General features: G+C 39.9%; 7 protein-coding genes and 1 long non-coding RNA gene across 22 annotated transcripts; 6 read left to right on the forward strand and 2 right to left on the reverse strand.

Moving 5' to 3' along the window:
- Positions 1–6,243: 6,243 nt before the first annotated feature.
- TSO2 (Ferritin/ribonucleotide reductase-like family protein) lies at positions 6,244–7,578 on the forward strand. Its single transcript, XM_088719606.2, has one exon. It carries the CDS (start codon positions 6,343–6,345, stop codon positions 7,366–7,368), a length of 1,026 nt encoding a protein of 341 aa, XP_088575732.2. The 5' UTR covers positions 6,244–6,342; the 3' UTR covers positions 7,369–7,578.
- Positions 7,579–11,510: 3,932 nt separating this feature from the next.
- On the forward strand, positions 11,511–23,520 carry LOC103718322 (uncharacterized). Of its 10 annotated transcripts, none has more exons than XM_088719612.2 (7): positions 11,511–11,946; positions 12,297–12,337; positions 20,758–20,842; positions 20,919–20,984; positions 21,281–21,352; positions 21,544–21,604; positions 21,939–22,239. In XM_088719612.2, the coding sequence occupies exons 3-7, from the start codon at positions 20,765–20,767 to the stop codon at positions 21,986–21,988; spliced, it is 327 nt and encodes a 108-aa protein (XP_088575738.1). In that variant the 5' UTR covers positions 11,511–11,946; positions 12,297–12,337; positions 20,758–20,764; the 3' UTR covers positions 21,989–22,239. The 10 variants fall into 10 exon arrangements, 8 of the variants coding, with proteins under 8 accessions (XP_088575738.1, XP_008805302.1, XP_026664748.1 ...); XM_008807080.6 differs by having other exon boundaries at positions 11,654–11,946; positions 20,448–20,842; XM_026808947.4 differs by lacking the exon at positions 11,511–11,946 and adding an exon at positions 20,448–20,599 and having other exon boundaries at positions 11,956–12,337.
- A 2,066-nt stretch (positions 23,521–25,586) lies between these two features.
- Positions 25,587–34,409, reverse strand: LOC103718337 (DNA N(6)-methyladenine demethylase ALKBH1A-like). 3 transcript variants are annotated; one of them, XM_088719610.2, is made up of 5 exons: positions 34,177–34,409; positions 29,037–29,175; positions 28,790–28,856; positions 28,587–28,708; positions 25,587–26,689 (listed from the first exon to the last, which is right to left on the reverse strand). In XM_088719610.2, the coding sequence occupies exons 1-5, from the start codon at positions 34,366–34,368 to the stop codon at positions 26,556–26,558; spliced, it is 654 nt and encodes a 217-aa protein (XP_088575736.2). In that variant the 5' UTR covers positions 34,369–34,409; the 3' UTR covers positions 25,587–26,555. The 3 variants fall into 3 exon arrangements, 2 of the variants coding, with proteins under 2 accessions (XP_088575736.2, XP_089786164.1); XM_089930038.1 differs by having other exon boundaries at positions 25,587–26,686; positions 34,177–34,303; XR_016400141.1 differs by lacking the exon at positions 25,587–26,689 and adding an exon at positions 28,230–28,336 and having other exon boundaries at positions 28,521–28,708.
- LOC103718321 (SHOOT GRAVITROPISM-like protein) lies at positions 25,801–26,575 on the forward strand. Its single transcript, XM_008807077.6, has one exon. The coding sequence runs from the start codon at positions 25,801–25,803 to the stop codon at positions 26,254–26,256; it is 456 nt and encodes a 151-aa protein (XP_008805299.2). The 3' UTR covers positions 26,257–26,575.
- A 5,145-nt stretch (positions 34,410–39,554) lies between the features above and the next one.
- On the forward strand, positions 39,555–49,461 carry LOC103718319 (uncharacterized). Of its 2 annotated transcripts, XM_008807074.5 has the most exons (7): positions 39,555–39,825; positions 42,811–42,914; positions 44,335–44,448; positions 48,514–48,597; positions 48,739–48,917; positions 49,022–49,086; positions 49,195–49,461. In XM_008807074.5, the coding sequence occupies exons 1-5, from the start codon at positions 39,570–39,572 to the stop codon at positions 48,793–48,795; spliced, it is 615 nt and encodes a 204-aa protein (XP_008805296.3). In that variant the 5' UTR covers positions 39,555–39,569; the 3' UTR covers positions 48,796–48,917; positions 49,022–49,086; positions 49,195–49,461. The 2 variants fall into 2 exon arrangements, with proteins under 2 accessions (XP_008805296.3, XP_088575735.2); XM_088719609.2 differs by lacking the exons at positions 48,514–48,597; positions 48,739–48,917; positions 49,022–49,086; positions 49,195–49,461 and adding an exon at positions 46,812–46,963.
- Positions 49,462–50,579: 1,118 nt separating this feature from the next.
- On the forward strand, positions 50,580–56,115 carry LOC149753599 (uncharacterized). 3 transcript variants are annotated; one of them, XR_016400145.1, is made up of 4 exons: positions 50,580–51,081; positions 54,650–54,719; positions 54,853–54,919; positions 55,052–56,115. It is a non-coding gene; the product is annotated as an uncharacterized LOC149753599 (long non-coding RNA). The 3 variants fall into 3 exon arrangements; XR_016400143.1 differs by having other exon boundaries at positions 54,853–56,115; XR_016400144.1 differs by lacking the exon at positions 54,853–54,919 and having other exon boundaries at positions 54,959–56,115.
- On the reverse strand, positions 51,755–54,651 carry LOC103718317 (arabinogalactan O-methyltransferase 1-like). Its single transcript, XM_088719614.2, has one exon. It carries the CDS (start codon positions 54,567–54,569, stop codon positions 53,733–53,735), a length of 837 nt encoding a protein of 278 aa, XP_088575740.2. The 5' UTR covers positions 54,570–54,651; the 3' UTR covers positions 51,755–53,732.
- Positions 56,116–57,863: 1,748 nt separating the features above from the next.
- LOC103718316 (uncharacterized) lies at positions 57,864–60,111 on the forward strand. The gene is made up of 3 exons (XM_008807070.5): positions 57,864–58,729; positions 58,816–58,908; positions 58,997–60,111. Exons 1-3 carry the CDS (start codon positions 58,496–58,498, stop codon positions 59,903–59,905), a joined length of 1,236 nt encoding a protein of 411 aa, XP_008805292.4. The 5' UTR covers positions 57,864–58,495; the 3' UTR covers positions 59,906–60,111.
- The last annotated feature ends 837 nt before the right edge of the window (positions 60,112–60,948 follow it).

Below are 60,948 nucleotides of genomic sequence, written 5' to 3' on the forward strand. Positions count from 1 at the left end.
GGAGAAAAGAGCTAAAAAAGAAGTGGTGGCGGGCTCACGGTCGGCGGGGACCGAGCTCAGACCGACGTTCACTAAGGCATCCTCGGAAATAAGGCGGGCCATCGGGGGAAGCCGGCCCTCGGCAACCAGCCCTCTCAAGACGGCAACGCCATCGGACTCCTTCCTCGACAACCTCGATAAGCCGATCGGGGACTTCATCGGCATCTTCCAGGTTGTCCCGATTCCCCAAGAGGGATCTACGTCAATGAAAAAGAAACGCTCCTTCCAGCCGTGAATGGAGGAAGGAGCATCCTTGACGAGGCCGCACCCTCGCCGCGCCGCGAAGCACCACCACCCTCTGTCCCGGGGGTGGCCGTTCAGGCCGTAGCATTCCCAAAAGACATTCAGGGTGGCGGGAACCTCATGCATGCGGCAGAGAACCTGGAAGGCCGTCAGGGTGCGCCATGAGTTCGGCACCAGTTGCGTCGGCGCCACTCTTAAACCCCGAAGCACCTGCACGACTAAGTCCGAGGGGGGAAAGCGGAACCCAGCCCGAAGGATGTCCTCATTGATGGCGACCTTCCCTGGAGGAGGATGGGACATCCTCTCCTCAGGCCCCGGGAGCGTAATGTTGCAGGCTTCGGGAAGGTGGAACCGGGCCACGAACCTATCTAGGTCTTCAGGGACCAGCTCCGACTGAATGCGGTCCGCCCTTACTTCGTCCATCCCTAATGGCCAGTGAACCTACGGTCAGGACGGGGTCAAGAGGGGGGAAGGCACCGGAACGACTGGAGTACACTAACACGAAAGGAAAAAGTACGGAGAGCCCTAAATTGAAGAGTGGGGCAACTCACCGGAAAGGAAGGAAGAACGGCTCCGAGAGCGTCAAAGGAGGAGCGAACGAACAGTTCGGCGGCAACGGCAGCGGCACAAGGGAGAAACTTGAAGATGCCTGTGAAGAGAAAGGCGGACGGGGGAGGGCCCCCGGTTAAATAGGCGGAAAGGCGGGTGACGCCTCGGTGACGCCAGAGGACGCCTGGCTGCCGAAGGTTTGTTCGCGCCCCAAAGGCGAATCGACGCCATTAAGGAAGGATGTCCGCCGAAATCCGCAGACCGCCAGATCAGCGACAACTGCCATACGCCATAAAGAAGGCGGGAAGCTCGGAGCGCGCGCGCCTTTCCGAGGGATGGCGGCAATCTCGAAGCATCACTCCCTTCACCCGTTCCCCTCCTGGTTCCAGGCTCGGGAGTGGGGGGCTACTGTTACGGGGGAACTTAGCCACCATGCCCCACGTGACCGGCACGCGCGCCCAGGAAGACTACGGCTGCCCCTTAATCCAGCAATCCGACCTCGGGTCGGATATCTTCGGCTCCGCAGCCCGATCCCGAGTCGGCTGCCCCTTGATCCAGCAATCCGACCTCGGGTCGGATATCTTCGGCTCCGCAGCCCGACCCCGAGTCGGCTGCCCCTTGATCCAGCAATCCGACCCCGAGTCGGCAATCTCTCGACAACAACAGACTGTTCCTCTGAGGCACGCCGCGGCCTCCTGCTCCACTACTCCCTGCAACGGCCGTATCCGGCGCTGCCCCACGATCCCCTGTAACAGCCGTACAAAGCGGAGCTCCACTATGCCCTGCCATGGCTGTACCCAGCGCTGCCCCACGACGCCCTGTAACGGCCATGTCAGTGGCAGCCCCATCGTGCCACACGATGACGAATCCCCAAAAAAACCCCCCAGCCTGATATATATGAGGCTGGGGGGGAAGGGGGAGGGTAAGATATATCTTCCAGAGTATCAACTCACCTGCTACCTTCTCCTTCTCCTTCTCCTTCGATCTCCTCTGACTTGATCGTCGGAGGGCCCCCACTACCCCGGTGGTGGTGCGAGGCTTGCTTGCAGGTTTCACGGCGGAGGGTGGAGCGCAACCAAAGCAACTCAAAGGGAACCCCGTTCACACCGCTGTGCCAATCGTTCTCGGTTTGGACCACCAGCAACAGGTAGCTTGCTATGGTAAGGTTTAGATGAGGAAGTAAGTAGAGTTGTAAAAAAAGGAAGTGGGAGGATTTAACCTAGCTTTCACTGGCACCAAAAGGGATTGCGTTAGCTTCCATCAAACTGATGACTTGGGAAGCAAACTGTTTATTTGAATAAATAATTTTTAAATTTACATGTCCATAAATATTCATTCATGCATGGTGACTTAAGATGATTTTTCTTTACCATCCACTGCAGTGGCTATTGGCAATTGTCATAAAATTATTACTTTATTCTCACATAACATTTTGAAGATAAAAGGAACAAACTATTTATAATAATAACCAATAACTGGGTATTAAAATCTTGCTTTTTCTTCACAGATAAATGTCAGAGTTTTTGATAAAGCAAGGGTTGAACCAAGTAGAATGCATGGTTGAAAGATGGTTGTAACATAGGGATTGATTGAGTACCTTCTAGCATGGAATTAAACACACTAGCTGCTTTATAAGAGTCGTAAAATTTTTATTTTAGAAAAATATACATCATATATCAAGTAAACTATTAGGTTTACATCAAGCTAAAGTCGAGTCAAGTTTACTAAAATCAATTTTCATCTCCCAATGTTTTAGCCAAAATCTGATATTGGACGAGTGGTTGGAAGATTGAACGACTGGTGAACGGTGAGGTCAGTTGTGGCTGAGCTTGGACGAAGAGATTGGTTCGAAGGTCGAAGTCCAAGATAAAAAAAAAAGAGACAACACCGAATGTTGCTGGATTTTGTCCGATAGGGAACCCTCCATTATCTAAGTCGAACAAGATTTTAGAGAATAACAGAAATTTGCGAGGATCGTGCGAGAGTGTCAATGTAAGAATGAGAGATCCCCTGAGTGTAGATTTATATAGACTATAGAGTAAGGTGGAAGTGTATTTTAACTGCTCAGTAATCGCACGCACATTACACACATTGTGGGACTTAATCACGCAGGTTGTGCGGTAACTACTCCACATGCACGATAAGCTGTAGCTATCCTGCAATATGCTTTATAAGTGCGTGAGGTTATAACCGTTCTTTTAATAAACTTTAACCGTCTTAAATGCGCTTTAATTTAGAGACACGTGGCTCATTACTGTTAGTTATTTATATAGATTAACAACTCGATCAACTACTTAGGTCAGCAAGTCGGCCGATGCCGAAGTCAGTAGTTTGGCCTCAGGGCCGGCCCGACCCTTAGGCGAGATAGGCGGTCGCCTAAGGCCTCGGGCCGAAGCAAGGCCCACCGCAGAGAAATACAAGCTACAGTAAAATTTTAAATTTTTTTGCTACAGTGCTACGGCTACTTTCCGCACTGCAAGAGGCTACTTCCATTAGACCATGGGCTACTTGCCGACTTCCCATCGCACCAGGGCACCAGAGGCTGAAAAGACGTGGGAAACAGTCTGAAAAGTAGAGGTCTCTTGGCCTCTCCTAGCCCCCCTCTCTCTCTCTTCCCTTCGAGGGAAGAAGAGAGCTTTTTTTTTTTGGGAAAAGGAAGAAGAGAGCTTGGAAAACCAATGAAATCCTAACTTTAATCCCGTCCATCAAACCCTAGTCTCCTCGTAACCCCTTCGATTCTCCTTTTCCGATCTCGATCCGGTGATCTCTTCTGTAGAAAGGGTTTCTTCTCTGTGATCTCGAGCCTCCCCTCGATCCCTTCGCGCTCTCCTCTAGACCCCGTGCATCTGATCTTGCTCCTTTTCTCCAAGATCGGAGCCATGGCAATTCACATCACCATCTCCTACTCCAACTACCTGGCCCAGTCCCTCGCCGCCTCCGCTGCCCTCCGCTGCGGCCAGTGCCTCCTATTCTGTGACGTCGTCGATCGCAGTCCCCTCGGCCTCTTTGCCTGCCACCGCCGTTCCGACAATGATTATCCCCTCCCCTCGGTTGCCAATCGATCTAGGACTTACGATTGGTCCAAGACCCCGGCTTCCCAGTTCTCCTCCTTGTCATCCTTCTCGAAGGACTCCTCGGTGAATGATCGCTGCATGCCGAATATGACTGTTGGGTTGCTCTCTGTCAAGGTTTCCGGCTCTGGCTCGTCGACGTCTGCAGCCCGGGCCACAGTGGTACCGCCCTCGGGCTCAGGCTGGCTGAAATCGGGTGGATTCGCAAATCTCTGCAACAAATATGGGTATAAATTTTTTCCTTTTTCTCTTCTCTCTTTTTTGAATTTTAATTTGTGATCTATTGTTTTGTTTGATCTTTTTTAGTCCTGAGAATCTTGAAGTGTCTAGCTTTTCCTTTAAGTAGTATTTAGAGGTGGCTTTTGTTTCTTTGTTGGATTTGATGGAAAGTTTGGATTTGGGGGGTGGGGATTTCAGGTTTTGTTATTCTGACTTCTGAGGTACAAGATCTTATGGCTTGCGTTTTTTCTCTTGTAGTGTTTGTTGGGCGGAAGATTATGTGGAGATACTGATAATGTTATTGGTTTCTTGGTATACTAGTTGTCTGAATTTGTGATTTTTGTAGCTGCGCATTCTTTGTTGTATTATGAATTTCTAATCTGTTTTACTCTAGATACTCTTTTTTCAATATGTTTAGGGCTGTTATGTAGGCTTATATGATTAATTTTTACCTCTTCAAAATTTTGAAATGCACAAGCGTTTTCTGAAATTATCACCACATATTATGCAAGGTTCTCTTTCCATATGTGCTTCATGTTTGGATACTTTTTGAGCCGAGCATTCTGTTCTTGCTATGGGCTTTATCAAATTTACTTGATGACATGTTACATTCTTATGTTGTTGTCATGTCTGTCCTTGGTTCTAGTGTGGCATATGAGCAGTTAATTTATTTTTTAAGACATTTGATAATTTTAATTTCCATATGTTCTTGCTATGAACTTTTTTTAATGGTGTATATTATTCAATGCGCTATTTGCGGCGCCTTTATTGTGGATGCATCGCTTCAAAGTTCTCATTTGGATTGCTTGACAACGGTGGAGTTTAGTGTATTAGCTGCCTGAAGAATTCAGAAATTTCCTTCGTAAGATTTTATACAATATATGTAGTTTCATTTATATGCTTACATAACATGTGCATGCATACATTCATATTCACTTAAGCACTCAAAATGTTTGATTAGTAAATTTGCATCTCAAAAAGCTAAATGAATTATTTTTAAATAAATTTTTAAAGTATTTTGCATTTATTAATTTTTTTTTATTATTTAAAAAAAAGGCCTCTTTTAGTGAGTTCGCCTTAGGCCTCTAAATACATTGGGCCGCCCCTATTTGGCCTGTTATCGAGATTGATAGTAGTCATAAATCAACAAATATATGCCCCATCACCCAGCATATTATTAAGTTGGATTATTGAACTTCAACAAACTAGGTGGTTAGAAATATAAATATCAACCTAAACATGTAAGAATAAAATTGAAATTCTGTTCACATAAAAAGAAAAATTTCACAAGCCATATTAAGCCAATAACCATGTTTAGATATGCCAACATCCACATTTTAACGTGCATACGTTAGGCATGAATCGGGGTACCAATCAGGTCATGATCTCAAATAATTAAACAGTATTTGGTAAATTCAATTATCATTATACCTTTGAAACATTTCTAAATATCATATATTTGAAAATAATAAATGATTTTTAAAAGAAATATATAGGGTATGCGAGCAAATTATACGCTACATATTGCATATAAATTACCTAAATTTAATTTGGTCGGTTTATACATTTCAGTCCTGTAATAAACCCGAATATATCATGTGGTCGACTTGGGCCACGTGTGTACGAGGGCAGGAAGTCCTAGCCACTAGTTTGTTTCCAAATAAAAGTAGTTTCACGAGGAAGTCACGGGAATCCACGCGCCCATACGGATGTCCCCACGTGGTAATCATCATCGTCCACGTGGCAAACAGGGGCCCGCTTCCCCCGCCTCATCCAGAATGTCGAAATGCGCGGCGCCCGGCTTGAAGATTCCCGCGCCAACTCAACACGCGCCGTCCAAATCATCCCGCCAAAATTTTAAATTATCCAGGAAAAATTACTTTCTCGCCGTACCCGCGTCTTCCTTCGTACGCTTTTCTTCCTTCCCCCGGAAGCATCAAATTCCCCCGCCGGTGTCCCCACCATGCTTAATTAACGATCAATCCGGTAACAATTCTCTAAAACTAACCAACGGCGGTGATCCGATCCCTTCTCCTTCCCCGGTAAGCCTCGCCCCAAGATTTCAAACTCCCCGCCCTTCCCCGCTCCCCCAATTCCCGAAATCTCCCTATAAAAGTCCCCCAACCCCATCCTCTTATCTCCACAACAATCCATCCTCCTCCCTCCATTCCCAAAACATCCCCGTCTCTAAGTTTTCTTCTTCCCGGAAATACTCTCGACCATGCCGTCGATGCCCGCCGGCGCCTGCGCCGTGGAGGAGATGGAGGAGCCCCTCCTCGCCCCGAACCTCGATCGCTTCTCGATGTTCCCTATCCGCTACCCCCAGGTGTGGGAGATGTACAAGAAGGCCCTCGCCTCCTTTTGGACCGCCGAGGAGGTCGACCTCTCCAGTGACCTCCCCCACTGGCTCCACTCCCTCACCAACGATGAGCGCCACTTCATCTCCCACATCCTCGCCTTCTTCGCCGCCTCCGATGGCATCGTCCTCGAGAACCTCGCCATCCGCTTCATGTCCGACGTCCAGATTCCCGAGGCCCGCGCCTTCTACGGCTTCCAGATCGCGATCGAGAACATCCACTCCGAGATGTACTCCCTCCTCCTCGAATCCTACATCAAGGATCCAGACGAAAAAGATCGCCTTTTCCGCGCCGTCGAGACCGTCCCGGCAGTGACCAAGAAGGCCCAGTGGGCCCTTCGGTGGATCGGGTCCGCCGAATCCTTCGCCGAGCGTCTAGTTGCGTTTGCCGCCGTTGAGGGGATCTTCTTCTCCGGCTCCTTCTGCTCTATCTTCTGGCTCAAGAAGCGCGGCCTCATGCCGGGTCTCACCTTCTCCAACGAGCTCATCTCCCGCGACGAGGGCCTCCACTGCGACTTCGCCTGCCTCCTCTACTCCCTCCTCAACCGCAAGCTCTCTGAGGACCGCATCAAGTCGATCATCGCCGACGCCGTTGACATCGAGAGGGAGTTCGTTTGCGACGCGCTGCCGGTGGCGCTGGTGGGGATGAACGGGGATTTGATGAGCCAGTACATTGAGTTCGTGGCGGATCGGCTCTTGGGGGCGCTGGGATGCGGGAAGTTGTATGGGGTGGCGAATCCATTCGACTGGATGGAGCTGATATCGCTTCAGGGGAAGACGAATTTCTTCGAGAAGAGGGTCGGAGAATACCAGAAGGCGTCCGTTATGTCAAGCTTGAACGGGAACGGCCATGGAGGGAACCATGTGTTCAAGTTGGATGAGGATTTCTGAATGCATCTCTCTTCTCTCTCTCTCTCTCTCTCTCTCTCTCTCTCTCTCTCTCTCTCTCTCTCTCTATGTAATAATTCCTTTCTTGCTTTTTCCCTTTCCCTTTGGTTCGTTGCGTGGGCTGATGATTTATGCATCGTTATAAGTAATGTATTAATTATACTATTAATCATCTTTAGAAAGCCATCGATTGCCTTTCGATTCTTTTTTGTATACTGTGGAAAAGCTTTGTTTCTGTTGAGGCGTTTGGTGTTTGAAGTAATGCCTCCAAGAGATAGAGGGAATGGAGCTGCTGCAAAGGAGATTCCTGGGTAAAAGCTTTGTTTCTGTTGAGGTGTTTGGTGTTTGAAGTAATGCCTCCAAGAGAGAGGGAATGGAGCTGCTGCAAAGGAGATTCCTGGGTCTACACCAAAGTTAGAGGTCTGTGGAGGATGCTACGGGATTGTAATTGGTAATTTCTGTCTTGTGATACTATCTTTTTAATTGCACACCGCGTCATAGTATTTTGCTTTGCTTCTGTTGAGGCGTTTGGTGTTTGAAGTAATGCCTCCAAGAGATAGAGGGAATGGATCTCTTCCTGGGTCTGCACCAAAGTTAGTGGTCTGTGGAGGATGCTACGGGAAATATGACATCACTTTTGTTGTAATTGGTATTTTCTTTGTCTTGTGATGCTAGCTTTTTAATTGCACACCACGACACGGTATTTTGCTTGGTTGAGGTTGAGAACAGTAGTTCTAGCAAATATCTGTCATCACCCATGCTTGTTGAGAACAGTGAAGCAGATTATAGTGCACTTGGCAGTGATTATGAAGCATGAGAAGATTGTCATTGAAGCAAGATGAATGCATTGTCAAGGTTTTGATTTAATTTTTTTGGTGTCATCATGCTTGAGTTTATCTATGCTGTGGGAACAAAAACTTCCAATTTTTGATTCTCTTTTTCAATAGAAAGAGCATTTCAATGCCAGAGGTCCCTGTGTTTCTCTTTTGATGTCTTTTTTAAATTGTCTATGAATTTTATCAACCTTTGTTACAGTCACACACATGGAGAATTTGTGAGCAAATTTGTAAATAATACATGCAATTGGTGTTCTGGGGTCAAATACTCCATTGAGATCTTGTAAGCAATTTTTTTGCAGTTTGATGGGGATATTTTTTCCATCAATTTTGTTTTAATTGGGGATCATCAGGACTTCTATTGAGTTTACATAAATCTAGCTGAGGGACATGGCATGAAGAAGTTGCAGTCCATATCTGATACATTTTAATTTCTATGCTTTGTTTTGGATTTATTCTTGCCATCACGCGGTCAATATCAACAGCTTATGCCTATCATGAATTTATATGTTAATGATGTTTTTTGTTAGTGTAATTTTAGAATCATGTAACAACCTGTATTAGCTTATAATTTTTTTTTTTACATTATTATGTATCAGTCAGTATTATTTTTTTTTGTTAGCATGATTTTATTAGAATAATTTTAAAAATTACATAACAACCTGTATCAACGAATATTATTTTTTTTATTAGCATGATCCTATATTAGTCTATATTTTTTTGTATGGGGTCTGTACACGAGTATATATAATTCTTGAGATGTACTAAATGAGATAAACTAGAAAAATAGAATAATCTTTTTCTCTCTTTTTTTTGTTTTTTTTTCTTCTGCAAGTATTTTAACATAGTATCAAAATCACCGATCACCTAATCTATTGCCACCATCTCTTCCATTTTTGCTGTGCATGTCGTTGCCATGTCTAGATGCTTTGAAGACCTCCACTGCGATCTTTGCTCCTGGGTGAATCAGCACTCAAATATCTTTTATTTTTCAGTGAATTAATATTCGAAGATTCTTTATTTTCTAATGGATCTGCAACTTCTATCCACTGTTTTTCTTCTTATCTTTAGATCTTTGGTCGTCCCTTCTGACCGTCGCTCGGCCTGTTTCTCTCTATCTCTAATTTCATTTGTTGTCTTTGACTCCTTCACCATCCAATTCAAAGTCTCTTGCTACTCTTCCATAGTGCCTCCGTTTATGTCGATCTTTGGTTATCTTCTTTGAGCCCTATCTTCGCTACAACTATGATCTTCTATATATCTTTTTGCTGCCACATTATCGATAAGTCAATTAGCCACATCAATAGACACGTCAGTTTGTCACGTTAGTCAGACATATCGTCAGACACACCAGTCTGCTATTTTAGTCAGCCATGTCAGTGGACGTATTGTTTATCACATCAGTTATCTACGTTAGCATTACCAAACATATCAGTTTATTGCGTTAGCTTTCTAATCTGCTGCATCAATTTCTAAGCTGCTATGTCGGCTTCTATTCTGCTATTCAAATTTAGCATTGTCACATCAGTTTGACACATTGGTCTGCCATATAGACTTCTGAGTTGCTATGTCAACTCTTAATCTGCTACATCAGCTTCTGAGCTACTATAACAACTCGTGCTCTGCCACATCAGCCTCTCTGCTGCCATGTTAGCTCTCGATCTACCACCACATTAGTCTCCCAGCTACTATGTCGGCTCCTAGTCTATCATGCCAACTTCTGAGTTGCTACTTCAGCTCTTGATCTTGTACATCAATTTCTAGGTATATTAATGATCTAGTTTCCAAACTCAAGTTGGCACCTATAGTACCATCTTGAGTTTGAGGAGGGATATTAGCATAATTTTAGAGATCACGTAACAATCTGTATCAGTTTATAATATATTTTTTTGTTAGCATAATCATGTATCGGTCAACATTTTTTTTTTTGTTAGCATGATCTGATTAGAGCAATTTTAGAAATCACATGACAACTTGCATCGACGAGTATTATTTTTCTTTATTAGTATGATCTTATATTAGCGTATATTATTTTTCTTATATGGAGTTTGTACACAAGTATATATAACCCTCGAGATGTACCGAATGTAATGGAACAAAAAAATAAAATTACTTTTATCTTTCCTTTTTTTTTCTCTGTTTTTCTCTTCTTTTACAAATATTTTAACATTTTCTAATGCATTGGGGCATATGTGTTGGTGGATGCGAGTTAAGGAGAGAAGCTTCCATGTTTCGCCGTTGGTCAGCATCGTCTAGCAACTCCAATCATCAGAAGGGTGTTGCCATGCGCTCGCTTCTTCGGTCTTGTCCAGCACCGGTGGTTGGTAACTATTACCCTAGGTCTGTTGTGGAGACGGGGATGTGCATCCTGAGGAAGAAGACATATCTCTATGCACATGAAGACATGTGTTTGCAGAATGTGTGCTCACCTCGATATAAGGGATGTCAATAACCTATAGAATTGGTTCATGAAAAAAAAGGATATGGGAAAATGTAGTCAATAGAAAGAAATATGTCTTTGTTTGGTTGCACTTTTCGAAGAAAAGAGATGGAAAAGTTGCTTTTTCCATAGAAGCAAGATACCTGTATTTTGTAGAAAAGAAAAATTTATCAGAATATGGAAAAGTCTAATTTCCACTGGCTGGAAATTGGGATATTTTTTTGGCCAACAGTGCCCTTAAAGTTTTAGATATAATAGGGTAAGAGATCTTTTACTTTATTAAGGGCATAACATTTATTTTACACAACTTTCCAAAAAAAATAGATGCTCAACCAAATATAAGTTTTTTGGAATATGACATTTTTTATTGTCAATTAAATATGCTAAAACCACTTTTCCAAACATTATATACTCATACGTTAGCTTTCTAGAAAAATATTTCAGGGAGAATTCTTTCTGCAAGCTAAACGAGTCCTAAGTGTTTTGGTGGGACTCATTTTATGTGATGGTTTGGATTGGACGTTAGCTCGTGATATGATGTGCACCCTTACGATGTCTTTCGGTGACTCAAATAAGATCACTAGGGTGATCTTAGATTACTGATGATCCTCGTTTTTAGGGTAATCTGATCCTCGCTACGTTCTAGTTCTAGTGATTGAAGATCTTCAGATATCTATGATTAACTTATTTGGTAAATGATGGAAACCAGGATTACCAATTCTATAATACCAAAATTACCTCCAGTATATTTCATAAAATTTGCAACTATTAAACAGATTACCCAACAAATCATAAGAAAATATACATGAACATAAATTAAATTACCAAAATCTATCATTACGGGTCAATTCAATAAAACCAAAAATTAATCGAAACCTATCAAAGTAACTTAAGGGAATTATCAAACTTTTCCAACTAAAAGAATTTTTTTATGGAATTATCAAAATTATCCTATCTGGAAGATTTTTTTTTGAGAGAACTGCATTTTTGGAAATAACTTTTCTGGCTAGATTGAGGGCACTTTTCTTCCCATATTTTAGCACGACATCACTGCTCTAGAGCGACTTTAGAAACCTATCCTAAGTGACAAGTTTAACATCACTGGGTTGCATAGCGATTTAGGAGTGGGAGTAATTTGAGATACTTCTCTATAAGTTCATTGGTATGTAACCAAATACGGCAATCGAATCATATCATCCATATTATCCAGGATCTTGAGGTCATCACCCCATGCCAAACACCAAGTATGGGCTGTTTGTTGGTGGTTGGCTAATTCTCTATGGCTTGGCCGACGTAGTCGAGGCGGTGAGAAAAGTGGCCGTTTCTACTGTATCATCTATATATATATAAATATAACAGTTATAACAATGATTATTAAATGTTAAAAATTTAATATACTATTTTTTGAGCCAAATAACGGTCATTTTAACTGTTATAATCTGGTTTCCATAGAAATCTAGTGGTATTACGTGCTATTTAGACGCTTCTCCGTCTAATCCATCTTAGAAATCCATCAAGTGGTATAGCGGTATAACTGTTATAATCTGTTATAATCGCTTCTCCGTCCTCACCTCCCAACCCGGTCCTCTCTCTCTCTCTCTGCGCGCGCGTTTTCTTTTCTGATTTCTTGTTTTCATGCATTTTTGGATCCTCAGAAGTCAAGAAGCGGATTGCTGATGCCATGAAGGACAAGCAGGTATTTTTTTTAATCACCAATAGATTTCTTATATATTTATGTTAAATGTGAGTTCTTGTGCTCGATCTTGTGCTAAATTTTTGATTTTTGTTTAGTCATTTTGATTAATAACACTGAGAATCAACATTTTCTCCTAATTTATTCTTGCCCCCCCCCCCCCCCCCCCCCCCCCCCTCCTTTTTCCCCATCAATCAGCATAACAGATTGTGGATATTAGTTGCCCATTACCTGCTCGATCATTGGTCTCGATAGATTGATGGGTTTTGGGAGTATAATGGATGCATCACCTATCATTCTGCCATTGCCATGGAATTATTCATTATATGTGTCAGCAATTAATAAGATAGATTAATATTTTTATACATGTATATCACTTAGCAGTACATGCCTCAACTTAAGCACTCAGATGTTTGTCCTGCTTGAAACCTGGGAAAGCATGAGACACCTAGGTTGCTGGGCTGCCTAGCGCCCAGGAAGGAATGCCCGGTGACCCATCATCAACAACTTTGCTCTGCCGCTTCACTCTAGCTTCTAGATAGCTCTCTTAAGCATTTCGCAATACCCTTAACTGCTATTACTCATTCTTCTTTTTTTTCCCTCCATCACTTAAGCAATTTGTAATACCCTTGAACTCCTATCTCTCTTACTCTTTTCTTCGCCTCCACTAGATATTGAATCTTGAGTGATGCTAATAGTGCAGGTGGTCTAACATATTGATTTAAACCATTGGCGTTCCATCATTATTATCTTGTGAAAGCATAAGAAAGTTAATCTTTTCCAATTTCAGTATCTAAAGTGTATTCTTTGGTGGCTCATGTAGCTGTGAAAGTCATCCAGCTTTGCCATCTCCCCATCTACTTTTCCTTCTCATTATTGTGATAAATGGTGTGTCATCCAAGCAGTACACAACCCATCTTTCACAAGCATGCTAGATGTGTTGAACATCAATTGTTAATATGGCGATTCTTACTATTCGTTTACATTTTTTTTTTGCTTGGCCTCGACGCAAAAAATTGCCATCACATAGGATGAGGCTCTAAAGCTATATATAGACATGTTGGTGCGGACACCAGTACCGGACCGCCAGTGACGCGGGTCTACGGTCGTCGCAGGAGGAGGGTCCAGCCACTCTCGTTATGGCTGGACTGATTTGATGTTAGTTTATTTTATGTCAACTTCTTAGGTTACATTGTCTCCTCAGAAGGTTTGTCCGCTGACCCTGATAAAGTCACTGCGATAGTCGAGTGGCCTGAACCAAAAACCATCATTGAGGTTCGTAGCTTTCATGGGCTGGCTACTTTTTACCGTCGTTTCATTAAAGGGGTTTAGTACACTAATGTCCCCAATCACTGATTGCCTAAAAAGGGGCGACTTTCATTGGACTAGCACTGCTGCTAACGCATTCCACGATGTCAAGAAGCGGATGACGGAGGCACCAGTTATGCATTGGCTTGACTTCAGTAAGGCGTTTGAAGTGGAGTGTGATGCATCTGGCCTTGGCATCGGTGGGGTGCTCAGTCAAGAATGCCATCCCATAGCATACCTTAGTGAGAAGTTAAACGAGGCTAAGCAAAATACTCTACCTATGATAAGAAATTTTATGCTGTAGTCCAGGCTCTCCAGGCGCCACTACCTGCTACCCAATGAATTCGTACTTTTCTCCGATCATGAAGCTCTTCGCTACCTTAACTCCGAAAAGAAGTTGAATTCTAGGCATGCCAAATGGGTTGAGTTCCTTCAGGAATATACTTTGGTGCTCAAACACACATCGGGTGCCTCCAACACTGCTGCTGATGCACTGAGCCGGCGAGTGACCTTACTCTCGACCATGTCTGTACAAGTTACGGGCTTCGAAAGACTCAGAGATGACTACTCCACTTGCCCCGATTTTGGAGAACTCTACAAAACCATTGCTGATGGACATGAACCCTCATTTAATGGATTTTATCTTCAGGATGGTTATTTGTTTAAAGCAGCAAAGCTCTGTATCCCACGGACATCAGTAAGAGAATTTTTGGTGTGGGAAGTACATGCCGGTGGCCTTTCCGGACACTTCGGACGAGATAAGACCATCGAAGAGGTCGAACGTCAATTCTTCTGGCCTAGCCTAAAACGAGACATTGCTAAAATCACTAGCCAATGTCGAATGTGCCAACTAGCCAAACACTAGAAACAAAACACTGGTCTCTACACCCCCTTACCGATACTTGATCGTCCTTGGCATGACATTAGTTTGGACTTTGTGCTTGGTCTTCCCCGTACTGTCCGATAACATGATTCTATTCTTGTTATAGTGGATCGTTTCTCCAAAATGGCCCACTTCATTCCGTGTTCCAAAACCGCGGATACTTCCAAAGTGGCCAAACTCTTCTTTGCTGAGATTGTTAAACTTTATGGCCTTCCCCACACCATCGTGTCTGACCGGGATGTACGTTTTATGAGTTATTTTTGGAAAACTTTGTGGCACTCGGTTGGTACAAAACTTAAATTTTCCACTACTTACCATCCACAAACTGACGGCCAAACAGAAGTGGTAAACCGAAGTCTGGGTAACCTTTTACGGTGCCTTGTGGGTGAACATACTCGTAATTGGGATTCAGTTCTTCCTGTCTCACAGTTCGCATATAATAATTCAATCAATCGGTCCATCGGCATGAGTCCATTTGAGGTCGTATATGGTTACAAAGCTCGAAAACCTTTAGATCTTTTACCAATGTCACCCCATGTTAGGATTTCTGAGTCTGCACACGCATTTGCACAACATATTCATGAGTTACATCAGAAAATCCAAAAGCGCATGCATGCTAGTAATGCTCAATATAAACTGCAAGCTGATTCTCATAGACGGGACAAAATATTCCAACCTGGGGACTATGTTATGGTACGTATTCGACTAGAGCGGTTCTCGCAGGGGACCGTTAAGAAACTGCAGGATCGTAGCACGAGACCATTTCAGATATTGCACCGGGTGGGCACGAATGCCTATGTTCTTGACCTCCCCTCAGATTATGGTATCAGCTCCACTTTTAATATTGAAGATTTGGTTACTTACAAGGGTCCACCATCCATCCCAGATGACCCTTTTGTTGAGACCCATCTTGATCCCGCTACCTCCCATATCCCTGAGTCCATACCATCTTCCCTTTGCCTCTCCCACCAGCACAGAAAGAACTTATTGATGCCATTTTAGACGAGCAAACTATTTTATCTAGTGCTGGTAGCATTCAGCGTTTTTTAGTTCGTTGGCGTGGCCGCCCAGAGTCCGATTCGACTTGGATCACACGAGAGGAGCTTCAGCGCATTGATCCGGACCTTTTGGAGTATTACCAGAGCTGCACTGCGCCGCATTCGTCGAGGTTGACTTCTTCTGACCCGGGGGAAGTTGGTGCGGACACCAGTACCGGACCGCCAGTGACGCGGGTCTACGGTCGTCGCAGGAGGAGGGTCTAGCCACTCTCGTTATGGCTGGACTGATTTGATGTTAGTTTATTTTATGTTGACTGGGTTTATGTACATATTGTTATGTTATGGCTTTTGTGGGATTAGTTTATTTGGAGGGACTTTTTTTTGGATTAGTTCATTTGGAGGGACCTTTTCGTATTTCGTAACCCTATATATAGGGTCTATGCATTTCTTGACAGGATGATGAATGTTGAACAAATTTGCTTTCCATCTATTTTCCTCTCTTCTCCCCTCTCTGTTCTTCTTCCTCCTCTTCCCTCTCCTTTCCTCTCTCCTCCTCCTTTCTCCCACTCCTCTCACGAGACAGTGCTGCATCACATGTCCTCATAGATTTATACATACTTTTTATATTTAACATCTATTAGTGCATTTTTAGTCCATGATTAGTTGTGAGCAAGTCCACCATACCGATCCGTATCGACCCATATTAATAATGCCATACTGTACTAATATGGTTTTAATATTTGATTTGGTCCATACCGAGTGAAACCGCCTCATGCTACCCGAAACTGGAATGTGTACCATTCTCTACTAACTTGTACCACCTGGTTTCGGGCTGTACTATGATAAAAGAGAGAAAAAGGAGGTTGAAAGTTGTCTCTATATAGGATGCCTATTGTACCATATTCGACCGTGGTGTACCAAAGTGATAGTGTACCAGTACAAGTATGGACCTTGGTTGGGAGTTGATGGATCAGTGGGGGGAGGGGGGGAGGGGGCGAGGGATTGTAGGAGATATAGATGATAGATAAGGTTCTATTTACCTTTCATATATGTAGATATGCCAATATTTTAAATGCATTGATAGAATTTGCATTGTAACGCAAAGATTTTTCTTGCTGCATCTATAGTAGATTCATTGCATAATTCATACTTTCTAGCACTTGGTAGTTGGTGCTTAGTTACCATTGTTATGGACAACGAAGGATGTATATGACCTCTTTGTATGTAAGCTGTAATACTCATGCAACACATGAAAACACAAAGCACAAAACCTTTTTTTTTCATTTACTGTTAGGTATATATTTTACTTTAAAGTGTTTGTACTGTGTATCTCTCTCTCTTTCCCCATCCCCAATTTTTATTGGTGGTTCTTATTTGATGCAAGATCATAACCTTAGCCATTTTAGCCTACCACAAATCCAAGATATGGGACTGCTTGCTTGGTAAAGGTAAACACATACGAGAATGACATGGACTTGATGATCCAATTTTACCAATTTGTTGCAAGAAAGTGTGTCTCCCTAACCTGGCCAGTGGACTTGCAATTTAGTCTATTTTCTCTTATTATATATTTTTGTTATTCCACATGTTGTTTATTAAAACTTAAAAGCAATTAAGAAAAGAGTTTTTTTTTTTTTAAGTCTAGAATTTGGTGCAATCTAAAAGAAGATGAATTTTGCTAGATAATCTAGGTTCAAAGATATGGATACAAAAATTAATATTTTTTCTCTAATCTTAGAGAAATATTAAGATAAGATAAATTTCACATAAGCAATATTAATATAATTTTGTTCCATGTGTATCTAATTTATTGAAAAAATAAAAAATAGTCAATAGCTTAATCTGTTAGTTGCTTGAACAATAATCACAAACCTTTAGCCTTATTCCATATATCTAAGGTTGGGCCTTTAAAGTTTGACCTATGTTCTTTTATGTCTGCATCGGCGAATACATGCAACATCATATCAAGTAACCTAAATCTTGATGTGGTTTGTGAATGTCAGAATTAGGATTTGATGGTGACCAGTGGCTGCTTAAAAGAGCACTTTAATAGTTTTTAGGAAACACAATATGGAATATTATATTCAATGATACTCAATATATCTAACTAGGTAGTTCCTCCTTTATATGTGATTTGGGAGATATTATTAGCCTATTTGAAATTTTATTTTCCTAGAATAACTTACTAAGATTGTATGCAAGAACTCGTTAAAAAGTCCTATTAGGTCCCTTATGGACAAAGTGGATTATGGTAATTTTTACATTTAAAGTTGTTACAGCGGAGAACCTTTTTGTATAATAAAGTTTGAATGCTTAAGCATTCTATCATCTTGAAATATTTTGAGAAACTGTGGCCTTATAAGTAATCAAGTTTTGTAAGCAATTGGCTGTCCCTAAAACTGAAAGTCAGCATATAGATATATAGAATGACAAATTAACTTTTGGGTAACTGTAGTAGCATTTCTACATCAAAACTTTAATTTATTCTTTGTTACCAATCCTCTTTGACTTGGCATTAATTATTATTCCATTTCTCCTTGTTGTATGGGAACTCCATGAAACTTGGAAGTATGAAAGTCCAAGAGATTTATTAGTGAACTAAAACCAAAAGATGTGATTCATCATAGGAAGAGCAAAACTATTGAAGCTGTAACATAAATTCAAACCAAACTATTAATGTCTTGCACCATCATGATATTTCAGAAAGAAATTCTGAGATTGCTTGTGTCCAAGTCCAAATTGGTCTTGGAAGTGTCACAGGCAAGATGGCTAAAAAGAAGGGTAAAGATTATAATCTATCTGCATATGGGAAAAACCATATTTGCTAAAGTAGCAAAAGAATATGAAAGTTATAAGTACTTTGGAAAGCAAGATCTTTAAGAAATGCATGGGTTACTCCAAAAGGACTTTATGGAAATATTATGAGAGACCAGATCCCATGGAAATTTATATTTGGTGGACAAGATGCTGCAAGTTAACTTTGTTGTGTTTCTTAATGCTCATGTTTTTTTTTTTTTGCACTAACCAAAGTCAAAACAGATTATTTTTTAAAAAGACATTTTCAGATTAGACATAAGCAAATCTGGCTCGGTCCACCTGCCTGATCTGCTGGCCCAAATTTGGACGGGCTTAGGCAGGGGTTTTTGGCCTGTCAGGTCACGCTGGGCCTGGAACTTAATCTCTTATTAATTTTTGGGCCAGGCTTAGGCTAAACTGAAAGTATATAGGTGGTCCAGCCCAACCCAGCCCTCATACAGCAGAAAAAAAATCTCTTTCCACATCTTCAACTCAGCTACCATTTCTCCACCCTTCAGTTATCTGTTTAACCATTTTCTGGTTCAGGAGCATATTTGGGTGTGTGCAGGTATGGGGAAGCAAATCTCTCTCTCTCTAAAAAAGAAAAAGAAAAATAATCTAGAAAATGAAGTGCTTTAAGAGGATGTGGGAGCAAGTCTCCAGAGTGTGAGTTTCCTGAGAGCTTCTTAAGTAGGTGGTGTGCAGCACTCCAAACAGAAGTTTCCTGCTACTAAGCTCTGACTTAAGAATCTTTGGCCAATCTTTCCATTATTCTAGACCATAAATATCAGCTACCATGCATACTCACATCAGATGAGTCCATCTTTAAGCCTCATGGTTATTGACCATACATGCCATTATACTAATTGAATGAATTGAAGTCAGCAGTTCTCATTCATTTATGTTTCAAATGCTTGTTGGTTGCATTTTACCTTGTTCAGCTTTTCCTGCGTCAGGACTTATTCCTGTCTTCTATCAGCATCCAAATCCATACCTCACTGAAAAGCGGGGAAGGGAATATTAAGTATATATTAAATCTTAAATTCACCTTTCTCTTCTTAGGAACCCAGGTTGAGACCCTACTAATCACACTACCTTTTATCAAACTCCATAGCCCTAATTTTTTCAACTAAAATTCAGCTTACAGCTTCTCCTTGATAGCATGTCCAGTAACATCTGGTAATTAGCGTTTATGTCTTCTCAGCTTCTCTATATCAGAACAAAATCACTCCCTCATGCTTGTAGCAATGCAATCATAGCTACCCTACCTGTCATAATCCTGTAATTTTTTGGTTCAACCACTTAAAAAACCAGTGTTCTAGACCTATTCTTAAGTAATAACAACTATCATACAATATGCTACTACTTATATCAAATATTAATTTCTTTTTTTGATTGTAAGATAACTGACTTCACAAAAACAATATTATACAGAGAGATGAAGGCTTCTAGGTTAATTTAAAGACATTACATGTAGCTTCTAATGGTAGGATAGACAAAATTTAACCTGGAACCTTACTTGAAACAACTATAAAGGAAGTAAAGAGAGCCAGAGAGGGAGAAGAAAGAAGAAAAACCATTTGGCATATGGATATGCAAGTAAGGTTGTTCTCTAGCTAGTGGCAACACTAGAGATATACTAAAATCCTGCAATCATAACCGTGATCTTTTTCCCAACTATTTGGTGCCATCTAATTAATCTAACACCAAGCTTTCCAATTATAAATCACATTCAAATTCAGTAAAAGACTTTTCAAATCTTTTCCACCCTTCCGTCATGCTGTTCTATGTTTTCCCTATTGGTGACATTTCAACATAAATCTAAGCACCTCTCTTTTATCAAGGTCTCCTTAGATCTTTTCTGCACATAGCTATATCAGTTGAGTCAACTTTCATCACTTTATATTCAATTTGTTCAGCTCTGCTTTCTCATATAATTTTTTATCCTGTCCTTTGTAGTTTATGAAACAATGTACTTATAATATTATGAGTATGATATTGTTGAATTGTCCACATAAATAAGCACGATGTAGAGTTGAAGTCTCTAATGACTAAAGCCTGCTTGCTTGATTGCTTTGTTAGTCCTGACTATTATCCAATACAAGAGTACCAACTAAATTTCTTTCAGGAACCAAGCACTCCCATATTATTCCTGAGACTGGAAGTTGGTGTCAACTGGGATATTTAGAAGACAACAGGAACAACCTTTGTGCCCTTAAGCCTCTCTGAATCATTTGCACAAGGTCTTTTCTGCATCAGAGTCAGAGTTTTCTTGTAACTGTAATACTCACCTTATCCTATCTATATCTGGTTGACCATGCAAAGATGATCCGACAATCAATCCATTGTATTTGGACTTTACATTTTCTTCCTGGCAAGGATGTGATAATCAGCTGAAAGCATGTCATCATAGATTCTGATGTTACCAATAACAATAGGGAAGAGATGGCCATTGATGAGGCTGAGTGTGAGTCAAGTGAGTTTGCAGGAAAAATGCTTACTGAGCAGAAAATGCAAGAGCAGGTAGATTATATATCGATTCTATCATTTAGGATCTATACTTGAGAAATGACTGAAAGTTGAAATGAACACACTACAGCAATTGGAGATGTTAAAGCAAAGCCAGAAGTATAATCCAGAGGACCGATCTGCAAGCATTGAAAATGTATGTTCCTCTTCTCTCTCTCTCTCTCTCTCTCTCTCTCTCTATTTGCGTGCATGCATGTGCATGTCTCTGTGAAGTCACAATGTGAGGTTTGAATGGACCTTTGCATGGAGTAATATACCTTGAAATTTAAAGATGGATGTGTCTGCATTCTGAGGGTAGTATGCCCTTTCTTCTATTTCCTTGGTCCTCTTTCTCATCCTTGTGGATGATCAACTTGTCTCCTGTAGTATGGTCCTTCAGACAAGATTGGTTTTAGTGATTGATTCCTTTGGTCCAATTCTGTTCTGATGCAGCTGCACGAGCAATTGGAGGGGGCTAATTTTGGTAGCAGTGCTGCAATTCTTACACCAGATCTAATTCAAGAGGTGGTTAGGAGAACCTCACCCTCTGTCGAGGCGTCTGAAGAATAAATGGTTTTGATGATTGATTCAAATACATCTCTTTTTTTTATCTCTTTAGCTGTAATCTTTTACCGCTTCGTATACTTTTTCTATCTTTATCTTTTAGATGAGCCATGGACTCAAGCTTATTTCAGTAACTATTGATTCTTGTCCAGATTCAGTCGTGGTTATCTACTTCCACAGTGTTACCTGCAGGCTTTGATTCGATGTTGGGAGGTATAAAGGATTAGTTGCTTCATTTTGACAATTGTTTCATTAATTTGAATGTTGATTAAGTTGGTTGTGCTGAGAAATCATTGGCCAGTGTGACTGCCAGCATTAGTGATGCTTAATGGACAATTTGTACAGGATATAACAGTGTTCATTTAGGTTATAATAAATGATGAAAAAAAAGGGGTTAATTTATCCAATTTTGGCTTTCAAGAGAATGAAAAAGCCTAATTGCAGGGTCTACTAGGGTCAGTGCTACCGGTCACGAGTCGCTATATGGCTCACTATCTGATAATATTTATATGAGATTTGGCAGGATCATGTATGTTTTATGCTGCAGGATACTGGTCAGGACACCAACCTCCAAGAACGTGCACCCACCAGCCGTAGACGCATGGGCCCTGCATCGGTGCATGATGTAAAGAATCTCTCTGAATTCTTCCACAAAATTCCTGAATGTTTTTCGAGGTTTTGAAGGAAGTGCCGAGACTTGAAAAGAATCAGGTAATTTTTTTTTTACCAAGTATCTTATAGATATTATTATCACTGTAAACATATGTCTCGAAAAGAATCAAGTTTTTATAATTGTTATATGATATCATAATAAGATATGGTGATAATAACTGTGAGAACATTTATCAGTTTTCTTCATTTGATATGCAGTGTCATGGTAAAAATTCTGTTATAACTTTGATTCCATAATTTTACATTGAAATCAAAGCACCCACCAAGACACTTAAAATATCTCAATATTTCCTATCCCAATACAAACCCAAGCCAAGAACGTAAAGCATGACATGATCATGCGGTTGGCAGTGCATGTATGAGAAACTGTATCATGTAGCAATCAGCCCATGGATCTCATCGACAAAGGTGTTGTTCACTCCACCTGCATCACTAGTTCTATAGTCAAAGAAAGGTAGCACATCAAATCCATGAAGGACTGCCCGTGTCTCTCTCTGCTCGGACTTTGGCTAAAGACCATAAATCCTATCTCAGGACCACTGTAAGATTACCATGGTCCCCCACCTGGATTCCCAGCATGCATCCCACTATATCAGCCTGCATTCTCCATGATGACACAAAATCTGTGGGGATCCATCAGATGGATGCAGACATCCGATCAGCTCCATTGACTAGCCACCGTTGCGTCGTTGTGATGTTCGATCAACAGTTGGTTATCTATCAGACTGTTCGTAGGATGCGTACACTGGAGGATCATGTGCCACCTTGGAAGCTAGCAGGTTCTTAGAGGACCACCAGAGAGACTTAATGGACTGAAGCATGGCCAAGCCTCAACTTTTAAAGCTAAGCTGATGGGGACCAAAGATGGCCACTAGGTGCTCCTCAGCAGTAGTGGGAGACCATGATATATAAATCATTGTCCAAAAAGGGTGCAAGCTCTCCACCTCACTTACATCACAGACACAGGACCTTGTGGTTTTGCTGAGAGCATCAGCCAAAAGCTGAGATTAATGGTGGAGTACCTCTCCTCACACATGCTTCATGTCTCCTTGGCTCCAAAAGCATTTCCCTTCAAAAGATGCTAACCACCAACCTACTAAGATATTGGGTGCAGGCAAGGAGATGCCAGGGGTCAGGTAAGGGGACTGTGGCAGGCTTTACTTCTGTAGCAGATGTGATGTGATGATTTCATAGTAGGAGATGTTTTGCAGAGAAGCAGTAGTGATTAGGGTCACCTCACCTTTCTTTTCCCACTAAGTTATGCTCTTGGAGACAAACTCTGAGCTGTGATTGAGAGTGAGAGTATTGATTTCAGTGCTCATGCCAATCACTCTCTCCAGTCTCCTTTGCAAACTCATCTGAAAGTTTGCTTCTGCCAAAGACTGTTGGGATTTGTCCAAAATTATTGGCCTCCTCTCTCTCTTTTTTTTTTTTTTAATATATATATTTTACTAAAACAGATGTATCATACATTATCGATATGGATACAACAAAAAAAATCAAAAGTTAATATTCAGAAGTGCACCTGCCAGCTTCCTCTCCCCCACCCAAAGAATATTTTCGGAATGGTTGGCCACATATGAGACCATTTCATCCGCTGCCCTATTGGCCTCTCCATACACATAATTTGCCTGTAAGATCATTCCACCATGGACTATAGCTCGGATGTCCCTAAGTAATGGATGGTAGTCATTGATCTCCTCTCCACCATGAGTTAAATAAACACAAAAAAAAGCTTTATTTGAATGATAATATTTAACTTGAATGGACCATAAGCTAAAGATAATATTTCTTCTGAGACCTATTCAAATTAAATTTCAAGTTAAATAATATATTCATTGTTTAACTTAAGTTTCAAAAAAGATAATATTTAACTTGAAATTTAATTGCTTTAGCTTATGGTACATTCACTGTTTAATTAAATAGGTTTCAGAAGAAAACAAATTACAGTAACACCACACAGAATAAAAAACTAGGAATGCCTGTATACTAGTGAAAATCCACTGTAGATCTTCAAAAAGCATCTAATATTAAGGGGACTAAATATAATTTCTTTATTTTTTTTTTAACTTCCAAGGTGAAAGGTTTACATATGACAGTGATAAATGGGCTGCAACACTTGGCATATTGTCCAGCTGCCACACGTGCGTCCTTTGCCAGCTCGATGAGTTATCCATGTCAAGGACTGGAATCTTGAGCCAGTCAAAAGAAAGGATGGTACCACCTGACATGCTGCTTCCTCATCAGTCGTAGATATAAACTTGAAACCATCATTAAATTTAATGCAAATAATTAGTTTAGCACCAGCCAAGCATCACATTGTATTTACAAAACGCAAATTCCATAAACATATTTCGACAGGCATCAATTCATCGAAAATTTGATGCTACTAACTTCGTAGAATAAGTTGAACTTAAATTTTACAGTATTTGTTTTGGTACAAATGTTTCTAATTTTCACAAGAGCACCTCATGGAAACAGATCTCACACAAAGAGATTTGTTCCTCTCTTTTTTTTTAATATCATTTTTGAAACCCAAAATATTCAATGAGAAACAAGGCTGAAATTGGATCGGAAACTAGTATATATATATTCATATTTATTTTGTTTGAGGAATATAAATACAAATAAGAATATTAGTTGGACATAAAAATTTATGTAAATATTTATTTGAAAGAATACAGATAAAAATTGGATAATATATATATATATATATATATATATATATATATATATATATATATATATATATATATATATATGGATATAAGTTAAATAGTTAAATTTTATGATCATAGAAAAAAAAGTTAATAATATAATTGTTTATTTTTTTTGAAAGTTCATAATTATGGTATACGGTTAAATAGGATTAAAGATGAAAACACTTTTTGAGATATGAATTGGATAGTTGTCTATTCAAATCCATACTCATTTTTCTTTGATGGCTATGGATACGGATATTAGTTAAATACTCAAATTTATATTCATATCTAATTCAAATATAAAAATAAATTCGAACAAATATTATCTAATTTCTTTTTACTTCTAACCAAAAAAGTATAATAAATCCATCCCGAGCAGTGCCATAGGTTTGGCGGTCCGATCCATTTTCACCCTAATGAAAAACAAGGAGCATAGAATTGGCAGATACATGAAAAACTTACATGCAAAATGGTAAATAAAATCTTAGGTTAATTTGTACGGCGCAGACAACGTAGGCCTGCCCACGGAGCGTTAAAACTCCCTCCAACTCACACACGTGCCAATGCAATTATTGCACTCTTTAGCATTTTGCCAACCCATAAAGGGCCAAACAACAAAGAACGCGGAAAACAAAGGCAACAAGAAAAAGTGAGCATGTCCCACCGCCAATAGATCTAATTAGCAAGGATTCAAATTGGACCAATACCATCCAAGCCAGAAAGAACCAACCAAATTCTGAGATTAAGCCTTTTTTTTTTTTGAAAAATTCAGGATGAGATGGAAGAATAGAGGCTTGATTACAGATCTTAGTCAAAAAAAAAAAAAAACCTCATCCACTTGCATTGTAAATGCACAAAATTGACAGTGATACTCATCACAAGAACTAAGATTCACCACATTTTTAAGGTGGAAAGGACACCACCCCCTGATAGCATGGGCATGCTGGTAAATTAGCTACTGGGAAAACAGAATATAAAGACCCATGTCACCAACACATCACCACCTTGGTTTCATATTCCTCAAAGTCTTGTTCCATGGAAGAAGATGATGAGAGAGAACTAGAGCTGCTACTCCCTGCATCCTCCTTAGCTCATGTTACCTGCAGGGCACCGAAGTCTGCAGTGATAACCGATCCTGCTGACCATCCACCACTTGACCTGAGCTTGTCGATGAGTGTTGGACCATGGAGGCCACCTTCAAATGAGGATGCTAAGAGCAACATGAGAAATGTGCAAGCACTGAAGCAACAAACTGCGGAACAGATCCGACTTGCTGCTGTAGAGAAGGCTTATGCCGAGCGAGTGAGGGAGCTGACGAGGAGGGAGCTGGAGCTGGCGGAGAAAGAGTTTGCACGAGCTAGGATGGTGTGGGAGCGAGCCCGAGAAGAGGTGGAGAGGGTGGAGAGGATGAAAGATATGGCCACCAGAAGAATCAATTCCACTTGCATGGAGATCACCTGCCAGGCTTGTCGGCAACGGTTTCGACCATAGTAGGACACTCCTATAAGATTTCTGCTTCAGGCTTTTTTCTTAGTTCCTGGTTTGCGATCATGATCTCATTATTTTTCCATTTTAACTCTTCCAAGTCCACATCCCAAAGAGGAAGGCTACGGACAAGTTGTATAAAAGAAAAAGATATCCTCCTCTCCCATCCCTATTTCTTCACCACTTCTTCCCATTTTCAACAACAAGCCAAACAGCTCGATCTACATTCAAATTAGTAAATTGCCAGATGGTGGAAAAAGCTGGATGTTTCAATGTAGGAACTGCAATAACTAAATTTGGTCAACCTATCTGGTGTTGATATTTATTCTTGAATATCTGATGTAATCCATGAAGAAGCAGTCATCTTTGCCAGAAAAATGTGACAAGAGGGCAGAAATATCTGCATGTTCATCACCTGTAAAGATCCCTGGTATTCCTGCTAAATTAGATGCCAAGGAGACAGTTTAGAGCACACACCAATGGAGTTTGGCCACAGGAAATGCATATTACATTGGTGAAAAATAATAATGAATTAAAGCAGCACTTAATTAAATGTGATGGTCCTCTATCAGTAAAATTTTGTAGATAACTGTGTGCCTACTGTTTCGTCAAAAGAAAAAAAAAAGTGATGGTCTATAGCCTCTTCAAATTATGTTTCTTAAGTTTATACTGTCATATTTTGCATAAACAGTCCATACCATCATAGAGCTTAGAAAAGAGAACAAAATAGGTTTGGTTATTGAGATATATTTCTTAGTTGTTCATCAGAAAGCAATCCAGTAAAGACTGGGGGAATGCTAGTATCCTTTCTTTTCAGAGATTCCCTGCTTTTATAATCATTTTAAGAATGAAATCCAGCATGGCAGGCAATAACCCCAACTTCAGCACAGAGCTAGCAAACTGACAAGCATATGGTAAAGAGTCTATGCCTGAGCCCTTTCCAGTAACACAGTAAGTGCTAGAATCCACTCCTAAGACAATTCGTGATGTTCAGCCCATGGCATCTGTAAGTATGCAACACAAGGTGCAGTAAATGAGGTTTCCGACAGCATTACATTTTTATTGTCCAACATGAGCTCTGCCCATGAAAATGACAAACAACCATATACGGTTAAAAGAACATATCAACTGGTCATGGAATTTTTTAAACTTTCATTTATAGGACACATCAACTGATCACAGAATTTTTCAAATTTTCATTTATGGGACACTACTTGCAGTTTGAAGTTCAGTAAATGTTCGAAACTACTACAAGATGGGGGCAACCAAGAAAACAATCAATGCAAACGAAAGTGTTGGATCAAGACAGAAGACAACTAAGAAAATAGTCTTCTTAAATTTTTGCTAGTAATTAATGCGAGTTACAGTGTGAAATTAATGCAAGAGAGGAGAGAATCGAACAAAAAAAAACAGTCTTTCTAATTTTTGCTACTATCAAATGCAAACTACTGTGTAAATCAAAGTCCATCCAGGATTTCTGCTTTGCCATTTCTTTTCCAAATTTGCTTGCAGCCTCATGATTTAATAATGAGTACTTCTTATACACTTCAATTTGTTATCACTAATACGAAATTCTCTGCAACTCCACATCCATCCAGAAGTCCTGCCTCTTCTCTTAAGTCCAATCCTCAGCTTCAGGACTTGGTATTGAGGAGTAATACATACACTTCAATTTTGTGAGATGCACTTCATTTTGCTTGTCTCTCTCAATATAGACAAACAATCACGATGGGTCTATATCTTGTTAAAAACATATACTATGCTGAATAATGTCTACATGAATTGGTATTAGATTTCTCTCATACAATCAGATAAGAGCACAAGATGGTTCGTAGACTTCAATAACATGCTAAAGCAAATTGAAAAAGATGAACTATGCATTTAACTGTCATAAACACTAGTCTCTTAGGTTTTGGCATGGTTCTTGTCACACATCTTTATTTGACATGATACACTTGCCCAGTGACTAAGATAATCAATGGAAAAAACTCAATGAATTCATTTTTTATATCCAATTATTCACAAGCAATATATTGCTAGAGTGTTTTATACAGGTCCTGAAGCTGCAAATAGGGAATATCAAGACCTTCAATCAAGGTTCGCCGTACCGGTACCGAACCCCGTACCGGTGCCGCACTAGTATAGGCGTACCGAGTGTCGGTACGGTACCGTACGCTCGGTACCGACCGTACCGACATTGGTGTACCGATACCGGTACCCATCGGTACGGGTACGGTACGCTCGGTACCGACCGGTACAGCGAACCTTGCCTTCAATATAATTCAAAGACAAGGAAACAAAAATGAAACAATAGCTTAACTGAAACATTCACTAACCATGGAAGCATTCCCTTGCTTGCCCAGCCATAAGCACAATGTAGCCACCACGCAGGAGCATGGCTCTTGGGTTATCCTCCCTTGATTTTCCTCCAAGGAGAGCGAAAGATTTGCAGCCCAGGCTACAAAAGAAGGTATATAAGCAGAGTAATTGTAGCATGGTACTAAAAGCTTAATAATGAAAGGAAATTAAATTACAATACCTTATGCTCATTATAGGCTTACTCCAATCTGCTCCAATGTCATCAAGGTGACCACCAAGCATATCACCTGTGATTGGACCAGGCCAAAAAAAATGCCTTCCTTCAGAAATCCATAGATGATGCTATTTGTTATCCAATATTCTCATACCAAAATTGGCATTCTATGTTTCATTAACTTCCAAAGTATATTCTAGTTGCAAAGAACAGCTAGAATAAGCAATAGATTTCAGTTATACCGCTGACATACTTGGACCAAAATAGTTTACTATTGGAGCTTCTGGCTGAAACTCTTCCCCTGATGGCATGGCAGGTATAGCCATTTTCTTAGAAAGCACACAAAGTGCATCAGGTATCTTGTTATGGGGGAGAGACACGTCATAGTTGCGCTACACCACCAACAAATATAGAATATATAAAAATAATTAAGGAACAAATAACCAATGCAATCAAACAAATGGAAGTATGTAAATAAATGTAAAGAGGATGCAATAAGCAGAAAGTTGGCAGCCACAACAAAAAAATAATGGAGAAAGAATGAAGTTTCTGCTTTAAACAGAGAATATTTCAGGTTGTTTAGAAAATAGCAGTAATAAATTGGAAAAATTAAAGAAAAAGGATAGCAATCTATCTACCAAATTGCAGCTTGCCATTATGATTTAACATATAGAGTCTCTTGTGCACCTAAAGGTCATACCAGAAGATTGGATTGGAGAGTAATAACAAGTATATAGCTCTCCAGCCCAGAAGGTTGTTTCTTAAAAACATATCAATGATAAAAACAAAAATAAAAATAAAAGTATATGCAAGAAACAAAGTTCTTATTAACTAGAATCCTTACAACCAATTGATTACTAGTCTCATAATTTCCAAAAGCTTACCTTAGAGGAGTAATTTCCATTTTTCTGGCTACCCAGGTCAAGCCAACTTTCTTTTCAATTCTGTGTTTGGACTTTGGACATGATTGTTTTATTGATCAACTAAAATTTCATGCTCATTATTTCAACATCTCTCCATGGAACATATGAACCCCCCCTCATGATGTGTTTGGGCCTATTCAGTTTTTTTCTGGTTTGTCTGATTAGGAGCTGTTGTAGTTTAAAGTACTGGTGCTAATTCCTACACCACCTCTCTGGTATGGGGTATGGGCATACTGTATCTATGTATGTTATGCTAGTCTGATACATAGTCAAAATATGCAAGGCATATCTTCTACCAGTTCCCTACTAGTATGGTAATTTTCGGTAGTGACCAGTAAGGTCCAATACATAAAACCATGGTTCGCCGTATCGGTCTGAACTAGAAAACACGGATCGTATCGTACCGTACTGGTTCGATACCAGTATCCGATACATGTGGCGTGCCAACACTCGGTATACCAAAAAGATCTCATATCGTATCATACCAACTACCAACATAGTGCTACTATGGCACCGGTACAGAGTCGGATATCAAGACGGCGAACCTTGTATAAAATCATGGTCTTTTTTTTCTTTTTTTGCCATATCCAATGGAAATAGTTATTGAAGATTTCTATGCTTAATCATATCAATATGGTGTGAATGGATCTTAACCGTTGTATTTTGAATATTAGGTGGTCCAATATCACATGTGACCTAAAGGATTTTAATGATTCGATCTTATATTGTAATTGCCTATTTGTTTAATAGTAAAAAGGAGATGCATGGATGAAATGGAGCACACTGTGCAGCTCTCACTTCCCCCTTCTTTCTATATTTCTCCTCTTAGTCCTCTACTCTCCTGTCGCTTATTCTCTTATTTCATACTAGTTCTCAAATCCAATCACACTGCTTTGAACGGTGCAGTCTTCTCTGAGCTTTCCCAGTTGAAGAATATTTGCCTTAACAGAACCTAGTTTTAACCTTACAAACAAAGTACCATGAGTCCAAACATTGAAAGAACCTTTAAACCAGTCCTATTCTTTCTTGGTAGCAATCTGGCAGCAATCTTGGACCTTGGCTATGCTATGAATATGTAAACTTTCCTTCAATTATCCTTTCTTACATATTTTTTTTGTTGTTTCTTATCAATTGTTTGACAGGGACGACCATCTGCTAAGCATTTGCTTCTCTGATTTTTTTGGAAAAAAAGATGAAAATCTTGTGTTGCTTTATCCAAAAAGCTATTTGGTTACTGCATATGCTACGTTTGCACTATATATTTGGTATGACGATTCCTTCATGCAAGCCAAAATGACAGCAAAGATCAATAGACTCGAGGTGCTGCCCCATGTATGACTTTCAATAATAATTGGCCAAGGTAATACATATACATGCAGAAAAATTGCAGAACAAGCTTTTCAATTGCAATATATTCACTTTAATAAGCAGATTGTTTTGCTTTCTAGCATTAACTATGATTGACTCTGTGCATTATGTTGATTCCTATATCTGCTATCTGATTACTGCATTACTAAAATTATTGCCAGATACCACGACGATAGTTGATCAGGGCTGAACCAAGCTCTATCATGTTGAAAAGGAAGAATTAACTCAGTTCAAATGGTCCATCACTGCACACGTGCTTAAGAGCTAAGGTAAAGAATGGCAGTTCTCTCAGGATGGAAGATGCAGAGGAAGATTGAAGTACAAAGATTCCCAAGTCATGACATGATTATGAAATGGCATGGAAGCCAACAATACAACCACATATATTTTAAGACATTCAAGGACGTATGGGTGTCCAGCAAAAACTATTTTTTTAGTGAAAAGCATACTGAGATTATTTTTGTACCTTCTTTATTATCCTGAATGTGCAACAAGTTGACAAGCCTAAGGGTAAATCACAGTACTCTTATGAATTACATGGTTACCAGCCTCTCACAAGAGACACTTAAAGTTGCTAACTGTGACCACATAGAGAGACAAATTCAGGGTGGTAATGGTTTTTACAAGGCTACAGCTGTCTCAGATATTGGAGAACACTCTACAATGGTGACAATCCAAGAGAACTGACACTGCAAGAGGTGGTAGAGTTAATTGAATAATGGCACAGTAGGATGTCACAACTACAGTGACAGGCAACACCAAGTGTATGCATTCTAATCCGTAAATCAACATGATTAAGACTTATTTGGACTCATATGGCAACACCATTAGGGCTAATCAGCCACATCCAGCTCATGGCTATGGAAATTACAAGCAGCAGTCATGCCACCAGTCTTCATCTTCCACTGCCCCCTAGAATTTCTCCCACTTTCATGATCTTTAGTTGGTCCACATCTTGGGCCAAAGACTAGGGAGCTTCAGATTTGATGTGAAACAATACAAACAGATAATCCATTTGAAGTAAATTTACACGCTCCTGTTTGTGTTACTCTTGATGACAGTTCTATGAACGTCCCAACTCTTTCTTGTTTTAGTCATCTACTCTAAAGTTTTCAAAATTTTCCCTTACTTTAAGTAGACTACAAGATCATAAAAAAGAGATTTTTGCATTTAATACTGAAAAGTGATTATATGTTTATTTTGGCCTCAAAATCCAAGAAGTGCATGTATATCCTTCTGGAAGTCTGAAATTTGCATATATGCCCCTGACACTAGATCAGATCATCCAAATGAAAAGGAACATCAGACATAAATACAAAAACATACATATATACTTCTACATATACACATGAAAACACATAAGTATATGCACATGTAGAACACCAACATGGAAATTTAGATGGAGGGGTGCACGCTGCAAACGAACCGAGCAGTTCATAAACAGCTTGAGCTCAGCTTAATATCAAGTTCGATCCTACTCGTTCATATACCAGCAAGCTAAGTCCAAAACATAAGTTTGGGCTCATTTGGTTAACAAGCCAAGGTCGAGCTACATGTGCTTATTCAACTAAGCTCGTGAATAGGATACACTGTGCGCACCCGTATCTCTTTACTCTCCCCACTTCTCCATCTATGTTACTCATCTGCTTCATCCCCAATCTCTTGTTCATCCCCTACCTTCACCCTCCGGTGCTTAGCCTGCATCTCATGCTCCTCTTGGTCTGCCGACCATGTCTTCCATCATTGCCATAGAAGCCCAATAGAACAACCTACCCCTTACTCCCTTCTCCTCTCCATATCTCACTCTAACTCCAACTCACTCAAACCTAATCCCTAAATCATCGTCACTCTCCCTCAGTCCCTCACCCTCCCCTTGGCATCCTATGCTATTATCATTGTTATCTTCCCAGTTGTCATCATCCATCCAAGATCCAACTAGGGAGATCCCTACTCCCTTGCCCCATTAACCCCATTAACCATGGGAGCCTGAGAATCCAAGAACCAGCAAATTAGGGCATTGAGATCTCAGCAAGCTATTGTTCTAGAGGGCCAAACTTAAACACCTATCTAACAAGGTACTCCCTTATCTCCTCTTAACAATAGCCCATCCCTCTTCTACCTATCCCCATCTTCTCTCTACACTTGGGTTCAGCTCATTTGGTAAACCGTTTGATTGGAGCTCGAGCTCGAGCTAAATTCATATAATCACGCGAGCCGAACACAAGCAAGCCAAACCTTACTTATTTTTGTCGCACTGAGTTTGAGCATATGTGCTTAAGCCAAGCTTGAACTTGTTTGCTTGCACGAGTAATGTTATACTCAGCTCGGCTATCCTTGTTTGCACCCCTATTTAGATATGCCTCTCCAAATACTGAAAATTATATTTAAAGGCAAAATAGTCAATTGACGAGTTTACTTTCACCTAGCCAACCTAGGTTAAAATGATGGAAGTGAGATGTAGGATGTATATGCAAACTGCAAACTATAGGATAGGCATAATGACAGTTTCTACTGTTTAAAAGGTTAATAGACAGATAATATTTTGGGAGCTTACATGCAAAAGTACTAAATTATTGAGTGACCTTCTGGTCTCATTGCAGGTTTCCGTACCTAAAGACAAGGAGAAAATTGGAAAATGTTGAAAAGCAGAACTAAGGTATTATTTACACTCTCTGTTATTCTTGGTGTTGTTCATTCTCTTAATCCTCATCTCTAAAAACATTACCGTCCTGGCCAACTGGCCGTCCATTATTGTCGACGAGTAAGTTTCCTAGCATAATCTGAATGAAAGTATGAAAGCCAAAATCTGGTTTCTTGGAAAGCATGTTCCTACTAATAGTCAGTCACCATGCTCCTACTTAATAGTCAGCCACTCTATGCCATCTAATGCAAATTTAACATTTGGTCCCTTTCTGGCTAACACATTACTGTCATTGTGCTGAACCGCCAGTTTCACATGTAGCACATGTTTTGCACGATTATTGTTTCCTAATCACTCAATTTCTTTCACTGTAAGATGCCATCCAGTTTTCTACTATAATTTCAGGTAACTAGAAGAAAAGAAACAGCATTTGAAATTGGAAATAAAATTCTAATGGATACCAGAGTGATCAATGAAGCAGAAGACGGGGCGATCGAAACCAGGGCGCTGGAATCTATAAATCCCGGGAGGGGCATCTCCGCCGCGCTCGAAGGATTGGAGAATAGAGAGGAAATCGACGAAGCCCGATGGATCGGTGGGGCTGCGTCCTGGCTTCTTCCTGCAACCAATTGCAGCGGATTGGGATTCGGCATTGAAACCCCAGAGAAGGGGACGGGGGGATTAGTGCTTTGGAGGGGAGAGGGGAGAGGGGAGGGACTAGGATTTGGGGTTGTGGGTCTTGTGGAGCTTGTAACGCTTCTCGGCCAGCCGAAACGCGGTCCGCTCCGAATCCACCGGCTCGGCTCTGGACACCGTGACGTCGCCGGGTTCCTCTGTCCGACCGTCAGGAGAGTGGCTTGAAGCCGGCAAGTCGGCGACCAGAAACGCATCGCACTCGTAATATTTGTTTTGCGACCTGAGCGAGTGGTGCCGTAACGGTTACTATAATAAATTAGAAGTTATTGGAATTTCGGGGTTACTACAATAAATACAAAATTATTGGATCCATCCATCCAACTTCCATGTTGATTGCTATGTAAGTCTTTCCGTATGGATAACAATGTTTTTTCTCATTGTCTAATTATAGTTCTGTTTTCGCTTCTCTCTTTTCTTACTTCTTTTTTTTTTTTTTAAGAACCGAAAAAACTGTACAAGATATGTAGAAAAATTCTATAATATAAATTCAGTATGGCTAGCCACAAAGCTTGTCATTTAATTTACAGTGTTAGATAGCAAAGCATGCATCATTTGCCAGTAATTATGTAAAAGTGGGTGGACACTAGCATTATCATAAGATGGATCTCTGCGAAGTCTAGATAACCAAATTTGATAGGCAATATAACACATTAAAACTGCTTCAATTTTTTTTTTTATCTTTACAGGATGTTTTCTATCTAACATGCTAAAAAAAGAATCAAGAAAAGTATTTAAAAAATTAGAAGAATCCTGAGATGGGGCTAATCTTAAAACTTAGGTTGCCAATCTACACTAAAATAGAACATGAGATATTCTCTCCTCAACCTCTGGGCATAACTCATAATGACTTAGTATAAGAAGGCCTATCTGATGTAGGAATTCACGACATTGTCATTTTCTCCGGTGTGTTTGGTTGAAAGTGGAATCGGACTTAGGAATAGAATGTAAAATACTAAGGAAAAATAGGAATCAGGTTTTGTGGGATTGAAGTATTTTTATTTTTCTATGAAATTGGAATGAGAATGGGCTTCTCTCTTCAACTAAATGCCTAAGTAGAAATTATTTATTTCCATTTCTATTCTAGAGTTTAAATTTCTTCAACCAAACATGCCTGAAAAGTATTGAATGTACAAAAATTGAGACAACAACAATTAAAATTCTAGAAAATCCAAAAATTTTTTAAGGGGAGAAACAAAATACAAGAAACCTCCATTCACAAATATTTTTTACGGAATTCCCACATCATGGGGAAAAAAAACGGAACACGAATCATGAAGTCCACTATGCATGCCCTCATGGTGTCGTAAACACCGTAACAAATGCTAACCGCTATAAGTTCTCGGGAACAGAGATGGCTTGGGACGAAACGCCGCAAAATTTTGGGTAATTGACTTTCCCATCCCTCTAAAGACTCCACTATAACAAAAAGTCCTTGTTAATTAAATCTAAAACAACCGGTCCAGAAACTTTCCAAACTGTAATTCCCGGTCCCTGAGCCCCTTTTATTTTGAAATAAGATACCGAAAATGCCCCTTCCCTCATGATCTCCCATCCTTCCGAAGAAGAAGAATTTCAGAGACTTTCCAAACTGTAATCTCCCAGCCGCGGCTGCTGCCGACCGCGGCCGCCGCCGGCCCGGCTCGCCTCCTCCCGAGCCCCCTCCCGCGGCCGCGCCGCCGGGAATGCCTCCGCCCCTGCCCCCATGGTGGGAAGGTGCCGAAGAAGAGGAAGAAGGGCGCCGTCCCGCATCCTGCGGCTGTCGCCGGCCACGGCCCGCCCTCCTCCAGTGTCCGCCGTGGCCCAGCCCCTTTCCGGCGCCGCCGGCCTCGCGGGAAGAGAAGAAAGAAGAAGAAGGGAAGAAGAGAAGAAAAAAAAGAAAAAGAAAAGAAAAAGTTTGAACTGGGGTCGACTCCTGCTCTGCTGGGGTCGACTTGTGAAAATCTTGGGTCGACTCGCTCACTTCTACAACAATTTTCTAAGAACACTTAACTGTGTGCACAGTCCTGTTAACTGTGTTCGCAGACAACTTAACTGTGTGCCGCCAGCTCGCGGAAGGAGAAAAAAGAAGAAAGAAGAAGAAGGGAAGAAGAGAAGAAAAAAAAAGAAAAAAAAAGAAAAAAATAAAAAAATAAAAATAAAGTTAAATAAGCTTGGAACAATTAAATAAGTTTGGAACACACTTAATCTAACATGACACACGGTTAAATAAGCTTGGAACATATTTAAATCATCCCGGAACACACTTATTCTACCCCAGAACACAGTTATTTCGACTGTGCACACAGTTAAGTGTTATTAGAAAATTATTGTAGACTTATGCTGAGCTGGGGTCGACCCCAGCTCTTTAGGGGTCGACCCCTGAAGAGCTGGGGTCGACCCCTAAAGAGCTGGAGTCGACCCCTGAAATCAGGCAAAAAACAGCTCTCTGGAAAGCCTGAGAGAGTCGACTCCAGGTGAGCAGGGGTCGACCCCAGGTCTGTGAACACAGTTAAGTTGTCTGTGAACACAGTTAACTTGTCTAGGAACACAGTTAACTTGTCTGGGAACACAGTTAAGTTGTCTAGGAACACAGTTAACTTGTCTAGAAACACAGCTGTTTAGGAACACAGTTAAATTGTTTGGGAACACAGTTAACTTGTCTAGGAATACAGTTGTCTAGGAACACAGTTAAGTTGTCTGTGAACACAGTTAAGTTGTTTAGGAACACAGTTATCTAAGAATACAGTTAAGTTGTTTGGGAACACAGTTAACTTGTCTAGGAACACAGTTAATTTGTCTAGGAACACAGTTGTCTAGGAACACAGTTAAGTTGTTTGGGAACACAGTTAACTTGTCTGGGAATATAGTTAAGTTGTCTAGGAACACAGTTAACTTGTCTGGGAACACAGTTAAGTTGTCTAGGAACACAGTTAACTTGTCTGGGAACATAGTTAAGTTGTCTAGGAACACAGTTAACTTGTCTAGGAACACAGTTGTTTAGGAACACAGTTAAATTGTTTGGGAACACAGTTAACTTGTCTAGGAACACAGTTGTTTAGGAACACAGTTAAGTTGTCTGTGAACACAGTTAAGTTGTTTAGGAACACAGTTATCTAAGAATACAGTTAAGTTGTTTGGGAACACAGTTAACTTGTCTAGGAACACAGTTAATTTGTCTAGGAACACAGTTGTCTAGGAACACAGTTAAGTTGTCTGGGAACACAGTTAACTTGTCTGGGAACACAGTTAAGTTGTCTAGGAACACAGTTAACTTGTCTGAGAACACAGTTAAGTTGTCTAGGAACACAGTTAACTTGTCTAGGAACACAGTTGTTTAGGAACACAGTTAAATTGTTTGGGAACACAGTTAACTTGTCTAGGAACACAGTTGTCTAGGAACACAGTTAAGTTGTCTGTGAACACAGTTAAGTTGTTTAGGAACACAGTTATCTAAGAATACAGTTAAGTTGTTTGGGAACACAGTTAACTTGTCTAGGAACACAGTTAATTTGTCTAGGAACACAGTTATCTAGGAACACAGTTAACTTGTCTGGGAACACAGTTAAGTTGTCTAGGAACACAGTTAACTTGTCTGGGAACACAGTTAAGTTGTCTAGGAATACAGTTAACTTGTCTAGGAACACAGTTGTTTAGGAACACAGTTAAATTGTTTGGGAACACAGTTAACTTGTCTAGGAACACAGTTGTCTAGGAACACAGTTAAGTTGTCTGTGAACACAATTAAGTTGTTTAGGAACACAGTTATCTAAGAATACAGTTAAGTTGTTTGGGAACACAGTTAACTTGTCTAGGAACACAGTTAATTTGTCTAGGAACACAGTTGTCTAGGAACACAGTTAAGTTGTTTGGGAACACAGTTAACTTGTCTGGGAACACAGTTAAGTTGTCTAGAAACACAGTTAAGTTGTCTGGGAACACAGTTAAGTTGTCTAGGAACACAGTTAACTTGTCTAGGAACACAGTTAACTTGTCTAGGAACACAGTTAAATTGTTTGGGAACACAGTTAACTTGTCTAGGAACACAGTTGTCTAGGAACACAGTTAAGTTGTCTGTGAACACAGTTAAGTTGTTTAGGAACACAGTTATCTAAGAATACAGTTAAGTTGTTTGGGAACACAGTTAACTTGTCTAGGAACACAGTTAATTTGTCTAGGAACACAGTTGTCTAGGAACACAGTTAAGTTGTTTGGGAACACAGTTAACTTGTCTGGGAACATAGTTAAGTTGTCTAGGAACACAGTTAAGTTGTCTAGGAACACAGTTAACTTGTCTAGGAACACAGTTGTTTAGGAACACAGTTAAATTGTTTGGGAACACAGTTAACTTGTCTAGGAACACAATTGTCTAGGAACACAGTTAAGTTGTTTAGGAACACAGTTATCTAAGAATACAGTTAAGTTGTTTGGGAACACAGTTAACTTGTCTAGGAACACAGTTAATTTGTCTAGGAACACAGTTGTCTAGGAACACAGTTAAGTTGTTTGGGAACACAGTTAACTTGTCTGGGAACACAGTTAAGTTGTCTAGGAAAGCCTGAGAGTCGACTCCAGGTGAGCAGGGGTCGACTCGTGCTGTTAAGGGGTCGACTCCAGGTCTGTGAACACAGTTAAGTTGTCTGTGAACACAGTTAGCTTGTCTAGGAACACAGTTAATTTTATTTTTATTTTTATTTTATTTTCTTTTCTTCTTTTTCTTTCATTTTCTTTTTTTTCTTTTCTTTTTCTTTTTTTTTCTTCTCTTCTTCCCTTCTCCTTCTTTCTTCTTCCTTCTCCTCTCGCGAGGCCGGCAGCTACGGAAGGGGGTCGGACGGTGGCGGCCGCAGGATGGGGCCACCGGGGGGGCAGCGGCTCCTCTTCTTTGGCACCTCCCCACCGTGGGGGCGGAGGTAATTCCGGCAGCACGGAAGGGGGCAACGGGTGCGGGAGGGGGCGGGCTGTGGCCGGCGGCAGGCGCGGGAGGGGGTGGGCCGTGGCCGGCGGCTGCCTTTTTCTTCTCCTTCTTCGGTGGGAATGGGAGAGGCGGGGGCATTTTTGTCTCATAAAGTAATGTTAAAATATATATGGACCGGTTGTTAAACAACCGGTCAACAGGGATTTAATGTTAAAGTTGGGTCAATAAATGGACCGCTGAGCAAGTTCCCCCAAAATTTTATCCGCGATGGCGTGTCGAACAGTCTTGCGCTCCTGCGTCCTCCTCTCGGAGCCACGGCCATGGTTCCCCTCCCTCTCCTCCTCCTCCTCCTCCTCCTCTCCGCCTTCCCTCGTGCGACCGTCTAGGGTTAGGGTTTTCCACGGCGTTTCCCCTCTTCGATGCTCCCAAGGCGAGGCCCCCTCCCCCGCCTCTTCCTCTTCTTCTTCCTCGCCTCCGGACGATCAGGGACCGCCCCAGGAAGCCGTCCTCAAGGCCATCTCCGGTGAGCCCCCCAACCCCTTCTCCCCCAGCTCTAATGGAAAAATACGATACCTTTTATACGATTTAACTGTTATCCTGTAATCTTTTGTGCTTCATTACGTTTTCTTCTTCGTTGCGAAGGGATGCATTGGTTGGTAGGCAACTTTTAGCAAAAAAAATGTTCTTTTTTTTTTTTTAATCCACCGAACAAAATTTAGTTTGTGGAAGGGTAGGAACTTAGCTGATGCATTGCTATGAAAGAAAACAGTTCGTTGTATCAATGGGATGCATCGAATGGAAGGAAAATTATAGAAAGAAATTGTATCTTTATTGCATCTACAGGACATTTAATTTGTGGGAGTGTAGGGGACTAGCTGATGCGTGGCATGGAGGGAAACAGAATTAAAATGGTTGAAGTTAACAGTGGTTATTGGGGTTGTTTATATGATGGTAGATTTAGAGATGAATTTTGTCATAGTATGATTACCATCTGCACTGTTATTGTTGTTAGGATGGAGATTGGATATGTTAAATTATGGATCTGTATTGAGAATTCTTGAGAAGCAATCAGTTTGGATAATTTGGACACTAAGTTAGAAAAGACTTAACGATGGGCGATCAATATTTGACTACCTGGACTCATTTGGGATAGGCTTGTTCACTCGATGCATCATTTATGTGCAATCACTTCTCTTCATTTGAGTCATTTTTACTCTATGTACTTCCAAGGGAAAACCACTCATAAAATTTCTATCGCACATGGAGGAGCAATGTGAAATAAGATAACATTCTGGAGTTTTCATTACACTTGTTTGCAGTAAGTGATATATCTTGATAACCCTAATTTGCTATTAGCTTTATTTTTTTCCTTTCAGTTTTTCTTTTTCTTTCTTTTATCCAGAATTCGGGGCATACTCTTCTTTTTTACTTGGGATGATCCTTATAATGGATATTTCTGCCAGTGGACAGCTCACTTTGATTTCTTATTTTCTTCATTTTGAGTTTTTCCATAAGTCTTCCTCTTCCACCACTTGTGATGTAGTAGATAAGCTGAGTGGATCAGAGTTGAGCGGTAGTCTGTGCTCAGGCTGAGGTCCCTATATGAAAAGGGTAATTGAGCTCAAGTAAATCTTGATAGTGTTTTCATCAAGCTGGCTCTCTAATTGAACATTTACAAAACATTGATAAAGTCTATAACCTTAGACGGTCAGTTGACACTTCCAGTATAGGCCATCTAAGCAAAGTAATTCCATATATAATAGATCTTTTCATATGATCTATGTGTCTTAGTAGGTGGGCTGATAAAGATCATTATGGAAACAATATCCTAGTAATCAACATTTATCGTAAATACTAGGGAGCTGAAAAGATGGTGGGGCTTAGTGCAATAGTAACGCTGCTCCACTTTGACCTGAGTGTCACGGGTTTGGATTACAGAAACAGCCTCTCTGTATGCAGGGGTGAGACTGCTGCATTGAACTCTCACTAGACCCTATAGTGGTGAAAGCCTCATGCACTTAGACACCTTTTTTTTTTTACTAGGAAGCTGAAATTTGCATATTGAATTAATGATGCATTGAGATTTTCACCCATAAATCTTGGCAAACTAGCGAATGAAAGACGAATGGCTCTTTTACAGAAGTTCATATGGGCCTATGCACCCAAGAGTAGCTCACGTTAAGTTCATCAGCCATAATACTTCATTTAGATAACAGTGAAAGAAAGGATATATACCAGCGAAAGTGTCCTCTGCTTTTGAGAGAGGATTTTGAGGTTTTTATTCTTAATAGTTTTGAGGAGATCATGCCAAAGTGTTTTCAATTTTTGCCCTTTTCTATAATAAACTAAATTTTGGATGATTACATGACTTCACTTAAATAAAAAGAGGCTCTAAAATGCAACAATAAGTATCGTATAAATATTTTTTAAATTCTTTTAGCTCAGCGCAACTGTCTAATCATAAAATTTAAGAAAAAAGAGAGAGAAAAATCAATGTAACCTTATAATATGAACAAACAAACAGAATAAGCAACCCTTTCCCCCTTTTCATTTCTTTACAAAACATGATATAACAAAACACTTTCTCAAGCTGCCTGGGATAGCATGTGTGTGTGTGTGTGAGAGAGAGAGAGAGAGAGTATAAGAGAGAGAGAGAGAGGGAGGGAGAGTTGTTGGCACTTGAGTGTGCTGCGTGAGACTGGACTAAACTGGATGTGATCATATGCAGAATAAGACCCTGTGACAGTCTAGTGTTCTTTTTTGTTTTCATACAAGAGGTCATTTGGCCATTGGCCATATTTGAGCTTTGATGGGCCTGGGAAGCTTTCTGGTTAGGCACTGCTGGGTGTTACAGCACAAGCAGCTAAGGGAGGCTATGGAGGCTTTCTCAAGGGCCCCCAGATGCACATATACTTGTCCAGATATTTCCACATTAATGCCTGTCGCATACATGCCCCATCCACACATATGCAATGTGCAATTGGCTCTGTTTGCCTGACTTGCTGATATAATCACTGCTTGTTCGGTATCCAGGCCTTCCTAAAAGTGAGGGGCATTGCTACCATTTGACTGGAAGCTGCACTTTTTAGGTATATGTTTGAAATTATATGAAAATTTATGCTGACACAACCCCTGTGTATTTTGAAAGCAGCCCTCCCTCAGCAGGATCATCTCTACCATTATACCAAGAAGCACAGTTTTTAGTTAAAAAGAGGGAAGTTTTATGGAGACAAGCTGGTAGATAGTAAAACTGTGTGTAGTCATTATGTATATTATAATGCAAAGTGATACATAGAAGGGACAGTAATGGGTCTTGATGTACAATGCAAAAAATGGGACATGGATGACTGGAAATATGAAAAGTTCATAGTATGCAGGCTACTGTAAATGTCATTTGTGTTAGGCCTGATCAATTTGCTGATATTATTAGTTTAAAATATTTACAAATATCTTTCTTAAAATTGTTATATATTGTTTCTGTTCTAACTCTTGTTGGCATTGTATCCAGAATTATCTAAGTCAGAAGGAAGGGTTGCACAAACCACCAATGTTGTCATTGGTGGTACAGTGACAGATGATACTACTAACGAATGGCTTGTTCTAGATCAAAAGGTATGGTTGTTTGTTTCTCTTTCCGTGGTTTGCATCTGAATGCTTATGCATGTTGGTGGATTTTGCGCGCATGCATTGTTGATCATGCTCCGGTCTTTGTGTCTACATGCAAGCCTTCATGAATTGGACTAGAATGTACTTGTTGTGTCCCACTAGTAAAATTGAAAACCCTAAACTCAGCCACTTTGTAGACGTGTATCTTGTGCTGCCCCTGGCCTAGTAGTTACTATCCATAGAGTTTTGTTTCCATGCTGTCCAATCCAGATTCTTTTCTTTTGATTGAAAACTGTCTTATTTTAACTGGAAATTTAGCTGGTCTTGGCATGTCACATGAATCTCATTATTTGGCAAGTGATTTGTTTGTCTTCTTCATCCTTTGAACCCATCTCTCTCTCTCTCTCTCATGTTGGCTTGTGCATGTGTTCACACATGTGCCACACCTAAATTGGGCCAGACTTATATGTGGATATAAATGCACAGATAACAACTTTGTTGAATGGTGGCCAAGTAGCACTGGCTAGCAGGCATGGTGGTTGACAACATATAAAGATGATTCCTTTAGGTTGTCCTATGTCAATTATCATAGGGTGCAATTTGCCTTGGTAAAATTAGCATATGTTGTGACATAGTTCTCAATTTATATGTCAAATTTATTGAAACATAAGCTTGATCTATTAGGATTTGCAATATATTAGCAATAGGCCCGAGATATGAGAGCAAGCCTTGATGCAATGGTAAGGTTGCTCCATTGTGACCCTCGTGTCATGGGTTTGAATCATGGAAACAACCTCTTCATATATGAGAGCAAGGTTGCATGCATCTGACTCTCACTAGATCTTGCCGGCAGCCTCATGCACTAGGATGCTCTTTTAACAATTGGCCTTTGCCAGACCAGTATCTGTTATTGTGGCTAGGTTAAGCTCTTCCATCATTGGCTCTAAGTTGGACAACTTGATTAATGATTTACTTGGAGCAGACAATCGGGTTAACTATCTTCATTTCTGAAACTTCTAGTGGTTTACATTACCAACTTATTGTGATCTGTTAATTTGTTTGTGTACAAAAATGTTAATCCCTATATTCATACTTGATTGCAAAACCTGCATAATTTGACTTGGGAAACTAGTATTTTTTTTCTACTCCTGTATAGAACAACTGAACTGGTGCTAATTTGATATTTAGTAATGAGGCACTGAGTTGATTGTGCTCTGAAGATTCATCTACTCCTATAGTGAACTTGTCTATCTAAGGAAATAGAATACTTTTTGGATAAAATAGAGAACTTTTTAGATATGCACCACTGAAGATTAGGAGTTGGTATGCAGACTAACAAGAATAAGCAACCTAGTTTGCACCTCGATTTTCTCTATGTCAAGAGCCAACATTGTTAACCTGTTCATTGGTACTGTTGATTTTACAGGTCAACTCATATCCCATGACTAGAGGGTTCACTGCAATAGGAACTGGAGGTGATGATTTTGTCCAAGCGATGGTTGTTGCTGTTGAATCTGTACTTCAGAAACCAATTCCCAAGGTTTGTGCAGAGAACAGGTTTAATTCCGAAAAAACTGGTTTGTTTTGATAGTACTCACAAAGGAGTTGAAAAATATAAAGTTGCATGTGAACTTTCATTAGCTTCACATATTTTATGCAAAGCTAAGACTTTGTAGTGTTGTAATTACCGAAACACTAAGCTCATCATTCTTTTGGTATGCTTTATTAAGGCAGTTTTTATGAATAAACCAAGGTTGAAAGGTGTCTAGGCAATCCTAGCAAGCGAGAATCCCTGAATGCCTAGATGGTGCTTAGATTGGTGAGCAGGGACTTACGCTGTTGAAGAAGTAAATTAAGAAAAGGAGGAAGAATGAGAAGAAGCGGAGGAAGAAAGAGTATAAGGTAAAGAGAAAAGAAATCTTAAAATAGGAAAAGGAGGAAGAAACAGTTGGTGGGATGAGGGCAGACAAGCAGAGAAGGTAGATGGTTGGGCTCTCTGTCGTAAGGTCCTAGCTGGTTGGATGATGGGGGAATTTAAGATGTTACACACACACACACACACACACACTCACACACTTTATTGAAGGCTTTCACTGGATAAAGAGGAGGCATGGGAGATTTGGATGAGGAAATGAATTTGCAATGTTCTATGTAAAATTAAAAAAGAAATTTCAAGATGAATATGCAACTTGTCAAGGAGGTGAGGAAGGAGAATCAAGATTTTAGCCCCTTCTTTCCCCAAATAAAACATTATACTTTACCAATAAGGCTTGTGAGACTCCTATAAGAAACCATAAAAGGATTCGAGGAAGTTTGCTAAAATGTTCTAGAAACTGCTCTAGTTGATGATGATCTACCCTAGGACCTGAGATACAATGGTGCATAATAATTAGTAATGCAAGATAATGAACAAAATGAACAACAATCAATTAAATTTTATGTAAATGAATGCAATTACAAAATAAAGATAAGAGAGAGAAAAAAATGGCGCCCTTCTATTTATTTATATTGGGTGCTTCATCTTTTAGTCATCTCCATGCTCGTTCCAGGCTTCCTTCCTTCTTCCCAATGTACTTGATCTTAGTAATGATGATAAAGATGGGAGATGGTTGATGGTGATCTATGAGTTGGTAGAAGAAGCCTTAGAGCAAGGATTGAGGACCCAGTGATCCCAGTGATACCATAATGGATGGAGAGAGACCTGGTCATAGGATGCATTCAGGGCCCAGGGTGTATCTGGACCTGGTTGTCTTGGTTCATCTTGGTTTTCGGCACATGGATGGCTTGGCATCATGGGACACCCATTTTTAAATTTATATTTGTTTACTATTTTCCTCTTCATTCTTGTTTTTAATGATTACTTTGGTCCGTCCCAATCTATGTTACTATTGTCTTGGTACTGTACATTTCTCGTCCCAGATCAGGATGAGCTCCAGTACCTGGGATTTAAACCCTTGCCTTAGAGTTAGATATACATAGATAGGATGCAAAATTAGGAAGAGATAATGCTTGGATTGAGAAGACTCCAGGGAAGGTTTGAGAAGATAAAATTTTCATTTAACACTCTCTTGATATCAGTTTCCTGCTTCAGATGAGTGGATAACCATTGACAATGCCCTTTCGCCCTTTGACAAGGCGCCCATAATTTCACAATTATCTATACCTGTTACAGAAATTGACTCTAAATGCAAACTTTAAAGTCTGTTATCCATTAAATCATTAACGAACTTGAAGGCTAAGCAGTCTCTAGAATTGATTTTGGAAGTTGGTCATGCTGCTGTTAGCCGTATATGACAGGAGTGTATTATCTATGGCCGTAGCTCGCTGTTTCCTAGAAGCAGGGACGGCTATTCAAACCCATTCCCAGACTTTGCTTCTGCTGTTGCTCACAAGCCACTTTGAACTGCAAGCAGTATAAGACTTATATTCTGATGTCGTCCCTGCTCCCAATATTGTTCCTGATTTTCTTTCGATGCTAGCATGATTTTTCTCCTCAGTTCACTGCAACACATCATGTCTTGTCAGCTAGTTCACTGCAAGCAGCATTGCTTTCCTTTTTTTTTGCGACTTGGCATTGTAATTGGGTCTTACTGGTGTTATATAATTTCTTTTTCATGGTGATTGATTAAATTTATGATTAATTTGCTAATGTATGAACTGCTCAGTCATTACATGCAAGTGTTACATGATAGGCAACTACTTGGTTCTTTGCTTGCATGGATCCCTTGCATCTGAATTAAAGAATCACTGATATTTTTCTGCTGTGAGTTTCATTACGTATAGAAGCTGTTATGTTGGCTTATTGGCCTTCCCATATGTACCTGTTGCCATATTTCATTGTTTGACCAGTTGTTGTCTTGGTTTTTTTTGTCTCTTTTCATCTTTTTATTTACTTTTGATCAGGGTCTGCTGTGCCGGAAACAAGGCCCAGACCGGTTGCTCGGTGGCATGGAACGATACGCTCTCGTACCATTCCATGCCGACCCCGTAGCAACATAGTAGAGGAGGCGGGGGAGAGGGCGAACGGGAGAGAGAAAAACAGAGAGAGAAGGGGGAGAGGGAGATTTCTTCACTCTTCTCAAGAGAAAGAGAAAGACTATGTTAACAGCGCTACGCACCTGTGAAAATCAATCTCCCCTGAACTCTTCTCTTTTGGAATTAGACTGTTACTTTTGATCAGGGTCTGCTGTGCCGGAAACGAGGCCCAGACCGATTGCTCGGTGGCATGGAACGATACGCTCTCGTACCATTCCATGCCGACCCCGTAGCAACATAGTAGAGGAGGCGGGGGAGAGGGCGAACGGGAGAGAGAAAAATAGAGAGAGGAGGAGAGGGAGGGAGAGAGAAGGAGAGTGGTGGAGGCCGGCGGAGGGCCGGTGGAGACCGGTGACCCGAGCGGAGGAGGCGGAGGAGGGCTCCGCGGCCGGGTCCCCTGGTTTGTCGACTTCACTTAAAAGTAGCTAATTTAAAAAGGGGCTGAACCACTGTTTCGAACGAAACAGGGGACTTGGCCATGGAGCCCGAAGAAGCCTCCTCCGCGCGGCTCGCCCACCTCCATCGGCCCTCCGCCAGCCGGCCTCCACCTCCCTCTCTTCCTTCCTCTCCCTCTCGCTTCCTCCCCTGCTCGCTCGCTTTTTTCCTCTCTTTCCTTCTCCTTCTCTCCTTCCGGCGACGGATTTCATTTCCATTGCCAGAACCATCCCGGTCTACCTCTGGGACGGCTTGGTACGACTGGAATCTTTCGTTTTGGGATGGTTCCGCCGACCCTGCTTTTGATTTTTTTCTTTTTTGCAACTGTTTTATGAATTAAGTAGATTCAAAGCACTAAACTCAAATGAACTCATTCTGCAAAGGCTCCACTCTCTATTTGTCTGTATTATCATTCTGAAAATTCCTGGGAATATAATGTAGATGGGAACTAATTAGCATGAAATGCCCAAGAAGATCCAATGTATTGGAGAATATGTACAACAATTGATCTTGGATCTCGAATTGATAAGGAATAAATTGCATTTTAGAAGATCATACAAGGCCAATTAGTAACTTTGGACCTTTTCTATAAGTTGGAGTCTTGGGGATTAATAACTTTTGCTTTATGTATAAATTGATGACCTTTCAACCTCTTATGAGGTAGAGATAGGAACCAAGCATGAAAACTGGAACTTGAACCCTTTTCTATAAGTCGGAGTCTTGGGGATTAATAACTTTTGCTTTATGTATAAATTGATGAACCTTCAACCTCTTATGAGGTAGAGATAGGAATCAAGCATGAAAACTGGAACTTGGACATCTTTGTTGGTGAATTTTTGTTGAACATATTTGCAAAAATGTGACTCAGGGTTGTTCATTTATGACAACATTTTTTTTCCTGACACCTGAAGCTACTCTAGCATTGGCAATGATATCCTGATTTTTTTTCCTGCCTGTCCAAATAAGTCAATGGATTGGCTGTTATATGGAGTTTATTATATTTCTTTATAATTTCTTTTTCCCTCTGAACTTATCCAACATGCTAGCTCTCAACTTCTGGGCATTATTATTGTTGTTCATGATACTCATGTTCCTCAGTTACAAACCTAACCATATTTTATTGGTTGCTGAACAGGGTCATGTGACTCAGAAACTGTCTTCGAGGGGCAAGTACGTGTCTGTAAACATTGGACCTATTCATGTTGTCTCCAGTGAGCAGGTATCCTCCCTTCTTCTTTCATGCAGATCTTAGGTTGTATGCTTTGCTTTTATTTGGATTCATAATATTTGGTTTGCTGGTTATGATTTTTGATGAGAGGTGCATGGTCTGTTGATCCATAACTCTATTTGGTCTTTCCAGGTCCAAGCTGTATACAATGCCATGAGGAGGGATGACAGAATGAAGTATTTTTTGTAGTCTAAATTCCCATGTTTACCGATAAAACAGTCCACATGGTTTGGCATTGTTGCATTGCTGTAGCTCCATTCTCTAGCTTTGGTGATCTATGGCAATCTGTCATTTGGGCAAGGAGGTCTCAGGTACTGGTACATCAGACATTGTTTTTTGGTGTTTGGTACATAAATTCTAGCTGCAATAATTTCCTTTGAAGCTTCTCTTGTAACAATTTCTTGTTTTGTGGCAGGTTTGATTTGATAGCTGTAGCTCATTCTCTTTTTGAGTTCATTTCTTATCTGAAGAATCAAGAAGGTGACATCTATTAAAATCCTGTTGATTCTAGATAAACCTGCAGACATATACCTCCTGGAAAAATATCAAGAGACTCTGATTAGTTGGTGTAACAATTTTTTTTTTCAGTTACCTGGTGTATGAGGCTTCCGCCACTATGTGGTCTGGGAATTTTACGCAACATTAGTATTGCTGATACTCTGAGACTTGTATTTTTGCTGCATTGTAATGTTGGCTGAAAGAATCTAGCATCTAATGGGTGTCTCAACCGATCTTGTCGTACAAAGCATACTTCTGCTTTGAGTTAATGAGTTGACCTGATCTCAGATCTCCCAATAAAGGGGATATTATGCTAACAAAGTAAATTAGTTATCTATTTGTTAGTTTGGAAACTTATGTTGAAACTGTATCTGTACCAGCCTGGGTTATCTGTGTGTAAGACAGGATTTATACAGCTATGTTTGATAATGGATATATTATATGCCAATATGCAGCAAATTAACTTGCGTTTATGGTCTGGGTCCCTATGGGCATGAATTGGACCTGGTCTCCGACTCAGTCAGAATAGCCGAGAAGTTCGATGAGGGAATATTCCTTCTATAATTACTTATTCTGATCTTCCCAAGTAGCAAGTCAGCATGCTACTTGGCAATCCAAGTAAGATGTCCCATGGAATAGTCATAAGCCTGGTGTTTGAGAACAATTTTCAAGTTGACATAAAGATTCAGAATTTAAGAAAATATTTGCAAAATGTTCGCCAAAGATTTGGATTATTAAGTGTAGGAAAATACAAAACTAATGAAATGTGGTATATACTCATTTGTGTAAAACAAGGATAGAAAAGGTGGGAACAAAAATAAACAAAAAAGTTGTAGCTTGAAGCATGGCAAAAGGTCAACAACAATAACATAAAAAGTTAAAACAAATAACTATTCTAAGTATGGAGGCCAGAATAAATATAATAATGATGAATGAAAAGAAGAGAAAATCTTTTAGCTAGATAAGAGGCGGATGTAGCCAAGTGGATTAAGGCAGTGGACTGTGAATCCACGGTACGCGGGTTCAATTTCCGTCGTTCGCCCATCACTTTTTTTCAAATTCCGAAAACAATTTGATTTTTAATATTTCTATTTATTTACGACAACGAAAAATAAAACTATCACTATATTTTTTCTATAGGTTACACATGTATTTGTTCACACATGCCATAGTCCAAGTGGGCATTGGCATTGCATGTGAAAAGAAGTATTAATAACTGCAATTATTCTATGTGAATGATATAACTTGATAAATATACTTTAATTTCTGAGAGGCATAATACTTTTTATTTGTTCTTATCAAAATGTATTTATTAAAATATATGATTAATCATAAAGGTGGGTAAAATGGATTTCATAGAATTTATAGGTAGATGGCTCAGATAATTTCTATTTTAACATTTGAGATTGTAATCTATCTTGCTAATTAAAAGCTTCCACTTTCCAGAGCAAGCTATGCGCCCCCTTTTTTTTTTTTTTTTTTTTTGCGCTTATGAGCCAAAACAAGGAGATCTAGGCACTCCCGGTAATCTTACCTTCCCTTCCCTCATCTCTCCGTACCCGAGAGCCGGAGCCAAAGTGGATTCGAAAATAGAGGGAAGAAGGAAGAGGAGAAGAAGAGAGAAGGAGAAGCGAAGCGACGCCAAGCTTTGCGAGATCTGCGACCTTGGCGAAGAGAACCTCAAGATCTATCCTTTCCTATCCCTATTCGCAGCAGCATTTCGTTCGATCAGCTGGCAACCTTGAATTATTTAAAGAACCCTATGGAATTGGAGTTAAAACACGAGAAAGTTTGGATCTTTTTTTTTTTTAGGGTCTCGTCTGAGGGTTTGATCGAAGTAATCCACTCTTTTATCCATTTTGTTATCTGTGTAGGTTTCGCTTTGTTTTCCTTTCTGAAATGAGTTGCCGTTCAATTCAAGACGTCTCGGGTGCTGCTAATTGGTCACAGGTTTGTCCTTCGGTGGTCTTCTTGACGGTAAAGATCGAAGTAGAAGCGAACAAACATGAAATAACTTTGATTTACTTGAAAATTTTGTTGCTCTTTTGGTGTTTGCATGATTCTAATGCTTGCATTCCATTTGATTTGGAGTTCAAATTTAGGAAACTTCTGTTAGAAAAGTAGCTCCTATTGCCAATATGAGATCACCTTAAAGACTAAATTCAAGTTGGACACTCTAAATTGACATGTGAGTAGGTAGGGGACTTGCTTTCTAAGCCTGATGAGGTTCTGGGTATCACTTGGAATAGGACAAGAAGTCCTGTGGCCTATGAATCTGTGTATGGTTTGATGGAGAAGAGGTAAATGACTTCAAGTATAAAAGGTGTTTGAGTTCTATGAACAGTCGTGCACGAAAAAGGGCGTTCTGCGAATGGAGTCGCTGTAGACATGAGAGAATAGAAGAGAGAAAGATAGAAGAGACCCGGTCTCGTGCTTTTCTTTGGTTTTACTTGGTATTCTTTTGTGCTTCTCGAAGTTGCTCTTGTATCCATCTTTTTCTATAATTCTCTCAAAAAGCATGCTAGAGCTAAGTGGTGCACTCTCTTGTAATATGACTTTTTCTCTGTGTATTATAGTGGATCTCTCTCTCTTCCCTGGTGGGCATAGCCCGTACATTGGACGAACCGTGTTAATTCTTGGTTTGTTGGGCTAGTTTTATCTTTTTATCTTTTATTATCTTATCCAGCTGCTCTTGGGACTGCAACAAGTTCATATAATGCAGGAATAAATTTGGCAACAAAAAGTTATTTTATAAAATATAAGGATATTCTATATTTTCTATCATTTGTTTTTTAAAAAAATCGAGGAAAAAGAACTTTTTTTATAGATTTCTTTGTCGACAGTATTGCATTTAGATATAAATCAATAGTTGTTATATTCATAACTAAATTACCATGTAGTTCAAGCTCTAGGATTGTGCGGCTATTAAGGGATCCAACAACTAGGCATCTTTACAAACTTGATCATGTCTTTGCATTTGTCCAGAGTATTCCCAAACTTTGGCTCATTCATAATTACACAAGTAGAACTTGTGGCTAGTCCACTATAAAGACATTTTATTATTTTACATATGCTTTGATATACAGGGTCTTGTCTTTATTTATGTATTATTTCTATGTACTTCCTCTGTTGATTATTAGGAACGGCGAGCTGTTTCAAGATGGTAACCACTTATGGTTAACTTTCTTATCATGTCCCATGAACTTCATTCTTTATTGGAAACTCAGTAACTATCATATTGTCTGAAAAAATTTGGATCTGATGCTCTTAAACATGATTCTGAACCTCAGCATATAGTTTGCATGGTGAGAGTTTAAATTCTTCTTTATTAATTGGCATAAACAGACAAATCTCCATATTTTTTCTCTTTTTTTCTTTTTTGAATTAGATCTCCTCATAAGTTACTTTAAAGTATTTTCTGACTTGCATTGTTCAGAGGACACACATTTGATACCTATTCTGATACATCAACACTTTTATCCCAGCATGATTGTTTTCATAAAAGATGATTGCTATACTAAAAATAATCTAATTTGTGATGGTATGTGCAATTTGATAGATTATCTTTGAGATATTATATGCAGTTCAAATAGAACTAGCAAGTGTTTCTTCTTAGTGGCATAGAGCCTGAGCTAATCATAGCAATGCAATTTTCTGTTGATTATGGTAATGACAATGTTGATCCTGATGCAGCGGCAATAAGAATAACTTGGACCTAATTATTTTGCATCATATGGTTATAAATTTTATTCTGTCTTTTCTACAAAATTTTAATTTAATGTGACATGAAAACTAGTCGATGCTGTTGAAATGAATCACCCATCTGGTTGCGGAAGCAGACATCAAGTTCTATACATGATAATATAGGAACATGTGCAGAATGCATTTATATTTATACAGAGAGATTTATACTCCTCATGTCACTGCAGATGCCAGATGGACATAGGAATTTGCTGCGTCTGGTACCTTAAATATGTTGCCATTTTGCACCATTTTTGTGTTGTCAAAATCACAGGAAGGCTTCAGTTTATAGATGTGTCCTTGACTGGGAAACATCTTGAATGGAAGTCAACTTACTTATCAAATTTAATAAATACATATGCTTCAGCTACACCATTGCTTAGGAAAGGTTTCTTTCTTAGGGTGCTCATAATTTTGTCTATCAAGCTTTTCCATCATGCAAAATTATGACATGGATCAACTAGCCTTTAGCTTGTTTTCCTTCTTATTCTCTATGCTAACTCCTGACATGTTACTGGAAAAAAAATGGCTGCTTTCGCTATTTCTTTTTACAGCATTATTTCTCTGGTAGGGACTTGTGGCTTGGTGATTTATATTCTTGTTCTTGAGGTACCAAGACTTGGAAATCAAGAATAACAAGAATGTATGATTTGCTCATATTCCTCTAATTGAGCTTTTACTTGTCTCATCTTTGACCAAAATGATGGTTCCAACCATAAACCATCTGATCAAGTTTGTCCCTGTCTAAGATACTCAATACATATCAATATATATATATATATATATATATATATATATATATATATATATATATTCATCTAAATGTGATTTCATAATCAATAAATGATTTCATATCTGTAAGGTGTAAAAGAAAAATAGAAACTTACTTACTGAATCTGAGGTACAGCCTCAGGGCAAAACCTAGCAGAGCCGGAGTTTCCTTTTATTCTAAAATGCCATAAGTTTCCCTTAGAGGAAACCAAATTTTCATGACATAAGAACTCCCAAGAGTACCACTTCTCAATCATCCGATCTATGTCATGGACAAAAACATCCGTCGTCTTACCAGCTCTTGCAATCATGGCAGCTGTGTAGATTGCCCCCATCCTCCCTGGTGCCTCTGGTTGGTCTCCTCTTGGCCCATCAATGACCACCACGTCCCATTTTCTGTTGCACACTACCTCTGGCAGCCCAGTCAGTGCTAGCTTGCAATGTGATTTATGGAGGAGACTTGCTTGTGGTGTGCAGGCAGGGTTTGTTCTAGCATGTTTAAGTAGCTCATATGCTTCACTGGCCTTGTCATGGTATTTAACCAAATGGACTCGCATGCCTTTGAGTTTTCGGGTTCTGAGCTTTTCATAGTCATCTTCTAGAAAGCTAGTAGTTCCTTCAGTATTCAACATGGCAAGATCAAGGAATTGTGCTTTAAGTCCAAAAAAGAGGAGGTTGCAGGGGGCTCGTCGGGTTATAAGATTTTGGAGGAGCTGGTGCTCTTTTAAGCTGAGGATATTTTCAGCAGGGGGTCTGGCGTATGGTTTCATGGCATGAGATACACGAGGAAGGCGTTTCGCAGGCATAGAATTTGTAGAAGCACATGAATTTGAAAATATTGGAGAAGAGGGTAGTGTATGAGGTGCTGTAATGTTTGTAAACCTGAAGAATCTAAGGAAGGAAATGGTTGAGAGGATAAGGAAAAGGACAAAGATGAAATTCTTCGATGACATTTTCTTCTCTTTCCTCTCTTACCCTCTTATTTCCTGCTGTGGTTGCTGCTGATCTTTATTATCTGCAATGTTTCTCTCAGGAAGACTTTCTGATGTTGCATCTGGTTGTGAGTCGTGGGGAAAATGGCTGAAAGGCAAAGTCAGATAGCAGTAAGTTGGGTTCTCTTTCTGCTCTTCCCTTCACTTCTTCGGCCTACTCTGATGGGTATGCTAGTAGTCTTCTGTTTTTCTTGAGAGCTAAGAGAGATGATTGCTGTTGGTTGAAGAGTTCTTTCTTGACTAGGGGCAAACAGCAAAAGATGGGCAACATGGATGCTTTCCCCAATGCTTTTCTTCCAGAATAACAAAAGGTTAGGTTTTTCATAAGTCCTTTTGCAAATTATTTTCAGGTTTGTTGAGTGGTTGAGCGAATATGAAGAAAGCTGTAAGAGTAGCTGCTGAGCAGCAGTCAGTGAGGTTTAACTTTTATAACTTCCTTCCAGAAGTTTAGGTGATCCAGGTTGCAATGAGATGATTATATAACATGACAATGGAGGAGGTGGGCTCATTTCTAGCAAATCCTTTTTCCAATTAATCAAGATGATGGACTTTTTCTATATTCCAAACTCATTTTAAAAAGGCTGAGTTTAAATTCTTATTTCAGATGACTCATTTAGACATGTGGGCCCTTCTGCTGATGATGTTCATAGGCAACCAACTTTGTAGTGACCCATGACTAACCATCCATTTTGTCCACTATTCTCAACATGGGGTGGTTAGGTTCTAGCATTGACTGTGGCCATCTTTACAACTTGAACTGATGGGGCCTACATAACCACATATGTTGCAATTGATCATGCTAAATGTTTCTGTCTTCAACTGGCTCATATTTTCATTGTTTTTTGAGGAAAAATCCATTTTTACCATAATGCAAGTGAACCTACTTTTGATCAGATGGCGGCAGTTAGCTGCAGCTTTGGACGGGGTGCATGGACCTTTATTTTTTATTTTTTTATTTTTGGGTGGAGAGGGGGGTTGCATTTGCTATCATAAGTTTTACGATTCAGATTGAAATTATTTAAGTATAGTCAATCACTCCTGATTAAATGAATATCTGAAGCTGAGGTTAGTGGTTGCTCTATCGACTCCAATTGTAATTCATGTATGATGGTGTATAAGTGAGTTTGTTGAATGACTGAATGCCAGATGCCGAATGGGTATTACTTGAAAACTACTTCCAGCCTTGGCTGGTTGATGACATCCATTGGCTAATGAGGAGTAATTCCACTGTTTAGGACAATTCTTCTATAGAAAAAGGCCCTCTAAGCTCCAGATTATGTCTAATACTATGCAGAATGGCTAAACTTATATGTTGTACCTAACCTAATGCTAGGCTATCAATGCTGTCCCTTAACTAATGGACATGTTCAACAGCCCCAACATCACTTTTATTCAATCATGTCTTGATGCTTATTGACGTTAATCAAAACAACACCTGATGACTGTGGTTTTGTAGCTTAACATTGATCGAGCAACTGCCACCATCTGATTGGATTGGATCTCAATGATGCAGGTCTTTGCTGGATTCGATCGTGCAAAGATATAACACGAGGCATCACTTTCAAGCAGTTTGGCTTGCTTTGATGCGGTCCAAAATTGGAGCTATTTGTTGCTTCATCGAACCTTCATGGCGATTATTTCCATATCAAAGTTAATAGTTTAATTAAAGTTGAACCAAGAAGGTTGATTCTGGAGGAGGGTTATGGAGTACCAGCTTTCTTCTTCAAAGACTTTATTAGGTGTCCAACTTTCTAGCCTCATTGACCCTGGGCTCTTGTCATTATTGCCCCCTATTCCATGGCATCTTATGAAATGGCATATATTTGTGCAAGTTGGTAGATTAAATATTCAGCAACTGAGCTCATCTGTAATCCACTGAGTCCTGGTATGCTATTAAGCAATTAACAAGTGATCATGCTGATGATCAAGTGTAACTGAGGAACTGCCAATTGTTTTGTACTCGACAACGTAGTTATCAATAACTTTGCTCCAAGATATTTTAGTTTCAAAGATAGAGGTGGAAATGCGTGGGGCCAATCTACGTGTATAATATCGGGTGTGCTCCGAGCCACAAGGTTTACCTGTTGATGGTGTTGTAATCAGAATGTAGGGTATGTAATCCGACAGAGATGAACACAATTTCCTGTATGAGATGTTTTGAAGCTTAGATAGCATGTATTTGTTTTTTTTTTTTTTCCTTTTCCCTTCTCAAGTCTTGATATCCTTGAAGGTTGGTCTTCTTTGTAATCCTTGAAGGTTGACAGGATTTCATCTCCATCAGTTGGATTTCAAGATTCCAAAGCAGGCCTCAAAGTTGTCTTGGCAATGCACAACATCCATGTATTGCCATTGTGCAATTAAAATGTAAGCCAGCTGTAAAATTGACATGTTTACAGATCATATTTGATGTGAGGGTTTGTATGTGGACAAATAAAGTTGCATGTGAAAAGAACAGAGTTGCTGATTTTCCCCACAACAATTCCTTAATATTTTGTAACATTTCACAGAAATATGTAAAAAAAATCATACAAATGTATTAATATAGACAACAATATTTCTTTCTTAATTAGCTCCTCTCTCACAGAAAAAGAAAAGAAAAGAAAAATCATTGTAGGCATGTGATTGTTATGGGAGTAACATAGTATGTCAACAATTTTATCATATTATCATGATATTGTGAATTTATTATGGAAAGAGCATGCATATTCTTTTTAATGTTTATCAATTTTCTTCACTTGTATACATCGTTGTATAGGAAGTATTTTATATAATTTTGATTCAAATTTCTTAAATAACTTGAGAAAATTAAAATTTTAAGATTCCATAAGGCTTTAATTTGTCGACAAAAACCTCTAGAGCAAGATTACTATTATGATTTAAAAAAAAATTGATATTAATATACACTCTTCTGGTTCGAGAATTCGACCGGGGTCTCTGGTCTAATTCCAATCCTTGAATCTAAATCCCAGATTCAGGTTGGTGTCGCAATCTATAGGTCAAGATGATCATGACCTTGTCTTCGCCTTAAAGTCTCCACCAAATCTTGGCCGGTATGGCCACGATGACCACCATGATTATTACTCAATTCCCAATCTAACAGCTGTGATCATGGCACACCGCAGAATGGAGACTAGCATCCAATCAACCTAACCTTCCAAGAAAGTAAGGAGAAGACCGAAACCCTAATCCTTTTCCCACCACATAATGTAACTTGGGATGCTATAGCAAACTGGCATTCAAAGAAGAGACAATATTTTAAGTTCATGGTGGCATTATTGTTGTAGCATTGGTTGCATCCATTCTTTAGCCTCATCTCATCATTTTCTCATGGCCTTCCTTCTCCTGACTCCAAGACTGGTCCTTGTCTCCCGCCACAAGATTCCATCTCCCTCCAAATTTAAAATTTTGAGCGGTCCCCTCCGTTCCTCCACTCCCACAAGCCACCCAAACGGTCACTATCCGTTCAAACTTTTTAAATTCTATGCTGACATAACCCCCTAGCGCTGCCATTTCATCTTCCTCTTGAACTCTTCCACTTGTTTATTCCATTCGGATTCGTAGAGGTAGAAATCCTGTCCAAATTTATTGACCACATAACCAAAGTTTGAAACCAAAAGCCTTCGCTTACCCAATCAAATGGTTTACTCGGTCTTCCATGAGTCATTCCTTCATCAGCTAAATCAGTTACTCAAAGCCTAAGCAATGCCATTTATCTTATCATTGAGGAATCAAGCATTTGCTTCTTAGTGAAAGCCACCAAATTACCATTCAGAAGAATTAAAAATTGCAGATATTATATTACTAAACCGTGACTGTGTAGATTGATTATTTTTGTACTCCATGTTTTTTTAAGGCACAGTAGATTGCTGTTGTCGTTGTCGGTGTAAATGTTTTTCCTTCGGCTCTCTCATAAAATATCTTTATGGTCGCTACCTACAACGCCCCAATTTGGATCAACATCTGAAACAAGAAAGCTTTTTGGTGGGTTTGGGTTGGTCTCTTCATCAATCAAGCCTTTGTTTCCTTCTCTCCTCCTGTTGCTTGTTGCTACTCTTGTGCAAATTTCTTGGTTACTTTGGTATATTGTTGAAGAACAGATTGTTCTCCATATGGAACCCAAGGTATGTTCTTACAAGTTTCAAGCAAAAAAAGTTCTTTCCTTTAATCCATTTGCGTATAGAGTATCATTAACATGCTTCGCATGCAGTCTCTGGTTGGAGGGGAAAATGAAGAAGCCACATTCAGTTCAATACCCAGATCACCACTTCAAAACCAAAGGCCGAATAGCATGATTGTCAAGGCAAGTTCCTCTCTCATACTCTTTTTCCTCCTCCATCTTTGAGATCTGATATATGCTGCAATCTGAACTTCTGCATCAAAAACAACAGAAAGTATGTCCGCGCGAATTCATTCCTCCCCACATAGTTGCTGAGGCCATATCAACTCTCCATGGTCTTGATCTAAGATGGTCAGGACCAATAACTCCAAGTGAGATGGAATATGTGAGCAAGTATGTCCATGCCAAGTACCCGCAATACTCGCATGGCCTCATCGAGGAAGGTGATAAGACTGACCTCTACTCAAGGTATTATTGCACTGCATCGCCGGAGAACTCCGACGACAGACGCAGGTCTCCAAGGGGAAGCCACCTCCCCGACCTCGTCAAGACTCAATTGGAGCCTTCAAGGCTTCTAGACATTCTCACTAAGAAGTCCTCCTTCCCTGGCAGCTTCATATCGATCCCAGAGATCCAAGCCCGGAACCGCGTCCTTAAACACTGTGGCCTGACCGATGAGGAATACCTTGTGCTCTTCACTCCAAATTATAAGGCTGCCATGATGTTGGTGGGGGAGAGCTACCCTTTCTTCAGGTACAACTACTACATGACCATCATCGACGATGAGGTTGACTACGTGAGGGAGTTTGCAGCATATAAGGAATCAAAGGTGATCTCAGCACCTGAGACTTGGCTGGATCTCAGGATCAAAGGATCACAACTGAGCCAATACTTCAGGAGGAAGTGCAAGCATAGCCCCAAGGGGCTCTTCTCCTACCCTGCTGAGGTGAGAGGGACGAGGTACTCCATGCACTGGGTCTCCGAGGCGCACCGGAATTCATGGCATGTGCTTCTTGATGCTACTGCACTTGTAGTTGGGGAGGATCAGCTGAACCTTGCTCTCCATAGGCCAGATTTTGTGCTCTGTACTCTTGATAACAAGCATGCTCACCCTTCCAAGATCACTTGTCTATTGGTGAGAAGGAAGTCCTTTGATACTTCAGCCTCAGCTTCAATCTAATTTACCTGTTGAAGGGTTAGATTGGCTGCACTTTGTGTACTTTTATGTGCCTCAGTTGGAGATGGGGGTACTCAAACCAATCTGAAATTTGGCTGTAGGAGGAAAGCTATAACTTCTCTAAATTAGATATCCAGATGTTAACAATATGGAGATGGAAAATAAAAAAGGGATTTTACCAGTGTGCCAGAACCTTTTTATCATCAAAAGCATGTATTTTGCCACAAACTTGCATGCAAACAGAGGTATAGCAGGCTATAGTTCTATGGAAGTGAAAGTTTTATTGCAGGTCAACTTTAGAACTATTCATCAATCGTATCTTCACAATTGTAGCATATTCAAACAAAACTTTTATGAACATAGTTGATCCTCTGCAGAACAACTAAATTAAACAAGAGGCAATGTTTTTAATTTTTGTTGGGCCTAAGGTAGAATTTTCATCATTAGGGAGTATGGGATTTCTTTCTCGCAGGTGGTATGAGAGCTTTGGCTTTAGGAAGGATAGTTGACATCCTTCCATTCACTGTGAGTGAGGTGGAGATGAAAAGAGAGAATAAATGAACAAGAGAATGAGAGAGAGAGAGAGAGAGAGAGAGAGAGGGGAGAAGAAGAGAGAGAGAACAACATTTCTCCGTGGTAAGATCTTTTCTTGTATTTTCTATGGATTGTTTTCTCTTGATGAACCCTTGTAAAGTCCATAGTCTATGAATATTATAGTTGATCTCTTACTTCCTTGGTGAATGTAGCCAGGATTTTGAATTAGAAAATCTTGGCGTGACATAATAATTTCATTCTCTATTATTTTATTTAGTTGTTTCTGGTTTTGTAACAATTCGTATTAGAGCTTGGATTTGATGATGGCAAGAAATTCGACCAAATTTGAAAATCCAAATTCTAAGATTTAATGGCACTAACTTTGCTTCTCGGAATCTAAAGATACTAGCTATGTTGACGAAAGATTGTGTGGCGCCCAAGGGCGAAAAGAAGAAACCTGCTATTATGATGGATAAGAGTTCACTAAGAGAGATAAGATTTGGATGGTTGAT

This window comes from Phoenix dactylifera, chromosome 4 (assembly GCF_051530095.1).
Source record: "Phoenix dactylifera cultivar Ajwa chromosome 4, Ajwa_hap1_PhDact_Kaust_v1.1, whole genome shotgun sequence".
Taxonomy (NCBI): domain Eukaryota; kingdom Viridiplantae; phylum Streptophyta; class Magnoliopsida; order Arecales; family Arecaceae; genus Phoenix; species Phoenix dactylifera.

What these genes read in the sequence shown, in the direction of transcription:
- LOC103718322 (XM_088719612.2), top strand. Translation starts at nt 20,765, where the DNA reads ATGGCCATTGATGAGGCTGAGTGTGAGTCAAGTGAGTTTGCAGGAAAA. An exon ending in AGCAGAAAATGCAAGAGCAG is followed by an intron (nt 20,843 to 20,918) that starts GTAGATTATATA and finishes AACACACTACAG; the next exon opens with CAATTGGAGATGTTAAAGCA. An exon ending in CACCAGATCTAATTCAAGAG is followed by an intron (nt 21,353 to 21,543) that starts GTGGTTAGGAGA and finishes ATTCTTGTCCAG; the next exon opens with ATTCAGTCGTGGTTATCTAC.
- LOC103718337 (XM_088719610.2), bottom strand. Translation starts at nt 34,368, where the DNA reads ATGCCGAATCCCAATCCGCTGCAATTGGTTGCAGGAAGAAGCCAGGAC. An exon ending in CTGCTTCATTGATCACTCTG is followed by an intron (nt 29,176 to 34,176) that starts GTATCCATTAGA and finishes TTGGTGGTGTAG; the next exon opens with CGCAACTATGACGTGTCTCT. An exon ending in AGTAAACTATTTTGGTCCAA is followed by an intron (nt 28,857 to 29,036) that starts GTATGTCAGCGG and finishes GTCCAATCACAG; the next exon opens with GTGATATGCTTGGTGGTCAC.
- LOC103718317 (XM_088719614.2), bottom strand. Translation starts at nt 54,569, where the DNA reads ATGTCATCGAAGAATTTCATCTTTGTCCTTTTCCTTATCCTCTCAACC.
- TSO2 (XM_088719606.2), top strand. Translation starts at nt 6,343, where the DNA reads ATGCCGTCGATGCCCGCCGGCGCCTGCGCCGTGGAGGAGATGGAGGAG.
- LOC103718321 (XM_008807077.6), top strand. Translation starts at nt 25,801, where the DNA reads ATGGAAGAAGATGATGAGAGAGAACTAGAGCTGCTACTCCCTGCATCC.
- LOC103718316 (XM_008807070.5), top strand. Translation starts at nt 58,496, where the DNA reads ATGTTTTTCCTTCGGCTCTCTCATAAAATATCTTTATGGTCGCTACCT. An exon ending in TTCTCCATATGGAACCCAAG is followed by an intron (nt 58,730 to 58,815) that starts GTATGTTCTTAC and finishes CTTCGCATGCAG; the next exon opens with TCTCTGGTTGGAGGGGAAAA. An exon ending in CGAATAGCATGATTGTCAAG is followed by an intron (nt 58,909 to 58,996) that starts GCAAGTTCCTCT and finishes CAAAAACAACAG; the next exon opens with AAAGTATGTCCGCGCGAATT.
- LOC103718319 (XM_008807074.5), top strand. Translation starts at nt 39,570, where the DNA reads ATGGCGTGTCGAACAGTCTTGCGCTCCTGCGTCCTCCTCTCGGAGCCA. An exon ending in GGCTTGTTCTAGATCAAAAG is followed by an intron (nt 42,915 to 44,334) that starts GTATGGTTGTTT and finishes TTGATTTTACAG; the next exon opens with GTCAACTCATATCCCATGAC. An exon ending in TTCAGAAACCAATTCCCAAG is followed by an intron (nt 44,449 to 48,513) that starts GTTTGTGCAGAG and finishes GTTGCTGAACAG; the next exon opens with GGTCATGTGACTCAGAAACT.